The 56,221-nt window shown below is 54.5% G+C and overlaps 1 protein-coding gene across 9 annotated transcripts; it reads left to right on the forward strand.

Annotated features, from left to right (window-relative positions):
* The first annotated feature begins 894 nt into the window (after positions 1-894).
* Positions 895-55,924, forward strand: CAMSAP1 (calmodulin regulated spectrin associated protein 1). Of its 9 annotated transcripts, none has more exons than XM_036260569.1 (17): positions 895-1,051; positions 17,710-17,972; positions 18,780-18,941; positions 29,038-29,118; positions 32,191-32,332; positions 39,200-39,339; positions 39,435-39,531; positions 43,870-44,047; positions 44,424-44,515; positions 44,839-44,986; positions 46,042-48,397; positions 49,325-49,461; positions 49,750-49,955; positions 50,144-50,246; positions 51,081-51,196; positions 51,896-52,014; positions 54,308-55,730. In XM_036260569.1, the coding sequence occupies exons 1-17, from the start codon at positions 895-897 to the stop codon at positions 54,608-54,610; spliced, it is 4,800 nt and encodes a 1,599-aa protein (XP_036116462.1). In that variant the 3' UTR covers positions 54,611-55,730. The 9 variants fall into 9 exon arrangements, with proteins under 9 accessions (XP_036116462.1, XP_036116463.1, XP_036116465.1 ...); XM_036260570.1 differs by having other exon boundaries at positions 44,902-44,986; positions 54,308-55,729; XM_036260572.1 differs by lacking the exon at positions 895-1,051 and adding an exon at positions 6,404-6,528 and having other exon boundaries at positions 54,308-55,738.
* The last annotated feature ends 297 nt before the right edge of the window (positions 55,925-56,221 follow it).

Consider the following 56,221-nt stretch of genomic DNA (forward strand, 5'->3'; position numbering starts at 1 on the left):
GCGCTGCTTTGGGGGGAGAGGGCACCCCCGGGGCTGCTCCCAGGGCGGGGGCCCCGGACTCTGAGCCCCGCTGTGGGAGGGCCCTCCCCGGCTGTCAGTGCTGCTGTCCGGGAGGGGGAATCCCCGGGGCGGCTCTGGGGTGTGGGGTCGCCGTCCGCTGCGCCGGGGCTGGGCCCGCGCGGTTCCCCAGGGACGCAGGGGCTTTCGCGAGGGGCTCGGCTCCGCGCGGCGGGGGCTGGGGTCGCTCGTCCGGACGCCCCAGCGCCAGGGCGGAGGAGGCGCGGCCCAGACAAAGGGCTGCTGCGGGACCCTCCGGGGCCTGTCTGCCCGCGCCGCCCGCGCCGCGCGACCCCGCGCCCGGCACCCGCGGGAAAGGGCGGGGTTTCGGGCTGCGCCCAAGGCGCCTGCGGGAAAGGGCGGGGCGAGCGAGGGCCGGGGGCGGGGCCTCAGGCAGCGCCCACTGCGCCTGCGGAAGGGGGCGGGGCGAGGGCGGGGCGAGGGCGGGGCGGCGGCCCGCGCCCCTTGCGCCTGCGCAGGGCCAGGGCGGTGCGCGCGCTCCCGCCGGTTGGCTGCCTCCTCAGCGGTCTCCGCCGCCCCCGCTGCCGCCGCCCCCCGAGTCCGCGCACGCGCCCCCCGCCCGGCCCGCGCCCGCCCGCGCCCCCCGCCTCCCCGGCCCCCGGGGCGACCCCGGCTCGCCCCGAGCATGCAGCAGCAGCAGCACCCGCGGCGGCGGCGGCGGCGGCGGCTCTGAGGTGAGGCGGGCGGGCCGGGCGGGGGCGGGGCGGCCTGCGGGCCCCGCGCGGTGCGGTCGTGCCCGAGTGTCCAGCCCCGGCCCCACGCGGCCCGCGCGGCGCCTTTGTTGCCCGGCGCCCGCCGCCGCCCGCGAGCGCGCAGATGGTGGACGCGGGCCGCCCGGCCGGGGACGGCTGGAGGAGGATGGAGGCCGCGCCCGACGGCGCCGCGGACATCGTGCCGCTGGACCGCTACGACCCGGCGCGCGCCAAGATCGCCGCCAGCCTGCAGTGGATCTGCGCCAAGGCCTACGGCCGAGGTGGGCGCGGGCCCGGGGCCGGGCGGGGCGGGCGGGCGGGCGGGCGCTCCGGCCTCCCGCGGGCTCCGAGCGGGGTGCGCCCGCGGCCCCTGAGCGCCGGCCGAGGCTCCCCGGGACGCGCGGGTCGCCGGCTCGGACAGCGCCTGCCCGCCCTCCAGGGGGACCGGGGCCGGGGACGGCCCTCGTCCGTTGGCAGCCGGGGTGCGGGGCGCCCGCCCTTCCAGCCGAGCGGGGTGGCCCGTGCGGGCCCTGCCGAGCGGCGTCCGGCGCGGCCTGGCCGGTGGCGCTCCCGCGGCGGCCGCTTCCCTTGTTCCGCCGGGCGGCTCAGTGCTCGCGCGTAGCCACCTGCCCGCGTGTCCGCGTGTCCGTGTGTCCGTGTGTCCACGGGCAGGCTGCCCGCGCGCGATGTGGGCGAACGGGAGTCCGGGAGAAGCGTGCGTGAAACTTGGCGTGGAGGAAGGCGTGAGCAGCGTGACACCAGCGGCCCTCGGGGACCCGCGGTGACCTTGACCTCTCAGGGACCTGTGGCCTCCGCTCACACCCGCTCCTGTGGGTGCTGGCCCCTGTGGGTGCTGGCCGGCTCTGCCTTTGCTGCGAACTCGGCACAGACCTGTGCGTGCAGGGCGAGTTTCCTGAGCTCCCTGCACTGCAGGGTGCGCTCACCCTCCTTCCAGCCTCTGGCCCCAGGCCTCCTGGCCCTCCTGCTTGGTGTGCGGCCGCACAGGGTTTCCCGGAGGCGCCGGTCCTTCGGGCCCCGTTCCGTGCCGTACGCCCACTGTGCCCGCCTGGCTGCTGGGGCCTGCGCGGTCCTCCCCTGGGTGTGAAGATTTTGCACACGGGAGGGAACGCTGGGCTCTGGGCACGGTGCGCTGTGGATGCTGATGCCAGTTCGAGGCCCTTCCCTGACCTCCTCCAGCTTCTGCAGCCAAGCGCCTGCATTTCTGTCCCGTGGCGCTGGGCTTTGGCCTCCAGCGGGGTCTGTCAGCCGCTGGAAATAAACGTGTGCCTTTCTCAGTGTTCGTGTCGGGTTCGTCTGGGTGTGTGTCCAGTGCCGATCGCTCTTTTATACCTGTTGACTCAGCTGGTAAGTAATTCAAAGCTGATATTAAAATAGGCTTCTCAGTGTTGACACTACTAAAGGCAGTATTTTTAGAACAACCTGAGCAGGAGCTGAAGGAGACGGATGGCTGGGCATGGGAGACTGAATTGCTCGGTGCCCATCATCACTATCGCTCCACCATGGGGTGCCCATCACACACTGATTTTGGGAGGTCTGGCCTCCATCGATTTTTGCTTTTCTGTCCTGTACTTTGCTCCTAGAAGGGGAGCAAATGTACATTTTTCTAGTTGAAAATCTTTAAATTTACAAAGTTGGGAGATCCCCATTTAGATGTCCAAGGATGGCTCTCCTAGGCTCAGCTGAAGTGGTTCCCACCTATGTTGTTGGCGTGGGGGTTATGCCTGGGTGGAGATTCACCAATCCCCAGAGTGGGGCCTGGTCCTTCAGCAGATGGGGGTGGGGAGACTGGTAGCGTTGTAGAGGACTTTCCCCTAGGCCCTTTTCCTGATGCAGGGCATCGTTTGTTTCTCTCTCTGGATGTCCTGTGCCTCTCCAGCTTAGTTTCAGTGAGTCAGCCTTGGTCCTTTCCATCTGCATGCTTTCATTGTAAGTCAGTTTTGGGGGTGTGGTGGTGAAAGTGGCTTCAATGTTTTACTTGTTACCAAGTAGCCCAATGAGACTGAACAGTCTTTCCGGTTGTGCAGGAACGGGAGGCCCGCGGCCTCTCCAGGGCCAGGCGCTCTGAGGCTGCCTTCTCCTGCATTTGCCTTTCGGAGCGTCCGAGTCTCCGGGGCTTCGGCCATTCGTCGCAAAGCCCACCGTTGGCCAGGCCTGAGGTGCATATGGTCATGCAGAACATTTCTTCCCACCTTCTTCATCGCTGAGGTCACAACCAGAAACTGTGGGCCTTCTTGTCCTAATAATTAGACTCTGCCCCTCCTTTTTGGGGGCTAACTCTTGTTTCATTGACAGTGTTTTGATTATTTGTTTAGAGATAATATACTGGACATGTTGAAACTGATTCATTTAAAAGTATAAGTAGGCCCAGCCGGGTTGCTCAGTGGTTGCTGGTTCAGTTCCTGGTCAGGGCACATGCCCAGGTTGTGGGCCCAGTCCCCAGTGAGGGGCATGCAGGAGGCGGCCAGTCAGTGTTCTCTCTCAGCGATGTTTCTACCTCTCCTCCCTTCATCTCTCTCCAAAATCAATAAAGAAAAAATTTTAAAAAGTGTAAGAAGGAGTAGAACCTGCTTATTAGCTGGAGTATTTTGTGATGTCTCTTTGGGTGAAAAGAGATACATTGGTAAGGAAGTTTAAAAGGGTGACCTGAAGTACTGTCTAATTTAGAGGATAGCGTGCTGGACTGGGCGACGGTTCCTGGTTTTTGATTTTCATCCACGATCTTAGGAAACTTAAACATATCTGGGTCTTGGTTTTGGGTTTTAAGTAATAGTGTTTGTTGTCTCTCAAGGACAGTGTTGAAAAAACGGCCACGGAAGAGACTAGAAGGCACTCAGCTCTTTGAAAGCATGTTGCTATGTGCACAGTTGTGGCGATTCCACCCTGAGGAGCCCTGGAAACCAGTTGAGACTCACTACAGCTCTCCATGGAGCTGAGCCACCCTGAACAGGACAGGACCTCAGGGGCCACCAAGGTCAACCTTCTCATTTTACCACAGCAGACAGGGGTGGAAAACCATGGGGCTGTCCAAGCCCACCACTAGCGAGGGACTGACTCGCGCTCACTCTCTCGGAGTAGTTAACCACTGACTTGGAGGATGGGAAGTCTGTGCAGAAGGTGGGCCTCTGCACCGCTGACGGGGCAGGGTGTCTATCGAGTGCTGCTGCCCCTACTCATGGACACAAGAATAGCCAGGAGCCTGCTTGTTCACTGCTGTCAGGAGCAAGTCCCTTCCTTGTCCGTCAAGGTACCACTTTACTCTGTTGTGACATTGGGTTTAAGTGAATCGCTGGCACGGAGCACCTGTGCACGCCCTTGGAACCGAAAGCCAGCTGCTGGTCTCGTCCCTGGACTATGGGAGCACAGCCACTGCGAGTCAGGAGGCCTCATTTGTAGTACTGTCTCTTTTTAAATATTTTTTTCTTTATTGATTTTAGAGAGAGAGGAAGGGGGAAAGAGAGAGAGAGAGAAACATCGATGGGAGAGAACGATTGGCCGCCTCCTGCACGGCCCCCACTGGGGATCGGGTCTACAACCTGGGCATGTGTCCTGACCGGGAATCGAACCAGTGACTTCTTGGTGCATGGGTTGACACTCAACCACTGAGCCACACCGGCCGGGCAGCACTGTCTCTTTTCACATAGTGATTCATGGAGATTTGCTTAGATGACTGGTTTATGAGTTTCGATGGAATTTTTAAGTAGTCTTTTTTGTTCTCTACAAGGGTTTTGGGTGCTTCTGAGATGGGAGGTCACAGATCAGCCTATGTGCACGTGCTCGGTGGCACTGGATCCTGTTTGGGTCAGGTCCCTGGCTGGGCTCCCCCAGTGACCTTTCTTTTGCTTGGGCCGCTGAGGTCCTGGGATCTTGAGGTCAGAGGTTATGGCTGCCCTTATGCCTCATCTGCAGGACAGTCAGTGCTCACTTGCTAGTCAGATGTACACAAGAACTGGGGACACCTCTGGTGGCCAGACATGGGTGGCTGTGTATTGTAAAGATAGGCCAGTTTACACATGTTCTCTTTCCTGTCCTGATTCCACAGGTTAAACACTAACCGAAGAACATGAAAGTAGATCATCTTGAAGCTCAGCGTGTCCCAGTCCTTTACATCTGAGTGACTCTGTTGGGTTTTGGGACGTTAAATCTGCACAAACTTTCTTCCTAAAAGCCTTGGATGCTTTCTTTTCTGTGTTGTTCATGTCTGATAGCTCAGGCTGTTCGACTTCTGTGGCTTTTTGTGGTCGTGCCACATGACATCGTGTGTACCAGTGTCCTTTTTACTTCCTAGTTGAACTATTGAAAATGCAGATTGCTGTCATTTTTCATCGAATCTGAAGGTGGCCAAGGTGGAGCCGATGAAACGTTTATACAGTAATGATGGCATAGCGGTCCTGTGCATAATTGTGTTTTGCACTGTAGGAAACACAAGTGGGGAGTTAAATGATGCCATCTCCTTAGTTGCTTAAAATTCATAGGAACTATTGACATACACAGAGGAAAGTGAAGTAATGCAAGGGCTAAAAACATCGGCAGCCTGGCGTTTGTTCGTACAAGAGCTGTCCCATGGACAGATGGGGCCGGTGTGCTGGCTCCAGGGCAGGGGTCGCCTGGGACAGGTGTGTGGGGCAACTTCGTGGATGATAGGCTTTGGAAGATGGGTACGGTTTGGGTGCCCCCCCCAGAGTAGAGGGGAGGACGTCAGGCTGGGTTCTGTGCACAAGTGTTCATGGGTACTGAGTTGATTAGCTTTGTAGTGACAGAGGATTTGTGGACTGAAATAGTAGGTGATTAGTTTGGAAAATAGTCTGGCCAGATTGTTTACAGTATTCCAAGCTGGCTAGGGCTTTATTTCATGGCGTGTGCCTGGGAAAGGTTTCGTGTAGGGGATGGTGGGTGAGAGAGAGCCTGGCGAGATTCTTCTAGCAGGTTGGAGTGGTAGAGTCTGTGGTCAGGTGGAATACCTGGGGCGCTGCTGTGATATGGGGGCTTGGGAACAACAGACATTTACTTCTCAGTCTGGAGGCTGCAAGTCCAAGGTCCTGGTGCTGGCAGATCTGACTGGTGAGGGCAGCTTCTCGGTTCACGGACAGTGGTCTCGCTACACCAGGCGGGAGGGCTGGAGGCTCCCTTATAGCACACTGATTCCATTCATGGGGGCTCCACGCTCATCACCTCATCACCTCACAAAGGCCCTACATCCTCACCCTTCACCGTGGGGATAGGTTTCAGTACCTGAATTTGGGGGAGACATACATTGAGTCCATAGCAGAGCTGATGCCGTCTGGCATGGAGAGCCACCACCTTGCCCAGCTTGTCTGCTGCAGGAACAAGAAGGGTGGGTTGAGCCAGCTGCTGTTCGGGCGCAGAGTCCCTGCGACTGGGTTCATTGAGGGGGATATAGGAGGTGGGCAAGCAGGAGGGAGAGTCCGTGTGCCCGTTGGGGATGTTTCTGATCTGGAGTCCGTCGCACCTTTCTGCCTCGCAGCTGTGGAGTCACGTAGCAGAAACGTCACCTTGGCATTTGTGTTTTTGACTTCTTTCCTGTGCTCCTGCACTGCTCCTCTTGTTGTTCATGCTAACTAGTTCGCTCGAGTGTCCTCGGCACTTTGGACTCACTCAGCATCATGCTGTGAACGTTCAGCTCCTCAGCACACTTCTGAGGGCTCCAGTGCCGGCCTGGCCTGTGACGAAAAGCCAAGGAGACTTGTGCCCGAGAGGAGCAGGTGCTGAGGCAGAACAGGTAAGGGAGGGAGAGAGGCTCCACTGAGGGGGTCTGGAATGTCCCCTGTGGCTTAGGTGGGTGAGAACTGGGTGGAGGGAGGGGAACACACAGAAACAGGGAGAAGAGGGGCAGGAGGGTTTGGTGTCCTTCTTGCTAAGGGAAGGCTAGTGTTCCATTTGGGGATGGAAGGAGATTTGAGCTGCAGCCGAGTTGGACGGTGACTGGAGATTGGAAAAGGTGCCTCCGGCCAGATTTGGAATGCCTTGAATGGCTGATGATAAGTTGGGGCTTTGTTGTGTGGGAATTGGGAGCCTTCGGAGGATCTTGAGGAAAGAGCTATATTAAACCTGGGCTTTTCAGAGACGTCTGTAGGGTAGATAATGCCCGTTGTTGGAGATACAGTGAAGAGTTTTATTTTGGACCTTTGAGGTTTCCTTTACATACAGTAAAATGCGCACACCTGAAGAGTGTAATGGTAAGTTTATGCACATGTGTACACCCCTGTGAACAGGACCATCCAGATAGGGTACTGTCATCACCACCAAGGGTTCCTTGAGCTCCTCAGTCAGCCCTCACCCAGAGCTGGGCTGATGTGCACCTGTCACAGGTTGGTCTTCTGGAGTGGCACACACCTCTAGTCCTATGTCCAGTAATGTTTGTCTAGCTTCTTTCACACAGTGCAATGTTTTGAGATTCACTCATGTCGATCTTTTTGCTGTGGAGCAGTGGGAGTCTTCATTGGCGGCTGACCACGTTTTATTTATTCCCTTGTTGATGGGTGCTTGGATGCTTCCAGACTTTGTCTGTTATGAATAAAATCTTTGTGTGGACATATGTGTTTGTGTGTCTTGGATAAATACCTGGGCATGGACTTACTGGGTCATATAAGAGTGTGTAATTGCCCAGGTGTTTGCCAAAGCGGCTGTGTCCTTTTTTATCTCCACCAGCAAAGTGTGAGAGTGCCAGTTGTGAATCTTTGCCAGCACGTGGCATCATCAGTCTTGTTCGTTTCAGCCACTCAGCGTGGACGGGCTGTGATGTCTCGCTGTGGTTTCGGTATGTTCTTCCCTGGTGACTAATCATGATGAGCACTTTTTTATATGCTTATTGGCCATGTGAATCTTTTCCTATGAAATGTCTTTTCAGATCATTGGTCAATTTAAAAACCTGTATTAAACTTTTATTTTGAGATAGTTGTATGTTAATGTGCAGTTTTAAGAAACATGCTTAGAGGTCCTGGGCACCCTGTACAAGGTTTCCCCAGTGATACCTTCTTGCCAAACCATAATGTAATGTTACAAGCAGGATACTGACATTGCATAGTCTGGATACAGAGTATCTCATCCTGTAGGACCTCTTCTGCTGCCCTTTTATAGCTATACCGGCCTCCCTTCCTTTTGTCTGCTTTGGTTTGTTTTGCTCTTCTATTTCTAGATTCTGGAGGTAGGAACCGAGATTATTGATTTGAGACCTGTGATCTTTTCCAGCCTAAACATTCAGTGCTACTTCATTTCACATATGTTGTATTTTCATTTTCATTGCATTCTGTTTATTTTCCTTTATTTTCTTTGATACTTCCTCACTGACCCATGAATTATTGAGAAGTGTAATTGCCAAGTGTTAAGATTTTTCTGTTTTGTCTTTATTTTTAGTCTGTTTCTGTTATGGTAAGATAACTCAGTATGTGATTTCTGTTCTTTTAGTAGCCCAAGATAGGTCTCTTTTGGTGGTGGTTCCCAGGGCAGTTGAAGAGCTGTGTGTTCTGCTGCTGGGTGGAGTGTTCTACGCGAGCCAGCCAGTCTGCTGGTAGCGTTACACAGCCCTCTCCTGGTTGCAGTCTGTCCGTGGCTAAGGGGTGTACCTGTAGACCTGTGTGTGTCTCTCTTCAGCTTCCATTTTTTTCTCCCATTCTGAGGTTTTGTTTGGTGCATATACCTTTAGGATTGTAAACTTTTCCTGGTGGATTGAGGCTTTTACCATTATGTAATGTCCCTGTTGGTCTTTAGTAATTCTATATTTTACCAGATATTGATATAGCTATTCCTGCTTAAAAAACAGCAACCAAAAAAACCCCACAATGTTTTCCCTTTTTATCCCTTTACTTTCAACCTACCTAAGTCGTTGAGTTTGAAGTGAGTTTCTTGTAAACAGCATGTAGTTGGTGTTGTATTTTTATCCACTCTGCCAATCTGTCTTTTACTTGGTGTACTTAAAGGATTTACACTTAATGTAACTGTTGCTGTGTTAGCGTTTAAGTCTGACATTTTGTTACTAGTTTTCTTTGTTTCATGTTCTTTTTTGCCTTCCTGTGGATCACTTGATTAGTTTTTAGGATTTCATCATTTTTTTTCTTCTTTTTGTTTTTTAAGTTTTTTAAAATTAATTTTTAGAGAGAGGAAGGGAGAGAGAGAGAAGCATGGACGTGAGAGATGCTCTGGTGGGGAATTGCACCGCTTGGTGTACAAGTGACGCTCCAACCAGCTCAGCCATATCGGCCAGGGCAGGGTTCCATTTGGTTTATTTATGTTGTTTTTTTTTTGAGTGTGTCTCCTACAGTTTTCTTGGTGGTTGCTCTGGGTGTTAAAATATACATATCTGACTTGCAACTGTTGGCTGGTATTGTTTTACATTTCTAACGAGGTGTGGAAACCTTTTTTCCACTTAGGCCCCTTTGCTCTTCCCACTTTTAAATGCCGTCCTGTCGAGTATCTGAAGTTGTAGTTGTTTGTCATCAGATGTGATTTGGGGAACTCAGGAAGAGAGAGAGAGTCTGCTGTGTTTACCCATATGACCCACCTCTTCCCATCATTCTTCCAAGATTCCTTCTTTCATCACTTTCTAGTAGGACAACTCCTTTTAGCCAGTTTTACAGCTTATAGGGCAGACTTGTTTAGCTTCCGTTAGGAATCTGGGTCACTGCCCCTTCATTCCTGAGGCTGTGTCGCCACACGTGACCCCCGAGGCGACTTTCTTTCCCTCGAGCACTGGAGCGTGTGCCCCCGCCTGGGCTGCCTGCTCCAGGGGAACCCACTGTCCCTGCTGGACACGGCTGGACGCCTCTGGTGTCTGGGTGCTGGCTCAGGCCCGAAGGGGAAGGACAGCACTTCTGGGCTGGAAGCTTTGCTGAGTTGGGCGTCCAGGCTGCTCCTTGCTGGCCATTCCCTGCTGGTTGCGCCCAGCTGGCCTGGTGTAGTAGGGGCAGGGGCAGGAATGCCCAGCCTGGGTCACCTTCTGTTGAGGGGTGGTCCTAAGATACCCTGTTGTGCTGTTTCTCCACTCCTGGGGTCGCAAACCAGTCTGCTTCCTCTTCCACCGGGCAGAGTTCTCCTTTGCTTGTCTTTACTTCCAGGGTAAATAGTTGTGCTTAGTGGGGAGGAGCAGGGAGAGACAAGTCTGTGCCATCCTGTCCTGACCAGGAGGCTTTCAAGGTTGTCCTTCATCTGCCTTTCATTGGCGTTACCATGATGGTCTTTGCTGTGTAGGTTTCTTTTTTCTTTTTTTTTTAATCCTGCTGGGTTTCATGAATTTTACAACTATAGGAAAATTTTTCATTACCTGTTGAAATACCGTGTCTGCCCCATATTTTCCCTCTTTTCTTTCTGGGCCTCCAGGCCCCTTCTGTGGCACTCATAGTGCTGTGCTCACCTCCTCTGTTTCCCTCCCATGTCCCATCTACTGAGCCACCGTGCAGTGTATAGAACAGCGGTTCTCAACCTGTGGGCCGCGACCCCTTTGGGGGTTGAACTTTCACAGGGGTCGCCTAAGACCATCGGAAAACACGTTATTTCAATGGTCTTAGGAACCGAGACACCGGTCCTCTGTCGTCTCCAGGCGGTCCGCACACATGCAGATCCGCCCACACACAACATGAGGAACCAGTATTAAAGGGTCGCAGCATTAGGAAGGTTGAGAACCACTGGTGTAGAAGAAGTGAGTTTAGTTCTTTGTTTTTCTGTTGAATTTCTACTTGGTTCTTTTTTTACGTTTTCCATAGTTTGTGTGTGTGTGTTTAGAAAGATTGGAGGACGGAGGGAGAGAGAAAGAGAAACATCAGTGTGAGACACATCGATTGGTTACCTCCTGAACGTTCCTCTAGGGCCAGGGATCAAATCTGCAACCAGGTACGTGTCCTTGACTGAGAATCGAACCTGCGACCCTTTGGTGTGTGGGCCGATGCTCTAACCATTTAGCACACTGGCCAGGGTGTCTACTTGGTTCTTTTTCTAATCTGCCACGTTCTTTTTTCTTTCCTTTTTAAAAATAGTTTCCAGTTTTCTGCCAAAATTCTTTTTTTAATGATTATTTATTGATTTTTTTTAGGTAGAGGGAGGAAGAGATAAATATTAATTTGTTCCACTTATTTGTGCATTCACTGTTTCTTTTTTCTTTTTTTTATAATTTTTCTTTATTGATTTTAGAGAGAGAGCAGAAGGGAGAGAGAGAGATAGAAACATTGATGAAAAAAAAAGCATCGATGAGAGAGAACATCGATTGGCCACCTCCTGCATGCCCCCACTGGGGATTGGGCCCACAACCTGGGCATGTGCCCTGACCAGGAATTGAACCAGCAACCTCTTGGTACATGGGTCGATGCTCAACTACTGAGCCACACCAGCCAGGCCATTAATTCCTTTTTTTTTTTAAATCCTTACCCGAGGATATTTTTCCATTTATCTTCAGATATAGTGGTAGGGAGAGAGAAAGAGAGTGAGAGAGACACATCGATGGGTTGCCTCCCGCATGACCCCAACTAGGGCCGGGGATCAAACCGCAACCGAGGTACGTGCCCTTGACCGGAATCGAACCCGCGACTCTTTGGTCTGCAGACCGACGCTATAACTGCTGAGCCAAACTGGCCAGGGCCATTAATTGCTTCTTGTATGTGCCCTGCCTGGAGATCAAACCCACAACCTTGGTGTATCAGGGACAACACTCTAATCAGCAGAGCTATCTGGCCAGGGCCCAAAATTCTCCATGTTGTCTTTTCCCCTTTCCTTGTTTTAAGCATAGTCATTGAGCATCTGTGTCTTTTGCCTGCAGGCAGCAGTCCTGAGGGCCTGTCACTCCAGCCTGAGTCTCGAGCTTGATTGTGAGATGTTGGTACAGTTCACCTCGAGTTGGTTCTGTTGGGTTTGCTGGGCTTCCTAAGCCTGTGAATTGGTGTCTTTCACCAAATAGGGGAGATCTTGGTCTTGTTTATTCAGATGCTCTTTGCAGCGATGCAGATGTCAGGCCTGTGGCTGGGCTCATAGCTCCCTACCCTGTCCTGTGCTCCGTCTTCAGGCTCACTGTTGGCTGTCTTTATTCTTCTTTGAGTCCGTTGTTGAGTTTCTGTTGATGCTGGATTTTTTAGTTTTGAAATTTAGGTCCTTTCTAAAATAGTTATTTTCTCTGTGGAGAACCTCTGTCTCTCCATTTATTTCAAGAGTGCTTACTTACCTTTACCTCATGGAGCCTGGTTATGATAGATTCTTCGAGGTCTTGGATGAGTCTGACATCTGGGTCCGTTCAGGGTTGGCATCTGTCCATTGTCTTTCCCCTAAGAACTGGTCACATTTTCCCGGTTCTCTGTCTGTTGGGTAATTATGGATTGTGTCCGGGACATTGTGACGGTGTTCTGTTTCCTGCTAACATCTTTTAGGTGATGTTGATACTCTTTGGTGGTTGGTTTTGCAGCTGGGTTGCCATAAACCCCATTAGTTCATTTCTTTGGGTCTGTCCTGCGTGTGCACAACTCAGGAGGGAGCCCAGCATTGTGTGGGTTCATACATGGAAGAAGGGGTCACCCTTTCCTGCATCCCCCCTATACTTTTTGGCCCAGGGAGCCCCCCTGAGAAGATGGGGCTTCTCTGGGGTTAGCTGCTGTGCTGTCACTGTGCAGTTCTGCACGCAGGGGGCGCTATGGTGGCAGAGAGCAAAAGGGCAGGTGCTCCTCAGGCTGTCCAGACCACCCAGGCCCTGCTCCTGGTTCCTCTGGGCGGCAGCTTCTTAGTGCTTGGCTGCTGGCTGTCTCTGCGGTTCTGTGACTGCAGCAGGCTGGCGGAGAAAAGGGAAAGTGAAGCCCGGCTCCCCCACTCTCCAGCCTGCAGCGACCGTCTTCTGGTCCTCTGGCCAGAATCGGGGTTCTTTTGGCCTTGTGTCTGCTGTGGTGCTGAGCCAGCTGCCCTGGGGTCAGTCAGTAGGAGAGGAGACAGAGCTGAGCACCCTGAAGTGTGGCTTCTTCAGGTCCTGCCTCTCCCCGGCAGCCGCTTTTGGTCTTTTGTCCCGAGTTTCAGTTGTGGTCAGGGGAGGGAGGCTGGGCGACTGACTGCAGGTCTGTGAGCCCGGCTGTCTCTTGCTGTTCCTGCTGGCTTTCCTTCAGGACGCCTTGTCATTTTGCCTACCTGCCTCTTTTTCACTTGTACTAAATGTATAAAGTATTTGAAAGGTTGTAGGCATCATTTGAGGCCTAACATGTTAATTCCAGGAAAAAGTTACATTTCCTTTGAGACACTGTCAGTTGGTGGTCCCCTTGCTCCAGTTCACAAACTGGGGTGCTCTGAGCCCAACTGTAGCGCTTTTGAGGTGCACGCCTGCTGTCAGGGCGCAGCTTCCGAGGCTCCCAGCCCAGGGTGCGTGGGGGGTTCCTTGCTCCCTTCGTCAGGCCCTGGAGTCCAGGTTGTGTCCTCAGAACTGGGGAGGTGCCAGAACTCTGCTTACTTACCCTCTTACCACCTCCTGATGTTCAGATGCTCCTTGGGGAGGCTCGACACCCTCAGGTGTGAGTCCTGTCAGGATGTTGGGCCTCTGGATTGAGGGTTTCCCCCTGGACTTAGCTGGTGGCCCTTCACCATCTTGTTGGCTCACCCTAGCCCCCACAGGTGTGCTCTGTCTGTACCGCCCCGAAGCCTCTGTGTTGGGAGGACTGGTGCGAGCTGTGCCGCTCACCGTTGCCGGGAGAACAGTTCCTCTGTCTGTCTGACCGTCTGTCTCAGCAGGAATCTCCCTGGCCAGGTGTGGGCTACACCGGTTGTGCTCATGCTTGCAGTGGGAGCCCTGGGGTGTCTGTGTGGGGGCTTGTCTGGGGAGAGGTCGTCAGTGCCTTCCTGGTGAGTCTTTGAAATGTGTGTGAAGACTGGCTGGCCTCGGGGTCTGTGCTCAACCCTTCCCACTCATCACCTTTCTACTAACCCATCTTGCCCTTGGGAAGTCTGTCCCTCTCCCAGGCACTGTCTGTGGTAAGCGCTGTTCCCTAACTTGTACTTGGGGCATTGTAATGGAGGTGGGGGTGTTGAGGGTTGATCAAGTCGGGTTCCATGACATCATGATGTCCCCACCACATATTTGCCTTGGGCCAGTGCTACTGCCTCTGTGCCTCAGTGGTGAGGTGGGCCCAGGTAGGGACACACTGTGCCGAAAGGTGTCCTGCCACCTGGCCCTCTTCTGCTCTGTGTCAGGTCTCCCTTCGTGCGGGGGACTTCTCTTTCCCCTGGATTTCTCAGAGTTTTGTGTTGGTTTTTTGTTCATTATTAAATTTTTATTTTAATTTACTTAATTATTTTAAACTTTTTTATTGAATTTATTGGGGTGACACTGATTAACAATATAGGTCTGAGGTGCATGATCCTATAATACATTGTCTGTATTTTGTATTGTGTGTTCACCACCCCAAGTCAAGTAGTGTTTTTGTTCATCAGAAGATATTTGCCCTGGCCGGTGTCTCTGAGCTCCAGGCTCTGCACTTGGCACTGTGACCTCCGCACATGCCTTGACCTAGTCCTCACCAGCCATGAGACGGCCCTCTTAGTGTCCGTCACTTGCACTGGGGCCAAGAGGAGGTGCGCAGGGCAAGGCCTGGCTCCCACCCCGCCCTGCCTTCCAGAGACCTCGTGCTCTGGCCCTCTGCCCCTGCACTGCACCCTTTCCCGTGGGCTCGGCCACTGTAACTCAGGCTTGTCAGAACCCTGTGGCCCTCCACCCTGCCCTCCTGTCAGGCCCCCACGTCCCTTCCTGAGACCTCCAGCCAGCCCCAGCGAGTGCACTTGCTTGGCCTGCGGATTTAGGGAGAGTGACACACTGGTGTCACTGCAGACTGCTGTCCCTCAGACCCCACTCCCTCAAACCAGTGTCCTTCAGATACCTACCCATGCAGGCAGTCCTGTTTCGGTGCAAGTTGGGGCTTCCTGCCCACCTGCTTTCCAGGCGCTGTCCAGTGGGAATTCCTTCCCTTGTGGCCACTGCCACGCCTACCTGCTGCTTCTCCATCCTTTCTGCTTCCTTTCTTGCTGCCCTAGCCAGGGAACATGGCTTCTCCTGGCTCTACAGTCTCGTCCTCCATCCTTGTGCCCTGGACCCCAGCAGATAGGATCTCGTGGTCTTCTAACTTCTCCAACCCCTGAGGCTGCCTGGGCTGGTCCTGTCCCTGTCAGGGATCCTCAGAGCACCTTGGCCTGCCTTATTCACAGGCGTCCTCAGTCCTTCCTGTGGCTGTGGGTCTGCTGAGTGAGTCGGTGAATGACATGCCCGGTCAGTTGCTCCATGCAACACTGAGCCCTGGGTGCTGTCCTCTGCGGCCTTGTTAGGGCTGTGTTCAGGTGGCTGGGTCTTTCTGCCCCTGTGCTGTGCCCTCTTCCCCTTGCGGGGGCCAGCTTTCAGTTGTGCCTGTCTGTCTCCTCCTCCTGTGGGGAGCTTTGTCTCCTGGTCTTTCAGGTCCCCACCCACCTAGAAGGGAGCCCATCTGTCCTCCAGGTGAGAGGGGTGGGGGGAGGGGATGGTGAGGAGGGCAGCCTGGGCTAGGGGAGGTGGTAACACAAGGGTGGCTGGGGCGTGATGGGAAGCTGTCATCTTGTGGAACATTTCAGAGGGGAAGTCAGCTGGAGTTGTTAGTGGGTTGGCAGGAAGGGAAGAGTGGATGATGCTGAAGCTTTTGGTCTGAGCACCTGACCTTGAGATGAGGTACAGGAGACTCAGGATTGGGACATGTTGGAGTTCACTTACTGGCAGATTAGTCTCCAGGTGCAGACCTCCAGGAAGAAGAGGGGCCGAGGAGCTCAGGGAAGCAGCTTGAGTCAGAGTGTGCATTTGGATACATGGTCCTTTAAGCAATGAGGCTCACTGAGGTCATCTGGGCAGTGAGGCAGGAAATGCCCCTTTAAGTGAGCGAGGCCAGCAGAGACAGGAGGAAAAGGAGGAGGAGGCTGGAAGCAGAGGGTCCTGGCATTGTCGAGGGAGCCCTGCTGACCCTGGCTGCATCCCTCCCCCAGCATCTGGCCTGTACTTCTGAAAATGCAACAGGATCATGGGGCTCCCTGGCTTGTCCTCCCCTGACTCCCATCCCACCCTGTGTCCTCTGTCTGTTCCTGGGGCTGGCTCCCTTCCCTCCCTTAGCTCCCTGCTCACGCTCCCAAGAAAGGGCTTTTCCCACCAGGCTTTGTCCCAGGCCTTCTGTATCATTGCTACACTCTGCTCTGTTTCCGAAGTCCAGATGGTTTCAGGGTGGGTTCTGCTGTGGTCCACATGTGCCCTCCAAGCCCAGGGGTGTGTCCTGGCAGGGCCGCCCAGCTGCTTAGTGAGGTGTGCACAGAGGTGCTTGAAAGTTGGAGTGTGGCATGAATGTTTGCGCCGCAGTTAGAAATAAGAAAGCGAGTGAGAAGTGTTAGGACATGAGGAAGCCCTAATTAGATGAGTCGGGGAGAGGTGCCTGCCTGAGAAGGTGAGGTCCTGGGGATGGGGGCAGAGGGCTTCAGGGAGAGGGGAGAGAGCTTGGGGAGAGGGGAGGGTCATGGGGAGGGGGCTGCGGGCATCCAGGCTCCTACTCAGTGGGCTCGTGTTTCAGCATTGGTGTCAGGGGATCCCTCCACTGCTGTTCCTGCAGACACAGTCATCCTTATCCACCGGGCATGTATCCCAAGACGCCCATGGAAGTCGGAAACCACAGGTAGTCCCGGCTCCTGTGGACCTTGTGATTTCCTTGTACATACACACCTGTGACAGTGTCCTGTGCAGGCACAGTGAGCTGACTAGGGATGGGACAGTGAGAACCTGCTGTGATCGAAGTTCTGTGAGCATTATCGCTGTCAGTCAGATACCTTACTGTCCTATGCTCACCTTCTCACAAAAGGGGGCGTCACTCTGGGTTCTCGGGTGCACATCCAGTGCACCAGCATCGCTGCTCTTGTGGTTTGGGGCCGTTAGGAAATAAAACCAGGGTGACTTGAACACAAGCACGGTACCACGGCTGCTGGTCTGATCACAGAGCTGGTTTCTGTGTGACTAAGGCTGGGAGTGTCCACAGTGTGGAGACACTGGACACAGGACCCTTGTCCCTGGTAAGACAGCGGGCAGTGCAAGGGTTCATCACGCTGCTCAGACGGCATGTAATTTAAAGCTTATGTTCATTTCTGGAATTTTCATGTGATAGTCTGGACTACCATCGACAGTGGGTAGCTGTCAGTGGTCACAGGCCCTGCTGTGCTAGGCTTTCTGAGCCCTGCAGGGCCGGGGGTGTGCAAGAGCACTGCGGGGGACTTCGCACGGAGCAGGTTAAGGTGGGGGGTACTTGTGGAAAGGAATTGGCTAAACCCTTTAACTCGGTGTCTCCCAGTGTACTTGCCTACAGAGTGTCCCTCTTTGGGGGACAGCGATTGACATCTTGCAGAACAAACATAAGAGACGCTGTTGGGGAGAATGTCCACCATCCAGAAAGTGGGTGTCCACAGTTGTACACAAGTGGCTGGTGTTTTTGTGTGGGGAGCAGTATAAACACAGTTGGTCAGACTGTGGGTTCATGGTTGGTTCTGCCTCTGGTGACCTTGGACACATTGCTTACTTTCCTTGTGCCTTGGTTTCCTCATCTGTAACGTAGGGACAAAGTATAATTTGGTAGAATTGTTGTGATGCTTACGTAGGAGGCTCACGTGGACTCTGCTGCTGCCTAGTCCTGAGACGGGCTGGCCGCACGGTCTGCCCTCGTCCCAGCAGTAGGCCTGGTGCTTTCTCTGCGGACCACGTGTGTGCCTCACTGTCCTCTCCATGCTGAGGTCACGTGGTGCGGTCACTGCATGACATGCATTGCCCATGGTGCCCAGGAGTGGGAGGAGCTAGTCTACAGTTGGGAAGTGGGCTTAGGGACCAGCGGGTGTCTTTTTATGCTGTTAGTCACCCCCTATCCTCTGTGGCTGTTTTGAATGTTTTCACACGGTTACCTTTTCCTTGGCCCAGATAACATCCCCGAGGACCTCAGGGACCCCTTTTACATCGACCAGTATGAGCAGGAGCACATCAAACCGCCTGTCATCAAGCTCCTGTTGTCCAGTGAGCTGTACTGCCGAGTCTGTAGCCTCATCCTGGAAGGGGACCAGGCAGCCGCCTTACAGGGACACCAGTCTGTCATCCAGGCCCTGTCCCGGAAAGGGATTTACGTGATGGAGAGCGATGACACCCCCGTGACGGACCCTGACCTCAGCCACGCGCCCATAAAGATGGTGAGTGGCCTGCGCACCTCCTCACTCCCCACCCGGTATGTTGTGTGCATTTTCCGAGGGTGATGATGGCCTCTGGTGCCATGGCACTCGTGTGGCTCACCAGCCTGTCCTGTGTCCAGCTGTCCAGCTGCACAGACAAGGCAAAGTTTTCCTGGACTTCTGGCACGCGGTGGTGCGCACGAGGGGCCGCCTGCGTCACGCATGGCCGAGTGCTTGTTCTGGGCCGTGGGGAAGAGCAGTGTCCTGCGGTCAGGGTGAGGCTCCGATGTTTGGAGGCGAGCTCCTTGCAGACGAGAGGAGATGTGATTGCTGCGCTCGTTCTGTTTGATTGTGTCATGTGTATCTTGTAAAAGTGTTTTGCGCCAAAATAAATACAGAGGTGGCCTTTTCTCCCTGAGCACCCCCCCCCCCCTTTCTCTGAAAGCCTAACCGCCACTGACTCCCCGGACCGTTCTCCGCTGAGCCAGTTCTGGGTGCCTCCGGCATCACTTTTGTTCAGGCTGCTCACTGGCATCTTAGGTTCTGTGGTCTCTTTGCTCTTGGACTTTGTGGCTGATGTGTATTGTGGGTCGAGAGGGTGCTACTCAGGTTCTGGGAAGAAATGACATGAAGGCAGCATGTGGTTTCAGTGTCAGGGAAATAAGGCAGGAGGACGAAGCCCCCCTCCTCCCCCACCCCCGGCAGGGCACCAAGGTGGTTAACCTTGAGGAGGTAGCGTGCAGATAAGGGCTGAGGTCTGAGTCTGAGCGGAGGCTGCTGGACCTGGTGGGAGAGGCAGGTGGTGACTGACTGCTGCCCTGCTTGCAGAGTGCCCACATGGCGATGGTGGACGCCCTCATGATGGCCTACACTGTGGAGATGATCAGCATCGAGAAGGTGGTGGCCAGTGTCAAGCGCTTCTCAACATTCAGCGCCTCAAAAGAGCTTCCATACGACCTTGAGGACGCCATGGTGTTCTGGGTCAACAAGGTGAGTGCACCTGGATAGCTGGTCCTTGTGTGTCACGCATGCTGAGGCCCGGCCCTGAGCCGGCCACCCAAGCCGGATGTGCTGAACCCAGAAATGTCTGCTGCTGTCAGAACAGGCAGATGTGTTCCTCCTGAGCACGGGAGGAGGGGCATGCGTGGAGCAGGTGAGTTTGTGGTCCAGATTAAGGCAGCCCTTTTCTTTACCTTAAGCACCTTGTGCATTGACGAGGTGCTCCACATGAGACAGCATTTTGATTAAGAGAAAATTGTCTTCTCTTTTTTTCATTTTACACTTAGAAGCTTACAATGTAACCTTTCGTACAATGTATATGAAGAATGGTTATTTTTAGTAGCATGTGATTATAGTTATAGGGTTACCTTACCAAAGCCTTTTGGTTGTTAGGTCTTCTTATCAGTTGGTGACACTTTGTTAATCAAGCAAAGGAAACAAGATTGAGCAGCTCTTTGTGAAGTTGTGTGCAAAAAATTTTAAATTATTTTATGATACATTTGTGCACGTATTTTTATAACGTGAGGGCTTTATAAGATAAAAATTGCCCTGACCAGTTTGGCTCAGCGGGTAGAGCATCAGCCTGTGGACCAAAGAGTTGTGGGTTTGATTCCGGTCAAGGGCACATACCTCAGTTGTAGTTTGGTCCCTGGTCTCCTGGTTGAGGTCATGTGGGAGGCAATCAGTCATTGTGTCTCCCTCACATCAATGTTTCCCTTTTATTTTCTCTCTCTCTCTCCCTCCCACTCTATCTGAAGATAAATGGAAAAATATCCTTGGGTCAGGATTTAAAAAAAAAATCAGTGGCCATTGGATTTGTGGAGAGCACGGGCCAGCCAGGCCAAGTGTGTGTGCTGGCTTCCTGTGACAAGCCAGGCCTATGTCAAGGACACGGGCAGTTGTTAAGATGTTGCCCTTGACTTGGTCTCTTTCCTGGGTGTGGGTTTGGGGACTCCTGAGGATGGGCAGACTGACCCCCAGCAGTGGGACCGAGGGACCTCTGAGTCCTGCTATGGACTCGGAATTTGGCAGTGTCTGTAAGGTCACCCCTCGGTGGTGGGCGCCAGCCTTGTTTGTCCTCGGCTCGCGGGACACCGTGTGTGTGGGAAGTGCCCGCAGAACTTGGTTAACAGTGGTGCTCAGGATGGGTGCATGCTTCCGTAGGAGCCGCATCTGGGTTATGTTTCTGCAATTCTAGCATGAGCTTCCTGTGGCCAGACGTTCAAGTTTTAACTTGTCTTTTTAAAAAATTTTTTTCAATCTGTTTTTGTTGATTTTTTTTTTTTAGAGAGAGAGAAACATTGACTGGCTGCTTTCTGCACGCCTTCCACTGGGGATCGAGCCCTAAACCTGGGCATGTGTCCTGACCGGGACTCGAACCGGGACCTTTAGAAAACATGGATGAGCAAACAGAACAAAATGTAAATTCCTCATAAGCTTACCACCTATGAACATAATGTTTGCTATAAATTCTCATAGTTTTTAAATAATTTGGGTGTAACATGTAGACGTAAGGCACAATTAGAGTCTTCCCAGGCATTCGACTGTAAGCTGAGGTTTTTCTGGGCAGGTGCGGTGAGGTCACTCCCTCAGGTGGTCTGAGAGGGTCCCATTCAGCAGTATTCTGCCTGGTCGGTCACCATTATTTCCCTCCGACGTGTTCCTGGTGGGCAGTGGTTGTAGTTTAGCTGAGGTTCATTTTTATTTTATTGTTTTTTTGTTAATCCTCACCTGAGGATATTTTTCCTTTTTTTTTTTAGATAGAGTGAAAGGGAAGAATGGAAGGGGAGAGAGAGAGAAACACTGATATGAGAGAGACACATTGACTGGGGCCAGGGATTAAACCTGCAACCCAGGTACATGCCCTTGATCAGGATTCGAACCCAAGACCCTTGGGTCCAGGGACTGATGCTCACTCACTGCTGAGCCAAACTGGCCAGGGCCTGAGGTTCATTTTTAAAGGCTTTTGATTGTTTTTTGTTTGTTTGTTTGTTTTGCCAAATTTCTGACCATGAAGATTGTACTTTTTTTCTCACTGTTCATGGAGGTGTCTTTTTTGCATGTCTTCCCAAGTATGAATATTATTTAAAAATACTTGCCAGTTTTCTGCCCGGCTGGTGTGGTTCAGTGATTGAGCACTGACCCATGCACCAAGAGGTCGCTGGTTCAATTCCCAGTCAGGGCACATGCCCAGGTTGTGGGCCCGATCCCCAGTGGGGGCATACAGTAGGTGGCCAGTTGATGGTCTCTCTCATGGATGTCCATCTCTCTCTCTCTCTCTCTCTAAAAATTCAATAAAGAAAAAAAAATACTTGCCAATTTGAAAGGTGAAAAGCAGTCTTCTTTTACTTGTATTTCTTCATTTACTGGTAAGTTGAAGTTTAAAGAGTAGAATAAATGGGACATGGAGATTTCTCAAGAAATTAAAAACAGAGCTGCCATACAACTCAGCTATTCCACTTCTGGTATTTATCCAAAGAAAACAAACACACTAACTTGAAAAGATATTTGCACCCAATGTTCATTTTAGTGTTACTTATAATAGCCAAGATATGGAAGTAACCTAAGTGTCCATCAGTAGACGAGTAGATAAAAAAGCTGTGGTGTAGCCCTGGCCAGTTTTGCTCAGTGGTTAGAGCATTGGCCCACGGACCAGAGAGTCCCGGGTTCGGTTCCTGCTAGGGGCATGCACCTCAGTTGCAGTTTGTCCCCGGCCCTGGTTGGGGTTATGTGAGTGGCAACCACTTGATGTGTCTCTCTCATGTCAGCGTTTCTCTCTCTCTCTCTTCCTCCCTCTCTTCTGTCTCAAGATAAATGCAAAAAATGTCCTCAGGTGAGGATTTAAAAAAAAAAGCTGTGGTGCATATATATAATTCACTGTTGCTCAGCCATAAAAAAGGATGAAGTCTGCCCTGGCCGGTTTCCCCAGTGTTTAGAACATCAGCCCACAGACCAATGAGTCTTGGATTTGATTCCGGTCAAGGGCACGTATCTTGGTTGCGGTTCATCCTTGGCCCTGGTTGGGGTCGTGCAAGAGGCAGCCACTCGATGTGTCCTGCTCACGTTGATGTTTCTCTCCACCCCCTTCCATCCCTATCTGAAGATAAATAGAAAAATATCCTCAGGTGAGGATTTAAAAAAAAAAGGATGAACTCTTACAATTTGTGACAACATGGCTGGACCTCTAGGGTATTATGCTCGGTGAAATAAATCAGAGAAAGACATGCACCACATGATTTCATGGATATGTGGAATCGGAAAAAAACACAAATGAATAAACAAAACAAACAGACCCATAGACAGAAAACAAGCTGATGGTTGGCAGAGGGGAGGGGGTCAAGGGATGGGTGAAATAAAAAATAAATCAGAGTATGTATTTAGCTAGTTTTTCTTTTTGGTAAATTGCTTGTTGGTTATGTCTTTGGCCATATTTTGAGGGGAGGGGTATGTTTCCAATTTGATCAGGTCTCTCTCTATCAAGGGTACTAGCCACTGGCCGTATTTAGCAAGAGGCTCCTGGTGGCTGTTGCCTCTTTTCCTGGGCCCTGGGCTGATGTACAAATGTAGTTCCCCGTGTGTAGTTTCCCCCGCTGTCCTCTCAATGCAGTTTTCTGGTGTTTACCTCCTGCTCTGAGGAAGCGCCCCCCCTCTGACTCTGCCCTGTCTCTGGTGGACAGGGCCTCTGACTGCCCCTCCCCTCGGGTCCCCGCCATCTGTACTCCCATGGACCACTTCGGTCACACCCGACAGTGCAGTCGCGGGTGCAGGTGCGGTGTGCGCACTCGCTGGGCAGTTCCCGTACTCTCTGCCTTCACGGCTCCTTCAGGTGTGGGCTTGGGTGCAGGAGGAGACTCTCGGCATGGAAGGGTCTCTCCAGAGAGCTCGGCCAGCCTCCCCTGCTCTCCCCGGTGGGTCCCCCACCTGAGGATGTCGTTTTGCTGAGGGTTCTCTCCACTGAAAGAAGCCCCCGTTCAGTGAGGCTTGGGCTCCTTCAGCTGCGTGTGTGGCAAGGTCTCTCTCCAGCTTCCGTTTTTCGATGCCTGACAGCATCTGAATTCTCCACGAAACTTAGTCATAGGTGCTGTTTCCAGACTCCTGCTCTGTGCCTGCACCCGAGTACAGATTTAAGCTCACATGTATCCTGACCTGTTTCCCTGTGAGGATATCTGTGTGGGTTCCTTCCTTTTTATACATGACTCTGGGATGCCAGGGGAGGGGCCTCATCCCCGCCAGTGACTCTAGCGTCACAGTCAGCCTGTCAGGTGACTTCTGGGAGTCTCTGTGGTCACTTCCCAGGCTGTCCTGCCAGATGAGTTGTCTGCTGCTAAATTCCTCCTGCACACCTGTCCCTGGGTATTGTCTGTAGCACCGCTTGGGGACCCTTCCCTCCATGCTATGCTGCACTCTTTGCCCTGCCCAGGAAGGGCCTTAGCTGTACCTTCCCAGGTGTGTGTGCTGAGGGGCCTTGCCATCCCCAGACCATCTGGCACTAGAGGGGGCGTCGCTCTTCCGGGATCGGGGACATGCCCCGCCGTCCAGATTCCCAGTCCTGTGTGTGAGGGACTGACCTGCGTGCTGTCCTCGGAGTTCTGGAGTTTACCATGAACCTTCTCGCTGTGGCTCTTTTTACTTCTGTTGGTGTCCAGCTAGTTGGTTTAGCCTTTTTTTAAACAAACAAACACAGTTTTACTGATGAACAATTGACATGCAGTAAACAGACTCCACTTCTTGAGTTTTTGACAAGTCACAATCAAGATAACATTTCTGTCCCCCTGAAGTAGCCCCGTCCTGCTCCTTCCCGGTCAGTGCCCCTCCCGGGCCCAGGTACCTGTGGCCTGCTTTCTTCACTAGGGGTGAGTTCTCCTGTTGGAGGTTTTGATGAAAGTGGAACCCTGTGGTGTGTGCCTGCTTGTGTCTGGCTCCTGTCACTAAGCGTGTTTGACATGGAGTCGAGGGCACCTGTCGAGGCTCAGTTCTCCACACGCCAGTCCCTGTGTGAGCTCGGTGGGCGAGCTTCCAGTCTTGCCTCTGCGGATGAAGCTGCGGGGCGCTCGGAGTGGGGCCGCCGGGTCAGGTGACAGGGTGTGTTTAACTTGGGCAGAGCCTGCCAAAATATTTTCCAAAGGGATTGCACCATGTTAAGCCATTTGGGTGGATGTGTAGAGGGATCAGTGTGGTTTAATTTAGCATCTCTCTAGTGACTGAGGATGTTTGTATAAATATATATATATATATTTTTTTTTAATTCCCAATTTATTTATTTTTGTAATTGATTTTAGAGAGAGAGAAACATCAATCAGTTGCCTCCCCCACAGGCCCTGACCAGGGATCAAACTCACAACCTGGGCATGTGCCCTGATCTGAAATCAAACCTGTCACCTTTTGGTGTACAGGACGAAACTCCAACCCACTGACCCACTCTGGCCAGAGCTGTGTATATTCTTTTGTTAGGTGTTTGTTCTGATAGTTTCCCAATTTTTAATGAGGTTGGTTGTCTTAATGAGCTGCAAGAATTTTAAAAAATATATACATATTCACAGTTTAAGTGCTTTGTTGGATATATGTTCTTGTAATGTATTTTTTATTGTTTTGGTGTCGGGGTCATGCTGGCCTCAAAAAATGAGTTGGGAAGTATTCCCTTCTCAATTTTGTGAAGTAGTTTGTGTATGATTAGTATTATTTGGTTCTTAAATCTTTGATGGAATTATGCCTGGAGTTTTTTTGGTGGGAAGGCTTGATTATGGACCTAATCTCTTTAGTATACATGTAGGTACTTAGGTTTTCTCTTTAATTTGGTGTCACTTTGGTAACCTGTGACATTCAAGGAATTTGTCAGCCTTGTTGACACTGTTGAATTTATCAGCATCGAGTCCTATGTCTCCTTATCTTGTTCATGTCCGTGTGGTCTGGGGTGCTGTCCCTACTGGTCCTCTGCTTTTGGTTTTTATTGATTTCTTCTATTTTCTGTGTAGTTTCCCCTCTTGTCTTATTACCTTTTCTTCCTACTTAGTTTGGATTGAATTGGTCTCCTTTCTGGTTTGCTGAGGTGGAGAGTGAGCCCTTTGCCCCCCCTTGTCTCCGATGCAGAATGCGCGGCGGCTCGTCCCTCTGGCTGCACTTGCACACTGTGGCCCTACCGTGCCCTCAGACGTCTTGTTTCATCAGGGGCTATCTAGGTGTTTGCAGTTTAGTCCCCAAATATTCGGGGTGGGGTGGATGATTCTTGATATCCTTTAAACTCTTAAAAATTACTGTTGATTTTAGAGAATTTTAAAAAATATCAGTATTTACCATATTACAAATTAAAAATAAGGAAATTAAAAAATATTTAACTCACTAAAAAACAGTAAGCTCATTTCATGTTAATATAAATGTATTTTTTTATAAAAAATAATGATTTTCCAAAACAAAAAGAAGTAGTGATGATTTTACAAGTTCGTAAGCCTCTTTTCTACCTGGCTACCTGGACAGCAGCGGGCTTCTCGTACCTGCTTTCGTTCCGTTTGTTACTGTCTTGGATCAAAGTGTGTGCAGAAAGCCGGGCTCCGTGTGGCATGCAGTTCAGTCGGAAGGGGAAAGAGTATTTTCATCATCTTTTTCAGATAATTATGCACATTTGTTTTTGATTCTACACCAAAACTTAACAAGTGGTAGTTTCTTGAAGGTTAGTTGCAAATCTGAAGCCATTATCAATTAACCTTTTTTTTTTGTTCTCACCCGAGGATACTTTTTCTTTTTTCATTTATCTTCGGATAGAATAGGAGGGAGAGAAGGAGGAAGTGAGAGAGAGAGAAACATCGATGTGAGAGAGACACATCGAGCGGTTGCCACCCACACGACCCAAACTGGGGCCGGGACACACCCCAACAGAAGTATGTGCCCTTGGCGGGAACCGAACCCAGGACTCTCCAGTCCGTGGGCCGACACTCCAACCGCTGAGCCAAACCAGCCAGGGCATCAAGTAACCTTTAAAAAGTGGAGATATAATTCACACTCTGTGCACGTCCCAGCAGTTCTCAGTGCGTCCCCAGGTGGTACAGCTGCCACCACAACTGCAAGCCCATTTATCTCACCCCAGGAGAACGTGCGCCCATCAGCAGTCACTCCTGCCATCCCCACAAATCTGTTCATCCCTATGGACTTGCCTGTTGGACACTCCGTGTGTGTGAGGCACACCCTGGCCCTCTGTCTGACTGCTCTCACTCGGTGCTGTTTCAGCTTGCTCTCGTTTAGCCCCGTCACCCCTCAGCCCCTTGCCGTAACCTTGCTTGAGGTGTGCAGACCTCCTCTGTCCCTTGGTGCTCCGCCCACACCTTCCAGCGTGTGTGTGTCTTTGCTCTCTTGAGCCGACCGCTGTGCACATTCGGGTGCATGTTTCTGTGTGGGTGTGCTTTGCTTTTCCTTGGGTGGATACCTCGGGGTCGAATTGCTGGGTCATGAAGACCTGGCAGACTTTTCCACAGCAGTGGCGCCTCTCACCTCTCACCAGCAACACCTGAGGTTCCCGATTTCCCGCGTCCTTGCTAACACTGGTTTTCAGATCTTCCAGTGCTGGCCGTGTGGAGGGTGTGAGGGTCTCACTGTGGTCTAGGCATGCGTCCTGGGGACTGGGCGGGGTCCTCTTCCGTGTGCTGAGGCTGTTGCGGGTCTTTGCAGAGGTATCTGTTTATATATATATATATATTTTTTTTTTAAACAGAAATTATATATATTTTTTTTCTTGATTAATATTAGAGAGAAAGATAGAAACATTGATGAGAGAGATAGAAACATTGATGAGAGAGAACATCGATGGGCTACCTCCTGCACGCACCCCAACTGAGGACTGGGCCTACAACCTGGGCATGTGCCCTGACCGAGAATCGAACCGGTGCCCTCTTGGTGCATGGGTCAACGCTCAACCACTGAGCCACACCAATCAGGCAATGTCTGTTCAGATCTTTTGACCATTTGAAAATTGGATTATTTATTTTTTTATTGTTATAAGAATTTTTTTATATATTTTTATGCTAGATCAATGAATTGTTTGTTCTATGAAAATCTGTTTCTCTTTCTTACCCTCTTCCTGTCCCTTTTACTCACCCATGATTTTGTAACATCATGTGCTGTCATTTGGGAGAATGTCTCACTGAGTTTTGTAGATTTTACCAGTATTGTCACATGATATAGCATCAAAAATGACATTTGTGACTATTACCACCAATCTAATCAGAAAATTCTTTCCATATTAGGAAGCTATCTCGATTCATTTTCCCCCAAAACTTTTTTATTTTCTATATTTAATTATGAAAAAAATTAAACATGCAGAAAGTTGAGAGTTATACAGAGAACAGCCATATATATACACCACCTACATTTTACAGTTAATATTTAACAGTACCACCCTGGCTGGTTTTGCTCAGTGGTTGGAGGGTCAGCCCACGGGCCAAAGAGTCCCGGGTTTGGGGGAAGAGATAAACCACAGAACTTATATGCATGTATGCATGAACAGTGGACATGGACAACAAACTGGGGAAAGGGCAGGGAGGGAGGGGGAGGGGGGAATCAGTGGGGGGAAAAGGAGAAACATCTGTAACAAAAATTAATTAATAAAAAAAAGAAAGAAAAAAAAAGAGAAAACCACCTTTGCTGTCAATCATCAAAAAAAAAAGAGTCCCGGGTTTGGTTCCCTCTAAGGGCACGTACCTCGGTTGCAGTTTGTTCCCGGCCCCTCTTGGGGTCATGTGGGTGGCAGCCACTCAATGTGTCTCTCACACGTTGATGTTTCTCTCTCTCTCTTTCTCTCTCCCTCCTTTCCCTCCCGTTCTATCTGAAGATAAATGCAAAAATGTCCTCGGGTGAGGATTAAAAAAAAAATTTAACAGTACTTGCTTTATCACTTATCCATCTGTTTATCCATCTCTTCTAATTCATTTACTTTTCTTTCTTTCTTTTTAATCCTCACCCGAGGATATTTTTCCATTTATCTTCAGATAGAGTGGGAAAGAGGGAGGGAGGGAGGGAGAGAGAGGGAGAGAGACAGAGAAACATCAATGTGAGAGAGAGACATACCGATTGGTTGCCTCCTACACGATCCCTACCAGGGCTGGGGATGAACCACAACTGAGGTACATGCCCTTGACCGGAATCAGGCCCACGACTCATTGGTCCACAGGCTGATGCTCTAACCAACCGCTGAGCAAAACTGGCCAGGGCCAATTCATTTACTTTTAAAGTTATCTAAATTGATTTTTGTTTTGTCTTTTTCTTTAAAAACAATTTCCTACCTTCTTTGTTTTTTGTTAATCCTCAGCCAAGGATATTTTTCCATTGATTTTTAGAGTGGAAGGGAGGGAGAGGGAGAGAGAGATACAGACTGGTTGCCTCCTGCAGGACCCTGACCAGGGCCGGGGTTCAAACCTACAACCCAGGTACATGCCCGTGACCAGAAATTTAACCCTGAGATCCTTCGGTTCACAGTCTGACGCTCTAACCGCTGAGCCAAACCGGCCAGGGCTTTCCTACCTTCTGATTTGAATCACATGAGTTCACTGATTTGTATTCTGGTTTATCGGTGAAAGATTCAGTTCTGTGCCTTTTCCTCAGTGTCCCTGTAAGCATCAATGAGTATTTTTCTCCATGGTATTATTTTATAATTGCAATTTTTATTTTATTTTTGACTTAATAATTCCAGGAGACGGTACTTTAATTTCTACAAAGTTGTTAACTGTTTAAGGAGTATACCATAAACTTGTGACTCAGGTTTATTTACTGTTTCTGTATGGTCAGGGAACTTGTGAGCCAGCGTTAGTTAGGCTCCTCAGTGGGGAATCTCAGCTGGCTGTCTTACCAGCAGCCTCTGGATGGTGACAGGGAAGGGTGCTGTGTGTCCTCATGGCGCTGGGGGCACCTCCTGAGCAGCAGGCCACGGGCTTCTCCATGTAGCACAGGTCACGTGGGGTCCTGGGTTTCTGCGTGGGTACAGTCGTCTAGGTAGCGCCTGCTTCTCGGAGCTGGAGTCGGACCAGTGGAGCTGGGGTCCTGGGTGGTGATGTGCATACAGTGTTGAAAAGCCATCGCCTTCTTGATGTGTTTTCTTCTCCTTTAGGTGAACCTTAAAATGAGAGAGATCACAGAGAAAGAAGTGAGGCTGAAGCAGCAGCTGCTGGAGAGTCCAGCTCATCAGAAGGTAAAGGACATCGGCTGGCAGTGTGCAGGCATGGCTCACGTCCAGAGGGCCGCATCATGGCCACCACTGGTCACTCACACCTCTTCTGCGCCCCGGCAGGCTGACTGCACCTCTCTCCCTGGCAGGATGTCTCGTGTGTAACCTGGGGGGTGAAGGGGGTGTTGGGAGGAAGAGGCTCTGGGCGCTGGCGTCTGTAAGTCAGCAAGTGAGAAGAATGTTGTGCACTGCCAGCAGCCTCACACACCCTGCTGCCCGAGAGGTCCTGGGGGGCTGACGCTATGCCCTAAACCCGAGTGGGGTTTTGGCAGGGCTGTGTGATGTAGCTGATGAAGTGACACAGGTGGTGTGGATGCATTCTGGTCATTTCTATCCTTTCTGCCCTGACATTGTTTATTGGCCAGATACGTGAACGATGACTCCACACCCTAAGCCCGTGCATGGCGTGGCCCAGCCGCGTCTCGTCTGCGGGAGCCCCTCAGGCTGTGGGGTGGTGGGCACCCTACACGTGCCTGCTTTTGTTTCTCCTGTTTCCAGACGAGACAGAGCACACTGCACCCCTCGAGTGCGCTTGGCATCTGTCTCTGGTGCCTGGCCGGTACCAGTTTCCAATATCCCTTGCTCCTGCAGAGGCTAGTGGTGTAGAGGTGCCCGTGACCTTTGGCTTGGGTCACAGCACTGCTCCCCTCACGTCCATACTGTGTCCACGTGTGTATGATGTCTGTCCACACGTGGGCTCGGCCGCTGACCCTCCTCTTCTGCCTTCTTCTCCCTGCTGCCCGAGCAGTCTCCCTCCAAGTGGTACTGGAAGCTGGTGCCCGTAAGTGGACCCGCACCGCTGCCGTCAGGTCATCCTGTGCCGTCTCGTGCTTCCATTCCTCTCACTCCAAGCCTGTGTCTGTGTGAATGTCCTGGTGCTGGTGCGCTCCGTGCAGTGTGGTGGTAACCAAGCGGGCGAACCGGGCTCCGTCTCACACGTAGCAGGAACTTGGGGTCCCGGCAGCATTATAGACAGACGCAGTCTGGTTGGTCAGTTTCCAGGGGGACTTTGCAGACAGTGTTCTGCGTTTCTGCTCACGGACACTGGCCCCTGTGCCACACGTGGACAGAAAGATGGGCTCTCTCCTCTGGGGAGGCCATCGCACCGAGCGACTCTGCTCTGCCCTCTCTGATGCAACGTCCTGAGGGGCACGTCTCAGCACCTGCATCGTGGCTGTAGTGCAGAGGTGACGGCCGAGAGGCCTTCTGCTGCCGCCCGTGCCAGGGCGGGCACCCCCCGCTTCCCAGGCAGGGGTCTCTGGAATCCTGGTAGCGAAGTGAGTTTCCCATGACAGGAACGTGAAAGGGGGTTAGGCTCCAGCCGGGCTGTGCTCTCAGGGTGCCTGCGGAAGGGGGTCTGGAACACAGCTCTCTGGATCTCAGTGCAGTGTCTGGGTCATCAGCCTCAGCATCCCGTCGCCTGGCGGTGCCCTGGGTGCACGCTGGCAGAGGGGTCCACGCCAGCAGGGGTTGGGTCCCCTGTAAGTTTGCTCTCTTTGAGATCTATGAATAACAAAGAAAGCGTTTTATGAATATTTACGTATGTTTTAATCTTTTGAATCCTGAAAGCCAAAGAGCAAAATGCTGACGTGATTCAGTGAGGGTCAGTTGAGAATTTAGCTGCCCTGCAGTAGGGGAGATTTCAGATGAGTTTCATAGGCTCTGAACAAGGACCCCGGGCTGTGGCCCTTCCAGTCTCCTTGTGGTAGTTGATAACCACCACTGTTGGACGGTCCCGCCGACGGGCCGCGAGGCTCCGTGTGCAGAGCTCTGTCAGTGGCAGGTCCCGAGGTGTCACCTTGTCCCTCCACGGCCTAGAGGTTAACAAACCTGACTGGCAGGTAGTTAGACGCACAGGTGTTTTCCCTGATTCTAAGTTCACTTCATTGATCTTCAATTGAGAAACCATTTCCTTCACTGCATGCTGTGGTCAGTTACCATGTGTGCTGTCTGTCTGTCTGTCTGTCTATCTGTGTGGGAGCTGGCCTGGCGCATGCCCTCGTGTCTGCATGCTGGAGCCACGACCCTCCGTGTCATAGCCTCTGCGGTGGCCTGAGAAACAAGTTCAAGTCTGTGGCCAAACAGACCTAGAGATATGGAAGAAGCCTTGGTCCTAATTTCAAAAGAATGTGTTACAGTGTTTTGTATCAGTATCGATGCTGAGGATTCTACACTAGATAGTTATTGAGAGACCACCGAGCAGTTCTCGACTGTGAGAGACCGTTTGCTCTGGGTTGACATGTCTGCGTAGCTGAGAACGCCCTGGCCCTCAGGGTGGCCTGCAGCTCCTCCCTGCAGTTTGCCTGGCGTTGTCCTCTGGAGAAGTGTGGCTGAGGGCCCTGCCGTGTTAAAGCTGTTGGTGCAGGTTGATGCAGAAAACCGGGGACGGCAGGATGTGTGGGGCAGCCTCCTGCGCCTCCTCCCCTGCTTCCGGTGATGGGGCTCGGGGCAGAGCAGCCCTGGCACCCGGCCTCCCCTGCAGGCGAGGCTGGGAGGCCCTGAGAAGCACGTGCTCTGCATGGCACTGCATGCCGCGCTCCAGTCTCCGGCTGCTCTGCGGTGCTCAGACAGCACGCGGGGTCTGTCTGACCTGGTTTCGGGAATTTCTCAGACCGGACGGTCATGCCACGTGGTATTTTCTCAGTGGCCTGACACGCCGGCCGCTGCTGACCCTGAGCAAAGTGGTGGTGCCTGGGCTCCACGCGGCAGGCGCTCGCCCTCAGCTCTTTTCTCACCGTCTGCGGCGTGAGCATGGCCATGTGGCCGTGCCCTCCCCCACCCCCTCCCGTCTGCGGCGGCCCTGCTGTCTCGCAGCCAGTCACTGCCATCAGTGTGGCCATGAGCTCCGTTCCCCGGGTCTTGACGTGTGTGTCCAGGCAAAGTATGTGACCCAGACATTTGAGCTTTTTCCTTGCTATGGCCTTGTTCTGAGCATTGTCCAGCAGCATGACGTGAATTCTCGGTTTACTTCTGCCTGTGATGTGGTGGCCGCCGAGGCACCTCCTGTAGAAACCTTCTTCCTTCTGTCAACCACAGGTGCGCTACCGCCGAGAACACCTGTCCTCGAGGCAGCCGCCCTACTTCCCTCTGCTGGAGGATCTGATGAGAGACGGCAGTGACGGGGCTGCTCTCCTGGCCGTGGTGCATTACTACTGCCCCGAGCAGATGAGACTAGACGGTGAGTGGGGCGCCCAGAACACACCCCGAGGCTCAAGAGCCTCTGAGCACACAGCCCCAGAGGACCACACCTCCAAGTCCTTAGTGCACCTGGGCGAGGAGCATGAGCCTGGGGATGGGGTGATGCTCAGGCCTGACCTGCCCTTTATTGGGTGAGAGGATGGGGGAATGAGCAAAAGTCTAGGACTTGACTCAGGTCTCAGCACGGTCAGGGTGTCAGTCTTGCTGCAGTGATTGAAATACCCGGAGCCCAGTGTGGGGTGGACACCGAGGGAAGAGTGAAGCAGGGCACAGACCGAGATGAGCGCCCCTCTGCTCGTCAGTGATGCAGGTGCCCTCAGCCTGACAGTGGGAGGGAGAGGTGAGGGCACCGTGAACAGACCACGGAGCGTCTGCCGAGGGATGCAGAAACAGGCATCCAGACCAGCGCTGAGCACCCTTCTCTCTGAGGCAGGAGACGCAAGTCCAGGAGGTGCTTGGAGCACGACCCTACCGGAATTTTTTCTGTTAGACTCTGGCCCCGGGGCCGATGGTCAGTCCTGCTCTGCTTCTAGTACAGGAGTGCTGGATCACATGGCTTTTAGACACAGCTTTAAAATACGTAGCTCAGCCCTGGCTGGTGTGTGCAGTGGTTAGAGCATTGCCCTTACACCAAGGGGCACATGTGGGAGGCAACCAGTCAGTGTGTCTCTCTTCCATCATGTTTCTCTTCCTCCCTTCCTCTCTCTCCTCCCTCTTCCACTCTCTCTAAAAAAAAAAAAAAAAAAAAAAAAAAAATTTTATATATATATATATATATATATATATATCAATGGAAAAATATCCTCAGGTGAGGATTAACAAAAAAACACAAACAAAAAACATAGCTCCCCACACAGGCACAAGCCCGCAGTGGTGCTGGTGGGTGACCCAGCGCAGAAGGATGAGATGTTTGCAAGTGGACGTGGCTACCCCGGGCAAGGCCTTCCTGTCCACTTGGAGGATGAAGTCTGTGTGGCCACAGTTTCCTGGAGTGTGAATGCACCTGTTTACCAGTGAACTAGATCCCTGCTGCCTACTTCAGCTTCCCAGGCAGATGGGAACACGTATATACAAATTCTGATTTACAGAACGGAGATAAGCAATTCATCAGATGCAGAGTTCAGAAAACAGGTTATACGGTTGCTTATGGAACTTGGTGAGACATTCAAGGGACCTAGTGAGACCTGCAAGGACCTTAAGGAGACCTTCAAGGAACTTAGTGAGACCATCAACAACATAAAAAAGGAGCAGTCAGAAACGAAGGATGCACTAACTGAAATAAAGAATAATTTACAGGGAATCAATAGTAGACAGGTAAAGCCAAGAAGGAAACCATCAATTGGGAATTTAAGGAAGCAAAAAACACCCAATCAGAACAGCAAAAAAAGAGAATCCAAAATGAGGATAGTGTAAGGAACCTCTGGGACCACTTCAAGCGTGCCAACATTTGCATCATAGGGGTGCCAGAAGGAAAAGAGAGGGAACAAGAAATTGAAAACCTATTTGAAACAATAATGACAGAAAATTTCCCTAACTTGGTGAAGGAAACAGACATACAAGTCCAAGAAGCACAGAGAGTCCCAAACAAGATGAACCCCAAGAGGCCCACACCAAGACACATCATCATCAAAATGCAAAAGGTTCAAGACAAAGAGAGAATCTTAAAAGCAGCAAGAGAGCCCTGGCCGGTTTGGCTCAGCGATTAGAGCCTCGGCCCGCGGACCAGAGAGTCCTGGGTTTGATTCCTGCTAAGGGCATGTACCTCAGTTGCAGTTTGTCCCTGGCCTGGTTGGGGTCATGTGGGTGGCAACCACTCAATGTGTCTCTCTTTCTCTCCCTCCCTCTCTTCCTCCTGTTCTATCTGGGGGGGGGGGGGGGGAGGCAAGAGAAAAGCAGTTTGTTAACTACAAAGGAGCTCCCATAAGACTATCAGCCGATTTCTCAAAAGTAACTTTGCAGGCCAGAAAGGAGTGGCAAGAGATACTCAAGGCGATGAAAAGGAATGACCTACAACCAAGATGACTCTGTCCTGCAAAGCTATCATTTAGAATCGATGGACATATCAAGAGTTTCCCAGACAAGAAAAAGCTAAAGGAGTTCATCACCACCAAACCATTATTGTATGAAATGTTGAAGGGTCTTCTTGAAGGAGAACAAAAATATGAACAATAAAATGTCAATTAATACATCTCTCTCAACAACTGAATCTACAAATAAAATGAGCAAGCAGAACAGAAACAGACTCATAGATACAGAGAACTTTTTGTTGCTTGCCAGATGGGTGGGGGCTGGGAGGATGGGTGAAAAAGGTGAAGGGATTAAGAAGTACAAACTGGTTGTTAGACTGATGAACCTCACAGGGAAGTAGGGAGGGAGGGCAGGATGAGATAAACCAAAGAACTTCTATGCATATATGCATAACCAACGGTCACAGACTAGTGTAGGAGAAGGCAGAAGTGGGGTGGATTGGGGAAGAGGGGCTCAATGGGGAAAAAAGGGGGGGGACATATGTAATACATTCAAGAATAAAGATAAGTAAAAAAAATAATAATAAAAAACGGACGTGAAAAAATGAGGCAAGTTTAACTTCAAGAAGAAGAGGAAGTCGAGCAGTGTCAGCAGGCCGCCACAGCTCGGCCCGAGAGGTGAAGGGAGACTTGGCTGGGTGGAGCACCCCTGCTCTCTGACTCATGCAGGGGCCATGGGACCCTCATGTCCTCCGCCCAGCGCAGGTGTGGGTGCCGTCCGCAGTGACAGGCTGGACACGGGTGCTCACTTCGCCGGAGGGGGTGGGGAGGGGCAGTAGGCAGGCCAGAAGATTGCTGTTTTTCCAACAAACTTTTAAAGTGCTGTTTGGCTTTTAAAGATATTATGTACTTTGTTAAAATAAAGATTAATTTAAAATTTTTAGTTAAATTCAGTAGTAAATCTTAATAGAAACTTTAAATGTATAAAACTAAAAACATTTTTTAAAAGATTAATACAACAGACAACCCTGTGTAGAGATTGATCAGGAAAAGAGGGCAGAAGTACAGACCAGCGCCGGGAGGATGTGAGCACGGACTCGACACCCAAGCAGACAGCGAGGGAAGTGCTGGGCGCCTGCGCGCTGAGGTGTGAGAGGAACTGAACCAGGAGCAGGTGGAAACCTGGACGGAGCCTGGACTGCACAGGGAACAGACCCGGAAGAGAGCGTGTCCACACACAGCTGTCCACCAGGTGTTCGATCGCCCTGTTTCCTAAGACCTGCCCCAGAGGAGAGGCAGGAGCTGTGTAGGAGGATCACTCCCTGGCCCGGAGCAGAGTGTGGAGCAGAGAGTGCGGGAGAGGGCAGCTCTCGCTGCTTGCCAGGCAGGCGGATCCCCGGAACTGAGCAGTCGAGTGCCTTCTACACGGGTGTCTCAGGAGGTGTGGCACAAAATGCTGTTAAAAGCCACTGCCCACGGGTGGTGGACGCTCCTGGCCTGCTGGTGCCTGATCTGACCCTACAGAGTTCTCCGGCCCTAACGTCCTTGGATGTGAATCTTCGAGAGGCAGGTTCTCAGCCAGACAGGGTTGGGGCAGCAGGCCGCCCCTCGGCCTGCTCTGTCCCCTGTGCTGCACTTCGGGCCGCTCGTGGGGAACGTCGCGAACAAGTGGGCTGTTAGCACACTCAGCTCTGCAAGAAAGATGCAGGACCCCCTGGAAGGGCTTGTGAACTTTCTGCAGAAATGCTGAGAATTGGTATAAAAATTGTAATTTTCCCATCTTGTTCATAAATTTATTGCCAGTCTGTAGATAATATTTTTTTTACTGAAATTGACAAGGTAATCTAAAAGTTCATGTGAAACCGTGAAGGCCGAAGGGACAGAATTAATCTCTGGCATTTCCTTGGTACGAGGTTCAGTGTGCAGAGGTGCACATGGGCTTCCTAAGCGGAGCGCTCCGTCAGGTTTGTGTCTCTTGCTCTCTGACCCTCGAGAAGGCCGTGGGGAGCAGAGGCGTTTCTGTCCCACAGCAGGTGTCAGGAGCGTCAGCAGTGGTGCGCACTGGCCTGCTCCAGGTCCGATTCCGCCAGCTGCCCGGCCGTCTGCCCCGCCGTTGCTCCCCTCAGGCTCTGTCAGCGTCCTCCCAGTTGCTGTCCGCTCTGTGGTCTCAGGTCTGGGGCCCTTCTTTGTTTTTCTTGACCTTGATGTTTTCAGACTCCAGGTCACTTAGTTTGTCGAATGTCCCTTGTTTGGTTTTGTCCAGTGTTTCCTCCTAATCAGATTCAGGGTGTGTGTTCTTAGTGAGAGGGATGTATCTTCTTGTCGCATCTGGTTGGGGACGCGATGGTGTGCCCTGTGTTGATGGCTCCAGCTTTGGTCAGGTGGTTCAGTTGACGTGGGATGGGTTTCTCCACTCTGAGATCATTAGTTTTGCTTTTTAATTAACTAGTAATTAGGGGAGAGGCTTTGAGACCATCAACATCCTGTTTTTCGTGGAAAGGTCATGAGGCGGTGTCATCCAGGGCAGTCTCTCCTTTCATACCTACTACTTAGCATCCTGCCACGAGGGGGCGCTGTCTGCTCGCCACGGGCTTGCTTGGTCCCTTGTTCGCTTGTGTTGGGATCCCCTCAGGGATGCATATTGCATTCAAGGGGTTCCAGTCCATCTCGGTCAGTATTCTGTTGCTTTGACGGTCCCAGACTTCAAGAAGAGGGGGTCACTTGCTGTGCAGAGGCCCAGCTGACCTGAGTGATGTGGGCTCAGGAGTTGCCATGTGGCCCTGTGGGGGGCCCACAGCTCACAGAGAGACAAGGGGTGGGCCCTCAGATGGCAGTGCAGACGGCTGTCTGTCTGGGGGATGCAGGGAGACCTCCCATGTGAGGTACACCCTGCCTTGGGTGCAAGACGAGCCCGGAAGAGCCAAGGTTAAGGACTTTGAAAGAAAATGCAGAGGGTATTTTCTAGACGTCGGAGTTGGGATGGATTACTTACTTAAATGACAGAGCAGCACAAATACTGGAGAAGATGCCTGTGTTAAAGTAAAGCACGTTAAATTCAGTTGGCAACACAGGGCATCATCAGCAGAAGTACCACAACCGTGTCCGTTGGAGGGATCTAGCAGGATAGTCGCACAATCCTGGGTAACCGTGTTGCATAGAGAATCCCTACACATCAGTAAGGAGAAGACACACAGCCCAGAGGTACAATAGAACAGGCTTTTCCCGGAGAGGAAATCAGAGTGACACCACCAGGGACACAGTCCACACCCTGTGGGGAGGGGGCGGCCTGGTGTGAGCAGAGTCCCCTTCTGGGGCATACACATGCACAGCACACACAGGCTCGGTCTGTGTAGCTGTTAAAATAAATGACTGGGCCCTGGCCAGTTTGGCTCAGCGGTTAGAGCGTCGGCCTGCGGTCCGGAGAGACCCGGGTTCGGTTCCCGCTAAGGGCACGTACTTCGGTTGCAGTTTGTCCCCGGCCCTGGTTGGTCGTGCGGGTGGCAGCCACTCGATGTGTCCCTTCACGTCGATGTTTCTCTCTCTCTCTCCCTCCCACTCTATCTGTACGAAAAATGGAAAAATATCCTCGGGTGAGGATAAAAAAAAATAAAAATAAAAAAAATAAATGACTGGAGTCTGCCCACATCAGCCTAGTCTGTTTGGAAAGGTGGTGCTGGGTCTGGGGAGCAGACGGGCTGAGAAATGGGAGGCATGATGCTGTCATGAATGTAAACGTGGGGGTGCCGGTCAGCAGGGCACACTGCTCGGGGCGGCGAATGTCACGGGCCCCGCCTGGGAGGGCCGCACAGCTCTGGGGGGGCAGTTGCCTGGGGAGCTGGGCTTTGACAGCATCTGTCCTTTTATTGCTGAAGGAGAACAGGATCTGCATTGGACACCGTGTGGCGGTGACGCATTCCATCTAGGTGCAGGGTACCTACCTGGGGGCTCATCTGTGTATTTGTAATACTTCACGGTCAGAATTTTTTAAAAAGAAACATCTCTTAGCAATAGGAATGTGCACAGTTACTCAGCTTGTAACTGGTTTCTCTGAGCATTCCTAGTGCTGGGTGTCCTCTAGGACCCTGGGACCCGCTCTGTGCTCCCAGACCCTCGGAGACAGCTTCTCAGGAAGCAAGTCACTTCGTCTGTGTTCCTCAGCTCCCTCTGTCAGCTGCCTGTTTGCCTGTTTACAGGCAGAATTAACTTAAATCAACATTACAGCTTCTAAATTAGTCTTGACTGTGTCTAGGGGTTCTTGTCTGAGAGACCACCAAGGAGCCCACCAAGGAGCACTCCCCTCAGGGAGGGCCGAGGGTGCTCTGGCAGCAGCAGGACACCTGTGCGGGTGTGCTGACCGAGGGCCTGCTCCTGCACAGTGGAGAACCGTGGAAATTGTCCTGTCCCATCACTAGTAACCACCTGTCCCCACCTGTATCGTGGAGGGAGACTTCTGCTGTGCCCAGTTTCCTGGATTTTGTGATCAATAGGATTTCTGTGTCATCCTGTGGGCAAGCCTGGTGTTTTTCTTGTATGTGCCACCCCCTCACCCCCACCGTGGAGGTAACTCTTTCAGAGGTTCCCGATGGTTCAGCCTTAACCAGCGTAAACTGAACGGTGACGGCGACCATCCGTTTTGGAAGCCCAGACTTAAAATCTCAAGTAATTCCAGTTATACTTTCTAGATGGTAACAGTTCAGTTCCGATTCTGGAGACTTCTCCAGTGTTTCTGTTGAGGGTTTTCTCTCTCTAGTTAGTGCTGCTTGTAGTACTAGCTGTGATATTAAAGTCTCTTCACGTCACGGCCTCTGAATGTCCCCGCTGCCTCCACACGTGTGCAGCAGGCGCCTCCTGGTAACTCGCACTTCCTCCTTCCTTGGCAGACATATGCTTGAAGGAGGTGCCGTCGATGGCCGACAGCCTCTACAACATCCGGCTTCTGCGAGAGTTCTCGAACGAGTACCTGAACAAGTGCTTTTACCTCACCTTGGAAGACATGCTGTACGCGCCCTTAGTGTTGAAGGTAACCGGGGGCTGTGGAGCACATTTGGAACCACACGTCTCACAGCCTCATGGGAACGAGCTGCTCACTGTGTCCTTGGTTTGTGTGTCCTGCAGCCCAACGTCATGGTCTTCATTGCCGAGCTCTTCTGGTGGTTTGAGAACGTCAGACCAGATTTCGTCCAACCCAGGGACGTTCAGGAGCTGAAAGATGGTGAGTGACAGCCACATTCCACAGGCAGCTGTCCTCTGAGAGGTGCTCAGTGCTTCAGGTGTCCCTGGTCCCGCCGAAGGCTTCAACAGCAGTGGTGTCCGAGTTCGGACGGCTTGGTCTGGGAGTGGGGCCTGCACCCTGTCTTCACGGCCTGTCTGGTGCCTCCCAGGTGGTCCTCGGGCTGTGCAGCTCTGGGCCCATCTGTCCCAGAGCCAGAGCCTCAGGGTAGTGGGTGGTGATGAGGTGCAGCTGTGCTCGGGTCTGCCGGCCGCTCCCACCCGGCATGGCCTTACGTTTGCCCCCCAGCAGGCGGACCCCCTGTGTTCATCGAGTAGGACATCTGCCTGCCTGCCTAGAGAACCTTAAACTCCCAGGAGGTGCTGGGAGTGTGTTCTCATTCTTGCAGTTCCTTACAAAGGAAGTCAAGATGCCACAAAGGAAAAAGTTGATAATTTAGCCACAATAAAGTAAGATCTTTTTTTCATTAAAAGATGACAAAGAGTAAAAAAAAAAATCAACTGTCCACAGGGAGAGGAGATAGTTGCCACACCAATAGGTCACTAGACTGTGTACAAGTCCCCACAGCAGCGCCCACAGCAGTGAGCAGAAGGCAGACCCGCAGGGAGACGAGCAAACGCACCCTGACCACCTGCCCGCTCACTCACGGAGGTGCTCTCCTCAGTAGTTGGTGAAAGTCGTTGTGACCCCCAGACGGGCGGGGGCAGTCGAGCAGTGCTGGGCTCCTGCTGTGCCCAGGGCAGGCTTCTCCACCCTGTCCCCAGCTCAGGCACCTCAGCATCCCCCTCACTGGAAGGGCCAGTAGCCTTCTCTGCCACCCCATCCAGCCCACCCAGCACCCACAGGAGTCCCAGGAGGCCGTGTTTCGTGCCCGCTCACCTCTTTGCCTCGGACCTCACTGCTTTCCCAGGAGCCTGACTCCCTCCCTCCTGGAGACTCACGGGCAGCTGCTCACTGAGCAGGAGCTGGGTGCAGAGCACGGTGGGATGGGTGCTGGGCATGCAGCCAGGCCCTAGGGTTGTCGTGTGGCCACCTGCGGGGCACTGCCGTGTCTGCTCCTGGAGGACGGGCCCTGGGGGATGGCTGTGTGCAGGCAGGGTTCGCGGGTGGGCTTGGAGGCAGGAGACAGCGCAGGCGTGTGGGAAGCTGCAGTGACCTGGTGGTGACCTCCCCTTGGCTGCTGGGCCTCAGAACGGGCTTGGAGACTCCCACTCGGGTGTGCATGACCAGTGGGTCTCGAGACAGGTCCCCTTGTGCAGCCCCCGTCTTTAAGGGGTGTCTGTCTAATGCATGCTGTGTGGGTGGCTGGGCCTGGGCCAGTGAGGACAAACCCTGCAGAATGTGTGTCTGACGGAGCAGGTGCTGGCCTCCTGGAGCCACATGGCTGATGGGCCACCCGTGGCCTCCTCGAGGATTAGCCATGCTGGGTAGGGCTCAGCATTGGCCCCGTGGGCGCCTGGTAAGTGGGGATGTGCCCTCTGGCTCCTGTGGTTAGGTCCATCCCTGCCTCTGGCTGCTTCACCATGTGCCCGTTGTGCCAGCCTGGCGGGTGGTGACAGACTGGCTGGCATAGCCACACATCTGTGCGCATTCCATCTGTAGCGGTGCTTGGCCTCGTCAACAGCTCCCAGCAGAGGCCCCTTGTGGCTGTTGACAGCAGCCAAGGGTGTGGTGCCCTGGAGGGAGATGATGGGCGGGCGTCTGGGCCCTGCACCTCTCCGTCTTACAGTGACCTACCAAAGGGCCAGTGCGCCCTGTGACTGGGAGTGCCAACGGCCCTCTGCGCGTGTTGGACAGTCCCAGACGTGGGCACGAGGTGTGTGGCAGGCTGTGTGAATGCCCACCTGGCTGTTCTGGGGAATTGTTTCCCTTGAGGCAGGAGCAGGGCTGCCCCAGAACCTGGGGTGCTGCTCTCTGCCTCTGCCACCGGGACGTGGAGCCTGGGGCCCTCTTTCCTCTAGGAGCTGCAGAGGGAGGGGTGCTGGCCTGTGTGCCCAGGCCTCGGGGGGGCTTCCTGCCTGGCGCCCCTTTCAGAGCCTCTGTCACTCAGCTGGAGTGGTGCTCCAGGTGCTCTGTGCTCCTCCAGCTCCTCCAGGGGACAGGCTTGAGGTGGAGGAGCTTGGATGACCTGCTGTGCTCTTGAGAACGTCACGAGTACAGCAGGACCGAGTCTGTCCAGGAGCGGCTGGGTCTCTGCTCAGGGTCTCAGGGTGAACCAAGTTGTCGCCTGTGCCCAGCTCTTTTCTGGATGCTGTTTCCAGGCTTCTCGTCGTCAGCAGTCACAGGACTGAGACCCCTGTATCTCTGCAGCACAGGGCCACTCGCTCTGCTCCTGGAGGTCAGAGGTGGCTCTGGGGGCCTCTGCAGGACAGCTGCACTGGGCTTCTGCTTGCCTGCCTTTGGCCAGGCTCCATCTGCTGTTCTCGGGAGAGGCCTGGGGTGCTGCGTGGAGATACAGGGGCCACCGTGCGTCCTTTAGCTCCTCCAGGGGCACTGACCCCGTCATCCCTGATGGGATCATCATTGGTTCTCGTTTACACCATCTTGGTTTGGGACGAGGCCATTTCTAAGGCTCCCCTCAGCCTTCCCAACACCCGGTGTGGCTGGCGCAGCAGGCACCAAGTATGCCCACTCCGAGCATACATTTGGAGACTGGGGGATGGCCCAGGCGGCCTCCATCCTTCCCCACTTGGACGGGCCCCCGTGGTGCTTTAGTCTCCAGTATGCGTACTGACTTGGACCTGCGTCCAGCGGCCTGCACCGTGCTGGGTGTCCCCTTGCCCCACTGCACAGCCCCTGAGTAAATGCCGTCTGTCCCTGTGGGGAAGGACCCGGGGTCCCTGCCACGTCTTGCCTTAGTGCTGCAGGGCTCTATCCAGGCAGTCGGTTCTAGGCACAAACCCTGGCTCCGAGTAGTGACTCTCTGAGGGGGTGGCTGCCCTCAGCACCCTGATCATCATCTTTGGTGTCCTCTCCTGGACCAGGACCCTCTAGCCGGCTGCCCGCCCCAGGGAGGCTGTGCTCTGCTCGTTCCCAAGGTCACCACCAGGCCTGGTGGCTGCCTCTCTTTCCCTGCGGTCCCACAGCCACCTGGCCGCCCGGTGCAGGGATCTCAGGCAGTCCTGGTGTGCTGCCAGGGGCCCTCGCGTCTGTGTGTTGGGGTGTCTGTCCCCCTGCCTCCTCCGCCTTCCATAGCACACAGCCGTCCTGGTCACTCCCCTTGGTCAGCAGAGGCCACTCTGTTAGTCCATGCACGCAGCTCATCAGGGCACTGCAGCACGTGTCTCTCGAACCCTCCCAAAGTGGCCCTCTCTCTGATCCAGGCCAGGCCCTGGCTGCTGCCCTACCCTCCTTGCTCCCCCGTGGGGTCTCTTTCTCCCTGACAGGCCCAGCCCATGCTGGTGAGCCTGGTGGCCAGAGTGGGGTGGGGGCAGGTCCTGCAGGGGCACATGACATCTTGCTAGAGGCCTCCGCAGGTCTCCAGACACAGGGTGGGGCAGGGTGGTGGTGGTGCTGGCTTCCCCAGGAGGGGGACTCTCCTCTCTAGGCACCTGGAGTTCTAGGGAGTCTGGGGATTCAGGTTCCCAAGGCCCAGAGTCCCTGTCCCATGTGTTGGGGTCGGCACGGCAGCTTCCACAGCCGGTTTCCTGAGCCCCAGACCTCGGGCTACAGCAGAGCAGAGCTACGCCAGCGCCTCCCGGCTCCAGGCCTCCTGTTACCGTCTCTTCACACTCAGGGGCAGCGGGCTCAGGCCAACCACCCCGCCGGTCGTCCCACGAGCTTCCCCACGCTTACCTCACCTCAGCCTCTGCGTCCCCCTGCTGGCCACCCCCTGTAGACTGCCACCCGTGCCAGGGCTGTCCCCCCTCCAGCCGCCGTGCTGCTGGGTCCTTGTTGCCAGCTGGCCAGGGGGGATCCAGCCCCCGAGTCCAGCTCCTGCCGCCTTGGACTGTCCCTGGCACCGCTGTCTAAGGCCAGCTCTCTGGGGAGCAGTTGGAGACAGGGTTCCTGTTGAGGGACTGCAGTGACCACTGGGGTGGTCGGTCACACTGGAGGCTGCTTGTTGGTGGTCAGAGACACGCCAGCCAGTTTTACCACTTCTTGTTCTAATCTATGTTGTATCTGTAAGTTTTAGTGTAGTGTATGTAGTGGTCATCGTTACAGAGTACATTTGTCATACTTGAACAGGTTGTTTGGAGAAGCTTGGTTTCAAAAAGTAGTGTTGTTTTTGGTGCTTATAAAGCTGCTGGGTGTTTGCATGCTTCTTGCTAAGTACTTGTAACTGACATAAGCATTTCTGTACAATTTCTATTTCTGCAGCAAAGACAGTGCCACCCCAGAAAGGCAGTCGGCCCCGTGTCCCCATCTCCAATGCCACCAAGCGCAGCTTCCTGGGTGGCCCCTCGGTAGTGGGCCCGGCCGAGCTGCAGCCCCCCACCCCGCTGTTGGCCGAGGGATGTCCCCGGTACCATCTGCACCCCGAGGAGCCGGAACATTTGTAAGTCTGTCTGCTTTCGGAGTTAAGTCGCCATTCTGTTTTACTCTTGTTCCTGTTCACAAGAGGGAGTAGGGACAGTGAGCAGGAGGAGGTGGTGAGAGGTCTCCCCAGAGGCAGGAGGGGGTCCGGATGCACGCTCGATTCTGCTGGTGGGATTGGACGCTCATCTGTCAGACTAACCAGTGTTTTTCCCAGTGCAGTTGTGGGTTATTTGTCCCAAGTTTGAAGTTCTTGGGACTCTTAGTAATTATTTTCCCCAAAGAATCAGAATTTCTCACAGAGGGTGTGAACTAATTCATGATGGTCTCTAGTTTCTTTTGTATTTCCTTTTTCCTTGGCGATTGCTAAGCCAGTGGTTTTTCTCTCCTGAATTCAGGGGGAAAGGAGCTTCTGCCTTCAGCCCATCGCACCCCCTGCTGCCCCTGCGGCAGCGACAGCAGAGGCCGGTGCCAGGAGAGGACCCCCCAGGTGAGCGCCCTCCTATCTGATGGCTGTGCGCGGGGTGACGTGCTCTCATGTGGCCTCGTGAAGTCTGGCAGAACCGTAGGATCTTTACGGTGGACATACCATAAATCTAATAAATTGTGTGATGATACAGAAAGCCGCCTTGTTTGTACCTAAGCAAGAACTCGCATGTATTGATGTTCCTTAAAATGGGGTCTTGTTATTCCGTGACCCTGTTAAGTGCTGTGCCTCTCACTTTTGAAAACTGCCTTGTGAGATTTTGTACTTTCCGTGAGCAGTCTGGGGTGTTAATGCATTTCCCTGAGCAGCGGTCTCTGTGCCGAAAGGGTTTCCAGTGACACAAATGGGTTCCTTCCCGCTGAGCACTGACTGCTTCTCGCGCCCTGCAGATCAGCGGCATCGGTCCAGCTCCTTGACCCGAGTGGACGGGCAGCCCCGGGGAGCAGGAGCAGCATGGCCAGAAAAGAAAGACAGGTGAGCTGCACGTCCCTTAGACTGAGAGCAGCCTCCCCCCGGGCCCGGATCCTGAGGTGTGCCGAGGCCCTGCAGTGCGTTCGTGGGGCAGAGGGCAAGGGCACCCTGATGGGAGGTGCTGCAGCCGACTGAGTCGCAACCGGTGTAAGGACCCTGCCAGGCAGCGCAGAGATCTGCAGAAGTGTGAGCCGTGTCCTCCTTACACTGCCAACTCTTTGGTTTCAGAAAATGACTTTGTTTTTTGCCCTGGCTGAGTTTGTTCAGTGGTTAGAGCATTGGCCCACGGACCAATGAGTTGTGGAATCGATTCCGGTCAAAGGCACGTACCTTGCTTGTGGGTCATCTCTGGCCCTGTCGTGTGAAAGGCAACCAGTTGATGTCTCTCTCTCTCTCTCTCTCTCTCTCTCTCCCCCTATCTCCCTCTCCCCCCCTTCCTCCTTCCCACTCTGTCTGAAGATAAATAGAAAAAAATTGGGGGGTGAGGATTTTTTTTAAAATGTCACTTTTCATGTAAATTTATTTTAGCCCTGGTTGGTTTGGCTCAGCGGTTAGTGCACCAGCCCACGGACCGGAAAGTCCCGGGTTCAGTTGCTGCTAAGGGCATGTACCTCGGTTGCAATTTGTCCCGGCCCTGGTTGGGGTTGTGTGGGTGGCAACCAGTCAATGTGTCTCTCTCACATCGATGTTTCTCTCTCTCTCTCTTCCCCCTTTCTCCCTCCCACTCTGTGTGAAGATACATGCAAAAAATGTCCTTGGGTGAGGATAAAAAAAGCATTTTAGCTTTGATTTCTAGTATGATAAATATTGGTTAGTAACGATAAATATAATAAGTAAAACTGGGATTCTCAGTAGTTTCTAAGGGTGTAAAGGGGTCCTGGGAGCAAAATGTTTGAGAATCTGAATGAAACCAGCTCTGGCATTTTTTGATCAGGGGAAGGGTTTGTCTGACTTCATCATTAAGGTTCATGTTCTCTTTTCGTGTCTGGTGTCACTCACTGTTGGAGTCGCCCCTGCTGTGACAGCGGCGTGTCCAACGGCTTCTCCCTGCGTTGCAGGCCGGCATCTCAGCCAGCGCCCTTTGCTCTGCATCACACTGGGAGCGGCGACGTGGACCCCGGCTCCAGCGACAGCGTCAGCTTGGCCCGCTCCATCAGCAAGGACAGTCTGGCATCCAATGTCATCACCCTGACCCCACAAAACCAGCCCCACCCCACCGCCCTGAGGGCCAATGGGAAAAGCCTCCTGAACAATGTCAACATTGAGGATGAGGACGAAGAGCTTGTGGCCATTATCAGGACGGATGGGGCTCCCCACGGCGGTAGCCTGGGCCCGACATTCAGCGCCAGGTCTCCGCAGAGCCTAGCGAGCACCTTAGGAAGCAGGCCTGACAGTTTCTTCTTGGAGCCGTTGCTGCCGGCGCTGCTCCGGCCTGCCAAGGAGGAGCAGGCGGTCGCCAAGGAGGACGAGTGTGGGGAAGGGCGGCCGAGGGGTCGCACAGCCAGGAGGCCGGGCGAGGGCCACCTGCCTCTGGGGCGGAGGGAGGCACCTGGCCGCCACATCGGTCGAGACTTAAACAGGACTTTCACCCCAGTCTCCTGCTCAGAGCTGAGCACTGAGGGGGCGCCACAGGCCGGGGAGGCCCTCGGCGAGCCTCTGGCCAGCGGTAGTTTTGATCCGTTATCTCAGGGACAGTCTGCCGACGGCTTCTTTCTTCACGTGGCCAGAGCGAACGAGGACACGGAAGGCAGGCTCTACGTCAGCCATGTGAGAAGCCCTCGCACCCACGACACAGAGCCCTGGACGGTCCTGCGGCAGGACTCGGACTCGGATGTCGCAGACCTGGAGGAGGCTGAGCAGGATTTCATGGGTGAGGACCACCCTGTGCTGATGGCGAAGTACATGGGTGAGGAGGAGTCAGCAAAGCTGCGGGAGGACATGCAGGTGAAGGAGCACGAGGACAAGGATGGTGCCAGCGGCCGCTCCAGCCCCTGCCTGAGCACCGTCTCCCAGACCAGCAGCCTCTCCATGGCGAGTGGGAGCGCGAAGATGACCAGCTTCGCGGAGAGGAAGCTCCAGCGGCTCAACAGCTGTGAGAACAAGTCCAGCACGAGCAGCTCCCAGAAGACCACGCCTGACGCCTCGGAGAGCTGCCCTGCCCCGCTGACCACCTGGAGGCAGAGGCGCGAGCCGAGCCCCGGCAGGCAGGGCAGCGACCATGCCCGCCTCCTGGCCTCTGAGCTGGCGCAGCTGCACATGCAGCTGGAGGAGAAGCGCAGGGCCATCGAGGCCCAGAAGAAGAAGGTGGAGGCACTGTCTGCCCGGCAGCGCCTGAAGCTGGGCAAGGCGGCCTTCCTGCACGTGGTGAAGAAGGGCAAGGCCGAGGCCGTCCCCCAGCCCCTGAAGCTGGAGCACTTGGCTCGGGAGTGCTCGCAGCAGGAGGGCGACCTGGACGGTGCTGTGACCAAGCCAGAAGAGCTCGTAGTGAGGGAGCAGGGCGGGGGAGACACCGGGGAGGGTCAGGACGTGGACAGAGAGGGCCTGGCCCTGCTGCCGCGGCACAGGCAGAAGGAGCCTGCCGCCCTGCAGGAGCTGGAGAAGAGCAAAGCACTGTCTGCAGCTCTCCTGGAGGCTGCTGGGGACGGGGCAGACCTGGGCGAGGGCGACCTCTCCATCGAGAAGCTCAACGAGACCATCAGCACGCTGCAGCAGGCCATCCTGAAGATCTCTCAGCAGCAGGAGCAGCTGCTCATGAAGTCCCCTGCAGCTCCCACACCAGGCTCCAGAAATAATGCCCAGGACTCAAAGGTCAAGGCGTCCATCCACTTTGTGGAGCCGCTCTCGCCCACTGGGATGACCGGTCACCGCAAACCTCCCCGTCTTGGGCAGGGTCGGAACTCCCGGTCAGGAAGACCTGCAGAGCTGAAGGTTACGAAGGACAGGCAGCAGGGCTCCAGGAGTAAGACCCCAACACCCAGTGCAGAGGCCCTCCTGCACTCACGGCCTTTCCCGCCTCGGACGCCCTCTGACCTGGGCTGGGACGGTGTCACGGACCCTGGGAGTGACCCTCACGAGAAGTGCTTCTTTGACAGTTACCGGCTCCATGAGGGGAGCAACCAGCGGGCCTTTGTCCTGTCCTCGTCCAAAGATGCAAACATTCTGTCAGAACAAATGAGCCTCAAAGAAGTCCTGGACGTGGGTGTGAAGGAGGGAGTGCTCAGTGCCCCTGCCGTCTCGGGGAAGGAGGAGGGCCCCGAAGATGGGCCCCCACGGAGCAGAGTCAGCCTCATCGAGGTGGACCTGTCAGACCTGAAGGCCCCCGAGGAGGCGGGGCAGACGGAGGAAGGCCACGAGAGCTCCGTGGGTGTCAGCAGTGAGGGCGACCAGAAGTCGGGGGTCGGCTTCTTCTTCAAGGTAAACTGCTGGCGTTGCCGTGCCCGGTGTGGTCCGGTGTTGTCACTGCCGTGTGCTGAGGGTGCTGCAGGGACTTGTGTTGGGAGCAGGGCCCGCAGACCACGCTGTGAGGACAGGAGTCCAGGGCAGGGCACTGTCTCTGTCGCCTGCGCCCTCTGCCCCGAGTGTGTGCCATCAGAGCCTGGCTCATGGCGTGACATGGATTTCATGCAGTTTTTACGTGTCACGAAATAGTTTTCTTTGGATGGCTTTCTAGTCACTTAGAAATGTAAGAACAGTCTTAGCTCACAGGCTCCCTAGGAGCCAGGGCAGGCCGGGCGGGCCTTCGGGCTGAGGTCTGCTGGGCCTGTGGCGGGTGCACGGCTGTGGACAGCAGGAGCCAGGGCAGGCCGGGCGGGCCTTCGGGCTGAGGTCTGCTGGGCCTGTGGCGGGTGCACGGCTGTGGACAGCAGGAGCCAGGGCAGGCCGGGCGGGCCTTCGGGCTGAGGTCTGCTGGGCCCGTGGCGGGTGCACGGCTGTGGACAGCAAGGGCGCTTCCTCTGCCTCGTTGCCGTTCTCTGAGGAGGGAGAGAAGTGAGCTGTGAGAGCCCCCTGTCCAGCAGTGTCCCCGTCCTCCTGGCGCCGTGAGGTGACGTCCGAGTCATCTTCGCGGACGCGCGCCCTGCGTGGGCTCCCACAGTCAGTCAGCAGGCGTCGGCTCGCTGCGGGTGCTGGTGCCCTCGGAGTGGACAGGCTTCACGATGCTTTTTGAGTGGACGGCGTCTTCTCCGTCGGCGTGTCGGCCTCCTGACGAGGCTGATGCGGCAGATGGAAGGAGCTCGCTGGTCTGGGCTGTGCATTGTTTCTCGGCTGGGTCGGGATGCTGGGCAGGGCGGTGTGTGGAGGCTCCGCGGCTGGGCCTGCCCCGAGACGCTGTCTGTTCCGCAGGATGAGCAGAAGGCGGAGGACGAGCTCGCCAAGAAGCGGGCAGCCTTCCTCCTGAAGCAGCAGCGCAAGGCCGAGGAGGCCCGTGTGCGGAAGCAGCAGCTGGAGGCAGAAGTTGAGCTCAAGAGGGACGAGGCCCGGTAACTGGCTCTGTGGGGCAGGGGGTGGGGCGAGGCTGGGCTGGTAGCTCCTGTGTCTCAGGACGATCTCATGTCACATCCTCTCCCCCCCAGCCTGGGAGGTGTGTGCATCCACCCCGTCGTCAGGTGGCCCGTACGTGTGCTGCTGGCGTGGTGGCTGGGCTGCAGTGGGGCTGGGCACTGGCTTGGGGTGGGATGCGGGCCCTCCATGCCCAGTGCTGCTGCAGGAGGCTGTGCCTGGCTAGCTCCGGGCACCCCCTCTGAGCAGGACTCAATATTTCCTCTCAGGCGCAAAGCCGAGGAAGACCGGATACGGAAGGAGGAGGAGAAGGCACGGCGAGAACTCATCAAGCAGGAATACCTGCGCAGGAAGCAGCAGCAGATTCTAGAGGAGCAGGGACTAGGCAACTCGAGATCGAAGCCCAGAAAGCCGCGGCCAAAGTCAGTCCACCGGGAGGAGCCCCGTAACGACTTAGGAGCCAAGTGCCCAGCCTGTAAGCAGGCCCGGCGGTGTGGGCAGTGCCTGGTGCCCTCGTCCAGGGGATGCTGTGATGGGGCTGTGTGGGCATCTTGCCTGGGGGGTTGTGCTGCAGAGTTCAGGGTGTCGCTCGTGGCTGCCCTGGCTCTGCTGCACAGACGGGCGAGACGGACCACGTCGACAAGAGCGTTTCTTTTCTGGCAGCTGATGACCTGAGCCGGGCCCAGTCGGGCTCCAGCCTGTCCTTGGCCTCTGCAGCGACGACCGAGCCTGAGAGCGTCCATTCAGGGGGCACGCCCACCCAGCGGTAAGGGCAGGGGTGTGGCCGTGCATCCCTCTCCCCTCCCAGTCACTTTGACGTAGGTGTTTAGGGTGGGCCTTTTCACTGGCGCTGAAAGAGTCCCCTTTGATTGACGAGTGACTTGGGAGGAGAGGCTGGGCCTTGGTAAACTCCCACGTGCTGTTGGCCTCCTCTGGTGGCAGCCCCACCCCACCTGTCCACTCTGTGCTCCCTCGGCCGCACCCTTTCCACCTGTCTGGTGGTCTCTTGTCACCTGGGATCCGTGGAGGCTGCCTCTCAGGGACTCGGTTTGGGTTTGATTTTCGTTCTGGGATCAGTTACCTGAGCTGGATTCCAGTTCCAGCTCTGTCTGCTTCCCCTGTGCGAGCAGCTCTGTTCCGCCACCAGCGACGCTGCTGTGACCAGTGCAGGCTGCCTGTCACTGAGACCCACTCGGGGTTCAGACTCCGCGGCTGTGTCTCCTCTCTTCCCCCCAGGGTCCCATCCCTTACTTGGCTGCCGCACGGATGGCCTGGCTTCTCCAGCCAGCAGGGGCCAAGCGCCTCCCTGCCAAAGGCTGCAAGAAGGTGACCCCTGATGGAGGCGGGCTCCCCTCCACCTGTCCACTTTTGTCAGGCTGGTGCCTGAGGTGTGGTTTCTGCGTCCTGCCCGGGGCTTATAACTGCGTGGGGAATGCAGTTGTGATTGCGCCGTGTGCTCACTGTAGTAGTGCTCCTGCCCCTGCGGATGGTCCTCACACAAGGTGCCCCTGGCCCACGCAGGGTGGGAGTCCACCAGCCAGTGGGCAGCGGTGGGCGAGAGGACGGTCTGAGACCGTTGCGTGTCTGCCCTTCCCTCCAGAGTTGAGTCCCTGGAAGCCTTGCCCACCCTGAGCCGCAACCCCAGCAGAAGCACAGACAGGGACTGGGAAACGGCGTCCGCGGCGTCCTCTCTCGCCTCGGTGGCTGAGTACACAGGTGACAGCCTTGCTCCCCTGGAGGTCGTGGGCACGCATGCACGTCTGCGGGGAGGTTGCGCTGCGGAGTGTCCGTGTCCCTGGGAATCGGGTACTGCCGGCTCTCCAGCTGGTCAGCTGCACTGCCCCATGCCCGCGTTGTGCCCTGGGCACCTGGGAACCTCAGGTTTTTAACATTATTTCCTGACTTTGTTTTGTTGTTCCTACAGCAAAGAAATGGGGATTGGGAAGGGGCTACATTGTTAGCAACTCAGTCTTTTCCTTATTTTATTTAAAGTGTAAACTTCATTCTTCCAAATGAATGTGAAGGGGGTCTTCCCTTTTATAACATGTATGGACCCGCCCTGGCCGGTTCGGCTCAGCAGTTAGAGCATCGGCCTGCGGTCCAGAGAGACCCAGGTTCGGTTCCTGCTAAGGGCATGTACCTCGGTTGCAGTTTGTCCCTGGCCCAGGTTGGTCATGCGGGTGGCAGCCACTTGATGTGTCCCTTTCACGTCGATGTTCTCTCTCTCTTTCCGTCTTTCTCCCACTCTGTCTGAACAAAAAATGGAAAAATGTCCTCGAGTGCAGATAAAAAAATGGAAAAATAAAATGCACGGACCCACACTGTGTCTCGCCGCAGCTCCGCTGTGGGAAGCTCGGCCCTTTGCTGCGAGTGCCTCAGGGTGTCAACCTTGCGGGTCTCGCCTGCTCTCCCCAGGTCCCAAGCTCTTCAAGGAGCCCAGCAGCAAGTCCAACAAGCCCATCATCCACAACGCCGTGTCCCACTGCTGCCTGGCCGGCAAGGTGAACGAGCCGCACAAGAACTCGGTCCTGGAGGCAAGTGTCGGTTCTTCCCGAAGGAAACGTCCCCGTGGCCCATGTGCCGCTGGGTGGGGAGTGCACCTGGGCGTGGATGCTGGGGAGGCCTGTTGCGCACTGGCCGGGGCTTTAGGAGAAGCACACGGACAGAGAAATGGGGGGCTGCCCTGGGTTGGAGCCGGGGCTTGAGGGGCACCAGTGAGCCTTCTGCCCAGGGCTGGTGGGGGCGGGGGTGGTGGAAACGGGTGTTAGTTTGGAAGCACAGGAACCGTGGAGAGGAGACAGCAGTGGTGGTGCTCCTGGGGGCGGCCGCCTGCGTCCAGGTGGGGACAGGAGGAGCTGCAGGAGCGTGGCAGGGTCCAGGGGCTGAAGGGGAGGGGCGTGGGCAGGGATTCCATATTGAGCCTGGATCTGGAAGTGGACGTCCAGGGGTGTGCGGTCCTTCTTGCTGTGACTGCCCCGAGGGCCGAGCCCCACACCTGAAGAACACGGTCAGGCCCTGACCCTGAAGGGGGTGATGCCGCCTCAGCCGTGGAAAGATCTGGAAGGCAGTTAGCAGTGGAGGGTCGAGGTTAGGACCTGCATGCCCTTCGCCTGGCGGGGCCTGAGCCTGGGGGGGGGATGCTGTTCCCGCGGTGCAGGAGGGGGGCCGTTTCTCTGTTCCGTGTCAGGGCTGCTCTGGGCGCCGGGTCCTGCGGGAACAGACCAGCATTCTGGCATGGAGCTGGTGTGCTGGTGTGAGGCTGCCAGGTGCAGGGGACTGGGCTGCTCCCACAGCGGTCAGACAGGAGAGCTGCCCAGCTTGCGGGCCGTGGTCTGTGTCTCTCAGCTCTGACGCTGCCGCATGAAATCCCCACAGACTGTGTGAACAGGCTTGGCACAGTCCCCATAAAACTTGACAAAATGAGGTGCTGCCTTCAGCCCTCAAGCTTCAGGCTGGACAGTGCTGAGCGATCTGTGGAAGACGGAGGGGCAGGGCGGGTCCCGGGGTGGCTCAGACCAAAGTGATGTTGGTCAGAGCAGAGACCGGGAGGAGGAGAGAGGCACGCAGATTGGGGAAGACAGCTCCGGGCAGCTTGAGGAACACCTGGGAGTCCAGTGGGGTCAGAGGTCACAGGGCACCTTCCATGGGGCCTCCGCCCAAGGAGGATCCCCAGCTCTGAGGGGGAACGCAGCTGTGGGCAGAGGGGCCATAAACTGACCCCTGCGGCACCACGGAGAACAGACATGAGAGGAGGGGTTGAGGAGAGGGGGCGGGGGCCGGGGGTGTCCACCTCGTCCATCCGTCCACGACCACTCACCGCTCTTCTGAGTCGCGTTGTGCTCACAGTGGTGCCTTCTGTCTTCCACTCAGTCTTTTTCAACATACACGTGTATGTGTGATTCTTGGGTTATTTAATAACAACCAATCACTAAGTGCTGCTAAGAACAACATGTCTGAGCAGCAATGAGAGAAGCTGACAGCGCTTCAGGGCCTTGGACTGGGGACCCCCAGACTCTGCTTTCAGAACTGCTGAGGTAGAAAGTTCAACCAGATGTTTTCAAGCAGGCGGAGGATGTATCTTAACAGTTACTGACACAGACGTTTCAGAGTTCGGAAGACTGTGCAGCAGACACCGTCCCAGGCACCAGGGGTCCTTTTGTGCCAGGTGACTGGCCTGTCACTTAAAGTCCACCCGGCAGAGCTCGGCGATGCTAGTCTGTCAAAGTGGGGCATGCGTCCCAGCACATGTCAGCCCCAGAAGGAACCCACACCCACCAGCACACTCCACACATCCTCCCCGCCTACTCCCACGGCCCTGCTGCCGTCTCTGTGGACCCGTCATGTGAAGGGAGCCCACGAGCCTCACGCACACGGTTGTGTCCGGCTGCGTCCTTTCACGGCGAGTCCACTCTGCGGTGTGCCCGTCTGAGGACGTGCGGGGGGTCCCCTCCTTGGCTGTGACGGTGCTGCTGCCCGGAGCACGCGTGTGCATGGTCGTGTGGGTACGTGCTGCAGTCCTGAGAAGGACGGTGAGTCCCTGGTCAGTGTGCGGATGTTTCCGCAGCAGCGAAGGCGCCACGTCTCTGCCCTCCTAGCGCCGCTGTCCATCTGGCCGTGGTTCTGACTTGTGCTTTCCTGTCGGCTCATGATGTTGAGCCTCTTTCCCTGTGAGTCTTCACATAATTTGGAAAACATTCCTGAGAGAAATCTCAGTGGCCCCTGCGAGGGTGACCCGAGTGTGTGCAGGTGCCGCGATGCGGGCCGGGCCGGCTCACTGTGGTGCTGAGCACTGAGGCTCTCCCGTCCTCCCCTGTTCCCTCGGCGCAGGAGCTGGAGAAGTGTGACGCCAACCACTACATCATCCTGTTCCGGGACGCCGGCTGCCAGTTCCGGGCCCTGTACTGCTACTACCCCGACACCGAGGAGATCTGCAAGCTCACCGGCACCGGGCCCAAGGCCATCACCAAGAAGATGGTCGACAAGCTGTACAAGTACAGTTCGGACCGGAAGCAGTTCAGCCTGATCCCCGCCAAGACCATGTCGGTCAGCGTGGACGCGCTCACCATCCACAGCCACCTGTGGCAGCCCAAGCGGCCCGCGGTGCCCAAGAAGACTCCGACGCGCAAGTGAGCTCGGCGGCCAGGGCGCCCAGGCCCGTGTCTGTTTCCATCCTTTTGGGTACGGAGTGTGCAGAGTCACAGACCTTTTTTCGAGAGACTTCTGGACAACAGAGGACAACCTTCCCTTACTCCCCGTGCACAGGATGCCAGGTGGAGCAGGGACGGAGGGATGGATGCCGGGGCCTGGCCACGCTCCTGTGGCCTCACTTCCCCGAGGCTGCCGGCGAGGGGTGTGTGTGTGACAGGATTCCTTTTACTTGAAATTCTTCAGTGTAAATTAGAAGTGATTGACGTTGCGTTCTGGCCTCTCGCCTCACCCCCTTTGCACATGGGCGGGCCCCTCGTGTGGGCCTGTGGCCTGTGAGGTGGGAGGACAGGGACGGCCTCCGGTCAGGGTGTGTGAGTGTCTTCAGGAAGGGACTCGTCGGGGGGCTGTGTTTATTCGGGAAGTCGTATGCTATTTATTGATTGTGTCTACTGCCAACGTTTATATCCAACTCTGAGATTTCTGAAAACAGTTCTTGTCCCGTGCTGCTCAGAAAACGTTTACTGACGACACCGTTCCCTGAGAGCACCGAGGTGCAGAGCCCGCTGCGGCGGTGCGAACGGACACGGAGCCGCTTGCCTGGCTGGTCTGCACTCAGCAGCCCTCACGGAGCTTGGTGGTCTGATGATCTGTTCACTAATAAAGAGACTCTGGTGAAGCAGATGCTCCACTCAGCTGCGTCTCTGCAGAGGTGACGGCATTGAGCTGGAGCTCCCTCACGTTTCTGTTGTCGAGTCGTCGCTGTGGCTCCTGCTCCGGCAGAGTGGGCTGGAGGGGGCGGTCCTTGGCCCACAGGGTCATGTTTGCCACTCACAACCTGCAAGGGGTCCTGTGTGGTTTTCTTGGAGCCCCAAGCAGGGGTGGCTCTGGCACTCCTGGGCTGCGGCCGAGGCCCTCTGAGCCACATTCCCTGGGCGCCGCCGTCACCCTTCACCTAGCACCTCTGCCACCCGCTCCGGCTGCTGGGAGACGCCGGAGTCTCGTGTTAGCTTTGCACACGCGTTCTCTGCAGTGTTACTTGAATCTGTCTCGAACTGCAGAACTAAATGGAAGGTTGGAGATGACGTCAGATGGTGTGACTGTCCCGTACTTCTGGGTGGAGGGGGTGGGGAGAGACGGTACACAGACCCTGGGAGAGAGGTAGTGCCCCGGCTCCGGCTCCGAGGGGCCCTGGGCGCAGCTGTGTGCAGTCGGCTGGCAGCTGCGCCCTGGGGGGGTGGGCGTCCCGTGAACCCTGTTCCGTGCTCTGCACAGGTGTGCTTTTTCTCACTGTCTGTTTGATATTCTATGATATTTATTTTAAGAAAGCACTAAACTGTAATAAAGTAATTAATTTGCTTTTTATTAAGCACGTGTGTGTGAGGTGGTCCTGGTTCATTTCCTTGCTGTGTTCCTGCTCTTGTAGAGGGGATTCCCGCTGTTGCTAGTGACCAGATGGCCATTTCGCTGGGAAGTCACCGTCTCCTGGAGCCCCAGCCTTCTCCGGGGGGTGGGGGAGCCGTGTCTCCGTTCTCTGTGCCTGTCCTGTCCAAGTGGGCTCTGGCTGTTTCCAGTGAGGGTTTGGGGCACTTCGGG

This window comes from Molossus molossus, unplaced genomic scaffold, assembly GCF_014108415.1.
Source record: "Molossus molossus isolate mMolMol1 unplaced genomic scaffold, mMolMol1.p scaffold_m16_p_14, whole genome shotgun sequence".
In the NCBI taxonomy this organism is placed as follows: domain Eukaryota; kingdom Metazoa; phylum Chordata; class Mammalia; order Chiroptera; family Molossidae; genus Molossus; species Molossus molossus.

Bases quoted from the DNA above. Each gene is read 5' to 3' on its own strand.
- CAMSAP1 (XM_036260569.1), top strand. From the start codon at position 895: ATGGTGGACGCGGGCCGCCCGGCCGGGGACGGCTGGAGGAGGATGGAG. The intron at 17,973-18,779 runs GTGAGTGGCCTG...CCCTGCTTGCAG, and splicing joins GCCACGCGCCCATAAAGATG to AGTGCCCACATGGCGATGGT. The intron at 32,333-39,199 runs GTGAGTGGGGCG...CTTCCTTGGCAG, and splicing joins CGAGCAGATGAGACTAGACG to ACATATGCTTGAAGGAGGTG.